The 72,089-nt window shown below is 33.9% G+C and overlaps 8 protein-coding genes across 12 annotated transcripts in view; 3 read left to right on the top strand and 5 right to left on the bottom strand.

Moving 5' to 3' along the window:
- The window catches only part of LOC125189760 (two-component response regulator ARR2-like), a 1,027-nt gene extending 439 nt beyond the window's left edge, over nt 1-588 (bottom strand). Inside the window, exons 1-3 of the mRNA XM_048086998.1 lie at nt 513-588; nt 281-376; nt 1-151 (exon numbers count right to left, since the gene is read on the bottom strand). The exon at nt 1-151 is cut by the window's left edge and continues 269 nt beyond it. Of these exons, the coding sequence (XP_047942955.1) occupies nt 1-151; nt 281-376; nt 513-588 (323 nt within the window). The remainder of the gene's footprint in view (nt 152-280; nt 377-512) is intronic.
- A 10,809-nt stretch (nt 589-11,397) lies between these two features.
- On the bottom strand, nt 11,398-12,208 carry LOC125187468 (auxin-binding protein ABP19a-like). The gene has a single exon (XM_048084066.1). It carries the CDS (start codon nt 12,180-12,182, stop codon nt 11,538-11,540), a length of 645 nt encoding a protein of 214 aa, XP_047940023.1. The 5' UTR covers nt 12,183-12,208; the 3' UTR covers nt 11,398-11,537.
- A 5,037-nt stretch (nt 12,209-17,245) lies between these two features.
- LOC125186464 (formin-like protein 14) lies at nt 17,246-19,915 on the bottom strand. 2 transcript variants are annotated; one of them, XR_007170454.1, is made up of 2 exons: nt 18,715-18,859; nt 17,246-17,547 (listed from the first exon to the last, which is right to left on the bottom strand). XR_007170454.1 is itself a non-coding variant. In XM_048082830.1 (2 exons), the coding sequence occupies exons 1-2, from the start codon at nt 19,332-19,334 to the stop codon at nt 17,481-17,483; spliced, it is 501 nt and encodes a 166-aa protein (XP_047938787.1). In that variant the 5' UTR covers nt 19,335-19,915; the 3' UTR covers nt 17,246-17,480. The 2 variants fall into 2 exon arrangements, 1 of the variants encoding a protein (XP_047938787.1); XM_048082830.1 differs by lacking the exon at nt 18,715-18,859 and adding an exon at nt 18,901-19,915.
- An 8,160-nt stretch (nt 19,916-28,075) lies between these two features.
- LOC125189759 lies at nt 28,076-28,585 on the bottom strand. The gene has a single exon (XM_048086997.1). The coding sequence runs from the start codon at nt 28,583-28,585 to the stop codon at nt 28,076-28,078; it is 510 nt and encodes a 169-aa protein (XP_047942954.1).
- Nucleotides 28,586-53,352: 24,767 nt separating this feature from the next.
- LOC125190950 (transcription factor MYB114-like) lies at nt 53,353-54,257 on the top strand. The gene is made up of 3 exons (XM_048088382.1): nt 53,353-53,547; nt 53,637-53,766; nt 53,854-54,257. The coding sequence occupies exons 1-3, from the start codon at nt 53,382-53,384 to the stop codon at nt 54,164-54,166; spliced, it is 609 nt and encodes a 202-aa protein (XP_047944339.1). The 5' UTR covers nt 53,353-53,381; the 3' UTR covers nt 54,167-54,257.
- Nucleotides 54,258-54,536: 279 nt separating this feature from the next.
- LOC125190951 (ubiquitin-like protein ATG12) lies at nt 54,537-56,756 on the bottom strand. 2 transcript variants are annotated; one of them, XM_048088384.1, is made up of 6 exons: nt 56,597-56,756; nt 56,389-56,447; nt 55,911-55,979; nt 55,762-55,824; nt 55,195-55,300; nt 54,537-54,779 (listed from the first exon to the last, which is right to left on the bottom strand). In XM_048088384.1, the coding sequence occupies exons 1-5, from the start codon at nt 56,616-56,618 to the stop codon at nt 55,241-55,243; spliced, it is 273 nt and encodes a 90-aa protein (XP_047944341.1). In that variant the 5' UTR covers nt 56,619-56,756; the 3' UTR covers nt 54,537-54,779; nt 55,195-55,240. The 2 variants fall into 2 exon arrangements, with proteins under 2 accessions (XP_047944341.1, XP_047944340.1); XM_048088383.1 differs by lacking the exon at nt 56,597-56,756 and adding an exon at nt 56,516-56,580.
- A 1,044-nt stretch (nt 56,757-57,800) lies between these two features.
- Nucleotides 57,801-59,716, top strand: LOC125187007 (protein ELF4-LIKE 4-like). Of its 3 annotated transcripts, none has more exons than XM_048083506.1 (3): nt 57,801-58,055; nt 58,468-58,868; nt 59,425-59,716. In XM_048083506.1, the coding sequence occupies exon 2, from the start codon at nt 58,492-58,494 to the stop codon at nt 58,834-58,836; it is 345 nt and encodes a 114-aa protein (XP_047939463.1). In that variant the 5' UTR covers nt 57,801-58,055; nt 58,468-58,491; the 3' UTR covers nt 58,837-58,868; nt 59,425-59,716. The 3 variants fall into 3 exon arrangements, with proteins under 3 accessions (XP_047939463.1, XP_047939465.1, XP_047939464.1); XM_048083508.1 differs by having other exon boundaries at nt 59,364-59,716; XM_048083507.1 differs by lacking the exon at nt 59,425-59,716 and having other exon boundaries at nt 58,480-59,128.
- Nucleotides 59,717-67,438: 7,722 nt separating this feature from the next.
- Nucleotides 67,439-67,993, top strand: LOC125189758. Its single transcript, XM_048086996.1, has 2 exons — nt 67,439-67,518; nt 67,573-67,993. The coding sequence occupies exons 1-2, from the start codon at nt 67,439-67,441 to the stop codon at nt 67,991-67,993; spliced, it is 501 nt and encodes a 166-aa protein (XP_047942953.1).
- The last annotated feature ends 4,096 nt before the right edge of the window (nt 67,994-72,089 follow it).

The raw sequence follows: 72,089 nt of genomic DNA, 5'->3' as shown, positions 1-72,089 counted from the left end.
ATTATATCCTGTTCCCTGATCATCCTTGCCTTCTCCCTCGTAGCATGTTGCGATAAGTATCTGAGAAACTCTACCGGTGGTGGCTTCTTGATGCAAATGGATGCTTCATTTTCGAGAGCCCTCAACAACGTGTTGTCATCATCTGCCATCACTATACAAATACCAGAAGTATTTAACTTCACATACATTTTTTAGTAGAAAATTGGCTTCAAAATGAATAGAAACTTACAAACCACTGGAATACACATGTTGAGTGCATGCTGAAGAAGTAGTCTAAAACCTTGGGGATCCGGAGAATTGATGTTCGCCATCACAACGTCGAATTTTGCATTCGCAAGCATTGGTATCGAAGGATATGGAAGCTCAACACAAGTAACTGATCACACAATTACGATACAAAATTTGCAATTTCTTTAGCCTAAATAATTTAATATAGATATATATTTTTAAGATTTAATATCATTCATAGTCACTGAATTAAGTAAAAATGAATTTTTTAAAACTATATCTACCTTTATACTGCAACGTTTCGAGTTGGTTAACTATGTTAAGGGCGTCTGCGTCATGATCAACTAGCAAAACATGCATTGTTGTATGGATAAAAGCCACCGGAACACTGTTTATATTTTCAGTCCAAAAATTGCTTGATTCCCACATATTGATGTTTTTTCTACAAATAGAGACAAGATAACTTCATGTTTGGTTAGTGTGAAAATATTTCAAATTCGGATAAAAAAAGATGAAATACACCAAAGAAATGATCGTATGGATAAATTACCGAATGCAGAGTTAATTAACAAGAGATATGGAGGTAAAGATGGTGAAAATAAAGAGGAAAATGGATAAATTTATAGTAGCGACGACTGAAATATTTAGGAATTTATTATGTGGATATCTATTATAGAGATCTTGAATAGGTAATCTCGATTAGTAATATGGTCAACAATCAAATGCTAATTAATTTATCCAGAACTCAGAACTTTTTCAATTAAAATTATCCACACAAAGATATAAATGTATCTAGATAAGACTGTTGATGTACTTATCTCTTTGTGTTGATATATAAATGTACATACATTATTAATAAAGTTGTGTTTTTGTATTCATAATTTTTAATATACAGTATTAAAAGTCTGGCATTCTGGATTGAAAATTAGTTGCATTATAACGCGACCCTATTAATTAATGCTACGTAGTGTTATTTAGTCAAGAGAGATTGATTTAGATTGAGTCGCAGATTTTAGATTCTGAAGATTTTTATGCCAATTTCGTTATTACATAAAATGTTACACACAATTCGAAAATGATCTTATGCAATTTAGCGTCTACCAAATGAAATTATTCAAATTTTTAAGATAAATATTATTATTGGATAAATTGAAAAAGGAAATAGTAATCGTAATTTAGAAAGGCGTAGGCCAGGTCATACTACCTATTCGTTTTCCTTACTAAATTAATATATACTCTGTAATATATATGGAATAGCATTCTGCATTCATCATATTCTATTTACTTCTACCCTTTTTGAGGCAAGTCGCCATCATTTGAAATTCTGTAAATATCACATAATTAAATTCCAATTTTCAACTTTCCATGCTCCCTCTATCCACTAGGGACGCGTTTGATAAGACAGTAATACCAAGATATAGACGTGTTTGATACAATATTTATTCTGTAAAAAAAAAAGGATAAATGTGTTTGATAAGACAGTAATACCAAGATATAAAATTATATAGGAACATTTTTAATTATTTGATATCATATTTAAGCATAACTCAAAGTCTAACATAAGACAAGGTCCTGCCTTAATCTTGCCAATATTATAAATTTATAACTTTAACCATGTTTATGTGACCCACCAATTTGTCAAGTTTAACCACTATTATTTAATACACTATACAAATTTAGATAATTTCTTTTCTATCAAACAACAACGAAAAAATCTTATCTCTGTCTATCTTTACATGAAACCCGTATTAATTTCTTATTTTACATATCTTCTCATATTCCACTTTTCTTATCAAACGGATCCTGAAAATATAGGAGTACTACTATCATTGTTCCATAAAATTTGTTATTTATTTTAATCTTCATCCATTTCACAAAATTTATCATATTTAACTTTTTTCCCTTTTTACAGTGGACCTCACGTTCCAATAACAAATCTTACCCACATTTTATTTATAAAATTAATATATAATGTGATTATAAAATTAATATATAAAAGTATGACTCATATTCAACTATTTTTTCAACTCACATTCTACGTATCTTAAAATCCGTATCAGGTCAAAACATGACAAATTTTATGGAACAAATGGATTACTAGTTTGACTATTTTGGGACATCCTGTAAAATTATACTCCCTCCGTCCCGGCTAAGATGACACATTGATTAGCCGACACGGGGTTTTAGGAGTTATTGGTTTAAGTGTTTAATTGGAGAGAGAAGGTGGGTGTAAGTATTAAAGTAGAGAGATAAAGAAAGATTGATATTTTAATAGGAGTGAGAAAAAGTGGTTGAATGTATTAATTGGAGAGAGAAAATTACCGAAAAAGGAAATGTGTCATTTTAGTTGGGACAAACTAAAAAGGAAAACGTGTCATCTTAAGCGGGACGGAGGGAGTATCAATTCTAAATAATGATTTTTTTCTCTCTCTCTAATTAGATGGGTCACATTTTTCACTAACAATAAACTTATAGCTTTTTTCTTTTTTTTTATCTTATTCTTATTTTACTAATTACACATTACAACTCGTTTCATTTCAAAATTAATGTATTTTTTAAGAACGAAGTGAGTATTAGAAATAGGTTGAATTTCCTTTTTCGTCAGTCCCATGAAAATAGTCTAAATCCATTTATGGAAACATTACCCTCTTCTCTTTTATTGTATATTTGTGGTGGTCCCACCATACATTATACTATTTCAACTACTTTTTTCTCATTCTCTTTTACTTTACCGATTATGCATAAAATTTGTCTTCTCCAAATTAACATATTTTTATGAGACAGAGAGAGAGAGAGTGAAAAAACTAGTGGACGGAGTAAACTTTTAATTAAATTAAATTTAGAATAATTACTCCCTTCATACAGCTCGGCAATAGAAATCCCGTTTTTTCGATTCATTCCATTGACCAATAAAAGTCATATTTTTATTATAAGTGGTAATTAAGTCTCACATTTCATTGTATATTAATGCTTCCTCCGTCTCATCTCAAGTGATTGACTGCTTTTCGGCACATATTTGGAAAAAAATGATAATAAATAGTTAAAGTGGAGAGAAAGTAAAGTAAGTAAGAGAATAATGTTGATATGACTTATTCTATATTCTTCTCTCTCTTACTTTACTTTGTCTCAACTTTAACTATTCTTTGCAAAACAACGTCCAAAAAGGAATTAATCACTTGAGCTGGGACGGAGAGAGTATATAAAAGTATCTCAAGTTCTACTATTTTTTCCCCCCATATTCTTTTACTATATTTTATAAAACTTGTCTCAAGTCAGAGGTGTAATTTTCATCTTTAAATATATATTTTAATTTTTACTATTTTTGATAAATACACTACACATTTCAATAATTCATTTCATTGATATTTTAATATAAAATTAATATATGTTTTATTTTACTATTTTTTGGTAAATGATAATTTTTTCATTAATTTTCTTTACCTTTGCAAAAACTGATGTCGAGCAAAGCGAGACATTTAAACTTGATTTTCCTTTTTTTGGTTGTCGTATTATAAGTAATAGACTTTCCATTTTTAGCTAAAATCAAAACATTTAATCTCTCCTACGTTAATTCTTTTTATATTTCCTACTTTATTCTCTCAACGTACTTAATTAATATCACTTTCTTAAATCTCGTGCAAAAAAAATCAATCACATGCGATAGGACAGATGGAGTAGCAATTAAAATTAAGATTTACAAATAACATTAAATATAATAATTTCAATAAAACAACTTAAGATGTAAAATAATTTCATAATTTAAATGAAAAAATACATTTACAAAAATGTAATTCATTATCTAATTCAAATTCTATCTTGGCGGACGATGTCGAAGTATGACCTGATTTCTTCAACTAGATCATGTTAGAGTCTGCTATGTCTATCTTGATATTGTGGGGTTGGCCCACAATATAATGGACATGTTTGATTAATTTTGGCCCAATCTCGTGTGGCGTTGGTCAAAGTGAATTATATGCTAAAAGATGGAAGAAATTTAGAATTATGAACTGGACTAAGGTTCCGAAGAACTTGGATCTTTTTCAATGATGAATGTTGAAGAGTATTTAGAGATATTGAAGCTCTGCTCTTATTAGGTAAGTTCTGGCTCGAATGAGGTCAATTGGGCGCCACACCAATCTCAGCGGGCCGCTAAGATGAAATTAGCGGACCATTGGGCATTGTCCAGAATCATCTTAGTGGACCATTGGGCATTGTCTAGAATCTCGGTGCTAATCTCGGCGACTGGTGGGCGAGAGGTCCTCGGCCATGTGCGTTCCGAAGCGAGCCGTTGTGGCATCTCTATCGACCGCTAAATTGCTCCGGTAGGTCTGTATCGTAAATTTGACTTTTTACACCTTTTTTGAAGTCTTCTTCTATCATTTCCCATCAATCACATTACAAATATCAAAATGTAAATAATACGAAATTAAAGAACATAATTCACATGCATCACAATCAAAACGAGTTAAATATAGACCTTAAAAGCATGGAAATTATGTGTTTATCACTAATTGCAAGTATACAGTGTAGAGTTAGTATGGCTAAAGGTCAGTATCGGATATCGAGTACGAGGAGTAATATGTAACTTGTCTATTGCATGCAAATATCATTTACTATTTGGACAAAAGATGATGTTGGTTGATTTTTCTTTAACTAAAATAGAATATAATAAAAAATAAAGGAAATAAAAAATATCCCATCCGTCCACCATTAAATGTCTCATATTTGACCGGTACGGATTTTAAAAAATTATTTGACTTTAAGAAGTAAAATGGATAGAAAAGTTGGTGGAATATGGAGCCAGTTTTATAATAAAATGTGAGTGGAATGTGTTAGTGAAGTGTATGGTCCACTTACCAAATATGGTAAAAGTGAAATGAGACATTTATTGGCGGATGAAAGAAAAAGGAAAAATGAGACATTTAATGGCGGACAAAGGGAGTATGATAAACTAGACTAGGAAATTGATTTCACCAACTCCTTAGTTATTCCAATTATTTAGTTCTGCGTCCATCCAACTCAAGCTTATTAGGATTTCTTATTTTTTGGTGACAGTAAGATGATGTAAAGTGATGGTCGATCCACTACATCAACCCACTACACTTTGGAACTAGTATAGAGAAGTAAATGGTCGATCCTACAGAGAGGAATGTAACGGAGGTTTGAGTTCAGAGGACTTGGGAACGGGGTTAGTTGTTGCCACGCAAACTTAGGTTGAGAACTTTAACTACTATACTTGGGAAAATGTAGAATTATCTAACAACTAGACCTAGGAAACGGAAAATACGATGCAATCATTCATAATGAAACAGTGATCAAACATAGAGTAGAACTTAACAACTGAGATTTATTAGACCTAGTGAATGGACCTCCTAAAAACATCTAGACAGAAGAAAACATGCAGTGGGGACCATTTTCCCAAAACAGAAATAGTACGGATGAAAAGCTGCAACAACGAAAATCTGACTCTAACTAACAACGATCTTCATCTCTTCCAACAATCTAGGCATAAACATGTAGAAAACAGAGCAACAAACCAGATCGCAACATAGCATACCTAATTGGACGTTAGAAATTGCGATTAACCGGAAAATAGAGCAGATCTACAACTACTAGACGAGATAAACGAAAGAACAGAAACTAAACATCATAACCATGCAGGAATTTAGCAGATTCAAACGTCAGATGCTTAATCCACTCCGGATCCAAGCCATCTGAACCCAACAACGTCAAAACCCATCTCCGACTACTCCGATTTAACCAATTTACTTCGATCAATGACAATCAAACCACAATTCAGCTTCAATCCAATAAATCAAGTGCGAAAAGCATCCAAAGCAAGTAAACAACAATAATCAACACAAATTAAGAACGAAAACGGAATGAACACTTCCATAGCTGAAATATCCAGAAATCCAACACAAATTCAACAGTCGCTGAGCTTCGAACAGCGAAGTCTCAGCACAAAAGCAACAAAACAGAATTAAAAGACAAATTGTTTCTTCGCCCTCCGCGAGGACGGTGTTACACAGTATTCAGTCGACAAACAAGACGAAAAACCCGTCGAATTACCCCATTGCGTTCGGTGTTTGTAGAGAAAATTATATGATAAAGTGAGCTAAGAACTGGAGCGTGAAAAGGTGATGATCATGTATGGTGCGCTCCAGTATTTATAGACGGGGAGTTGACTTCTAGATTCTTCTTTGGATTCTCCATTTTGCCCCTCCTTCTTGAAGTTTCCTCCATCTGGTAATTTGATGCTCCTTTGCTTCCTTTTCTGCTTCTTTCCTCCGCCTGGCAAATATTCTCCTTCTTTTCCTAGGCCCGACAGTTTCTCTACACAACCTGCCTTAAAACACGTGTTAGACCCTGGAAATCATTGAATTTACCCCCATAACCTGTAACAGCCCGGCATTTCTAGGGTATAATAAATACGTCGACTGTTAACTAGGCGAACTTAAGGCATCAAGAAATGTAGACTAGGGTTTCATTTGAAGAGATTTGACCAAGTATTAATGAAGCATCAAGGCATTAAGTCAACGGCTAACTCACGAGAATCAAGATTTAATAGATATAATGGACTAAGCTCAAAAGTCAAAGGTTTATTGTAGCTCCAACAAAACGTAATAATTTTCCAATATTCCAATAGGTTCAAACCAACCAAAGATAATAAGTTTCAAATATTCAGCGGAAGCATTTCAAGAGAAAGCGAAGTCATGTATGAAGACACGACTACACTCAAAATCCCAACCATCCATATTATTCGATTCAACCATCTCAACACCACCGACCGCCCGTCGCCGCTCAACCTGCACATAGGGAAAACACATGCAGGGCTGAGTGTTTTAAACATACTCAGTGGACTCATGCCAAAACATTTTATAGTTATGCCACCCTTACCATAGTGAACTCGAGGTTTTGCATTTATTTAAAGATAAGCATCGAGTATCACAAAATATATCATGGACTGGCCAGTCAAACAATACCTCCCATTTTCTCATCAATTATCATTTCATATGGTGCGACGAAGTGTGGCCACACTTTCGCCCACGAGATCGGCCGACTAGCAAGGACGGCTCCCGATCTCCCGTGTATATTAGCCTGATAGGGTTTGCGGCCCTACTCAGACCCGAATTCGTTTTTTATAGCCCTTTAGCCTAATGGAGCGTACTCACAATCTAGGCATCAGGCACACACAATATCCAAAATAATTATAGGCATGACATAACAGTTTAATCCACCCTTATTGCTCCACTTTCATATATTTGCAACATAAGAGAGAGTTTAGAATAAAGCCCACCTCGATTTCCTTCGAGTTCAAAAACGCACTTCTTCTTGTTATCACACCGGGAACGCAAACTATCACCTTTAGTTCATATATTTCAAATAAGTCTCAATCATGGATCAAAATCATGCATGTTCTCACGTTTCCATTTCCCATCGATTATTTTCAATATTCCCATCAAAATCAAAGTACGATTATCATATCGTTTTTAATCACACAACAACTCCAGATTTATCATCAAATCGTGACACGTATGAGTGTTTCCCACACACAACACACGCACACACACACAACACACGTACACGCCTACCGAGGCGTGCACACACACACACACACTCGGTCACACACACACACACTTATCACATGCATCCAAAGTCACCGATTAATTTCCCCCTTCACTCGATCTAAATGCATGTGGACTCAAGAACACCGATTGATCAGTAGAAGAAGAGAAGATCAAAATAAAAGTACCTTTTTCACAAGAACAATCGGTAGGAAACAAGTAGAATCTTGATTCTTCAACAAAATCTTGAATTTCAGCTTCAATTCTTCTCCAAAAGATGAAGAATTAATGGAGAAAGTAGAGGAAAAATTTGAGAGAGTGGAGAGAGAGGAGAGATCGAAAATTGGGAGTGGGGGGCGTGATTTATGATGTGCTAGGGTTAGGTTCTCACTCTCATTTATAAAGTGCAAGATATAATATCTTTAATTAAATAAATTAAAGATTTGGAAGAGATTTAAGGAGTAGTTGGCGTTAATATGGTTGAGGAAAATAGGGAATTTGAAATTTAGGCTATTTAATTAGCCTATGACTTAATTTGAATATTTCACGGTGTAGAATAAAATATCACGGAGCAAGAAAATATAATAAATCTCCCCAAGATATATGGTAGTAGGCGTGATTTTCAAATTCCTACTCCAAGGAAATAATTAAAATCCTAATTTAAATAGGATATGGTAAGATCTTCTTAGATTTGGCAAGATATGCTAGGATATTTGAATTTATTTATGGAAGAGAATAAACAAGGGATCAAATAAAATAATAATAAAATCCCTTCTCCCATAAAACATGGGATTTTCGAAAATCCCCCTAGAAACAAATATAGGAGCCGAAAATTTCATCAACTAAAAGGAATATTTGGACTTTGGATTTAATTTGGATAATTATCCCAAGCAACAATTAAATCCAAGAAAAATAGGATTTCTCCTTCAATAAATAGGAGGGGTCGAAAATTCCACATACTTAATAATGCTCCTATTAAATTCTCACTCATCCCTTAGGAAAATAATTCACCACAAATATTATTTCTTCCCACATCAAAATATCCACATATTCGGATTTCACCTCCACTTCACATTTTCCAACGACTTTGACCATTCCACGGCCACTCATATTTTCCACCATATTGACTATTCAATAGCCACGTCACATATTCAACAAGTTGACCATTCAACTCAATCTCAATTCCAAATCGCAATTAGGTCACAACGAATATTGCAATAAATCACTCATCATTTAATTCACACTAGTCTTAACCCACGTGCGATGCACGACGAAATATTTTTTTATCATACAATTTTAAATTGTTAATCGATTAATTAAAATAAGAAACAATATAATTATATACGATTTAAAATAGAAAAATATACTACTATGCAATAAAAATTCAATAAATATATATTCCTCAATTCATTTTACACCTAAAGACATTAACTTAAACATATTTAAAATTGAATTGAGACAAACACAATTATTTGGACAATGATAAAGAGACTACATTAAGTGTTGACATTTTTGAAAAATATGTTTAAAACAATCCTTCATATTTCTCTACTAAAAATAATAAATTGTGTAAAGATGAAGATAAATACTATGTATGTTTGAGTTAAGGATGTTACAATTCTTCTCTCTCTAAGAACTGTAAGAAATATTGGGATAAAATTCTGGAACCATATACACGCGGTACTCTAACTTTTGTAATCAAAGGAAAAAAACAACAATAAATGAAATGGAAATTACAATGAAAATTAGTCAAGAAAAACCATCTTTCCGCAAGACAAATTACATCACGGTTAGTGCTCTCGGATTGACATATTTTCCCCAGAGATGAAAACGACTTCCTCCTAACGTATATAACATTTCAAACCTGCTAGGCACCTATAAACTTGACGGAGCTCCAAAATCGAGCAAAACAATGTTCCTAAAATGTTGAGAGCTTGAGAGAGAATGAAGAATGTTTTGTTAGTGTGTATATTGTATTTCATCCACAATTCTATGCCTTTTATAAGTACAAAATTAGTAAGTGAGAGATCATGGAATTAAAGCATCATAATTTTAAAATCAAGACAATATAGGTTACAAAATTTGTTAAATACTCATTATTCTATTTAAATATTTGTAACCACCAATGAGTCATTGTAGTGCTTCAAGAATTAGTCAAATGCTCATTAAAATATCTAAATAAATATTCATGAGTTACTTGAAATATTCAAATTGGTCCATAACTTATAAATATTTCAGAATAAGGATAAAACATATAAATATTTCAAGAAAATGCCAAAACTCGCCTTTTATATATGTATAGATATGTCATAGCATTTAAAGCATTTAATGCAAAAACTTCCACGTCACAAAAATTAGGGTTCGAAAAACGAGGCGTTACATAACCGATGCATGAAATTGGCCTTATCAGTATTATACTCTGAAGTTCTCAATTTAGTTGAGTTCTTTTTATCTATCAGTTATTCATTCTCATACGTTTCTTCGTTCATTTCGCATTATGAAGGAGATGGCAAACGTTGGACACATCTTAGGCATCAAGGTTATCTGATTTAGTCGTATGAAAGTTATGCATGTCTCAATATCATACATCAATACGGTTCTTAAGCTTTTTAGCATGGAAAATTTCAAGAAATGGTTTCTATCTTTTGACATGGAACTACCCTCTCTCAAGAGAGGAGTCCTAAGAGACCTAGTGAGATTGAGGAAATGAGGCGAATTTCATATGTTTCAGCAGTTGTAAATAACTTGATGTATAAGAGTAATAATTAAGATAACTTTCTCTAAATGGAAATGACTATATTTTTATAGGACGAATACAAATGAAAATTGTACATATTTTTATGAGAAGGTGGAAGTATATAACTTGTCACTTCAATTTTAATTCTGTCAAATACAATAATTTTGCCAAATTTATTAATATAACATTGTTAAATTAGATTGACTTGTCCTTTTCACTTTGGATTTCAATGGTTACATCAGTTATAATTTTACAGGCATCATACGTCAGTGATAAATTACCACAAACTCAAAACTCATTATTTTTGTGACCAAACTATCGTTGGTGATTTTAGAGACAATATATACTACTATTTTCATCCCTCAAATATTATTCCACTTTCAGCCGGCATAAATTTTAAGAAATGTAATGAAAAGTGAATTGAAAAAGTTAATGTTATACTTTTATATATTAATTTTATAATAAAATGTGAGTAGAAATGAGTTAGTGGAATATGAGGCCCACTACCAAAAATGGTAAAAAGTGAAATGGGACAAACTTTGGGGACGGACTGAAATGGAAAAATAGGATAAACTTTCAGGAACGGAGGTAGTAGTACGTACTTCTATAAGATACTCCCTCCGTTTCTTCATAGTTGAGTCATTTTTTCATTTCGGGAAGTTTCTTCATAATTGAGTCATTTCCATATATGGTAATTTTTTTTTTCTTTCTTACTTTACTCTCTCTTATTTTATTTTCTCTACTTTATTCTCTCTACCTTTTCCCCTCTCTCATTTCATTATCTATTTATTTAACACATCCAACATTCATTTCTAAAACTCCACGCCGAAAAGTTCCGCCTCAACTATGAAGAAACAGAGGGAGTACGTAAACTAGATTGTCAATAATTTTACACATTACAATTCATTGCAAAACCAAAACACAAGTAAACAATGCAACAATTCAGCCCCCAAATTAAATCAACAAAAAATTTAAAATAAAAATATGAGTGAGAAACAAGGTCATCATCCTCTCCCACCGAGCACAGACTTGAGCTTCTTCACCTGCGCGTCGTCAAGAAACGTGGTCTTCTCCACCAACACCGACGGCAAATTGTTCGCGAAAAGCGCATAGTCCGTGATCTGCAACCCGGGGTTCGCGCTCCCAAAGCTCGCAAACGCCACGGCCGTCCTCCCCCCGCCGTTGATCTGGAAATGCAGCAAGCCCTGCGGGAAAATCATCAGGTCCCCCTTGACGAGCTTCTTGACGTAGACCTGGTTGGAGAACGAGGACACGAAGCCGGCGACGATGGTCCCCTGCACGACGAGGAGGAGCTCGGAGGCGCCGGGGTGGGTGTGGAAGGGGACGACGCCGCCGGGGGCGAGGTCGAGGCGGGCGATGGAGAGGCCGAGGCCGTTGAGGCCTGGGTACTGGGCGTCGAAGGCGGGCGTGACTGCAGCGCTGATGATGTTGGTGGTGTTGCCGGCCTTGCGGAGCCCCGTGAAGACGAAGTCGGCGGTGGTGACTTTGGCGGCGCTCTTGCAGGAGTAGCCTGCGGGGCCGGCCGGGAGGGTCAGGTCGGCCACGCAGAAGTCCTGCACGGAGGCATTGGAGACAAAGAGGAGGATGGAGAGAGTGAGAGAAAAGAGCAATGTGGATAGCTTATGCATTTTTGGTGTTTGGTGTGGTTGGTTTGGAGAGTGTGGGGATTTATATAGAGTTGAGGGTTTGGAATTGGAGCACTTTTTCAATTAATGGAGGTTGTCCCACTTGGTGGATTCAAGTGCAACCACATATTTGCACTTGCTGTTGTTTATGTGATGAAGATGAATTTGTGATTTCATCAAATTGTAGAGACATAAATTCTCTTCTCTTCTTATTGCATTGTTCGTTTATTGATAATCGTGGAAGATATTATCACCTAGGACAAATTTTAGATTTTTCTTAATGTTTGTAACTTTTTCATTAAGTTACATTACTATTTAGATTAGTAAAAGGTGGGATTCAATATTAAAATTAATATTAAATTCGTCATCAATAAATATCTCAATTTGCCATTTTTTTTTGTCTCATGTTCTACTAATTTTATTTCACTCACATTTATACATAAAAGTAGGACTCACCTTCCACTAAATGTTTTTCACTCACTTTTTGTTGGCAATTGAAATTAAAAATATATTACAACTATCGCACACCGATATCCAGAGAGATCTGAAATCATTATATAAGTCTTATGGGCCCCTCCTCCTATCACCAATTGATTTTAGGATGAAAATAATGCATTTCTATCATAGTATCTATCCGAGTAGGTCGCCGACTTTGGGTCAAATTTAACTTACCCAATAGTATATCTGGGCTGAAACTGAAAAAATGACTAACCCAATAGTATATCTAGACTTAAGCCAAGTGGTCCTACCGACCAGAAAAAAAATTAGCCAGTTGTCCAATCGATAAGAAAAAAAAGTCAAACCCCTCCAAGGTTCACATTGAACGGCTTGAGGGAGGGTATTGGTAATTGAAATTAAAATATATTACAACTATCTCACATCCGTGTACAAAGAGAGCTGAAAACTATAAAATTCTCATGGTCCCCTCCTCCTATCATCAATTAGTTTTAGGATGGAACTAATGGATTTATATCACTTTTAACTACATTTCTTAAAACTCGTGTCATGTCAAATATTGACTTGTAATCGAGGACGGATGAAATAAAAAGTAAATGAGACAATTATTTGTGGATGAGTCGAAACGGGATTGGCAGACACAGGGAGTATATAAATATAGAAATTCATTTTCTTATATTCCGTGTTGAAAAGAAATGTATCACTTAATGAGAGACGGATGAAGTACTAAATAGAAGAACCCGTTCTAAAAGATTAGCTTGTTAGGAGAGAGGGTTTATGGGTCGCCCTTGGGGCCAATGTCCTCGTTGGTCATGACTAGTTCTTTGCCAGACCAGACCACCACTCCGAGTTCTCTCATAGGTCATGGCCACAGTGGGCACGACAAGTTTCCTTGCTTAGCCACCACTTTGAGTCAGCCCAAAACGTACTCGTTGCTCATGTAAAATTCTTTGCTTGGTTACTATTCAGAGTTGTTTGTCTCTCAATGAAAGCACCAAAATTATAAATCAAACTGGAAAACGCATCCTAAAAGACTAGTCTGTTAGGAGAAATGACTCATTAAACCTCGCACCAATTGCACTAACAACTGATGTGTGGGACATTGAGTCTCGTAACAGCACCCTTTTAATTTTTATATCTGTGGACTGTGGTGTATCGTGTATCGTGTTCGATGTGTCCCGCATTAACACTTCATACTTGTTTATTAGACGTGTAGCCTCCGCCATATTGGCTTCACCTTAGTTGGGGCTATCTCATATGCAATGCAGCAGTGAGCTAAATTGTATTTTTCTTTTCCTCTGCATTTCTCCAAGCATGAAATCCTACTAAATACCCTTAAATAGTCATAATTAAACAGAATTTTAAGATGCGATTTCACATATTATGCTTATTTTCTTGCTGGATTGAGCAAGTTGATACAGATAGAAAGAAAAGTGGTCCAAAAACAGCACACGGAAAGGGAAAATGGAGAGCAGAAGAAGACAGTAAGACAGCTAGGAGTGGAAATAAATGCTTGCCAGAGCAATTATTACACAATCAAATTTTAGGAGCATTCCATTCTTATTATCTTATAGATCATGTGGTCTGCAAAAGAGTTGCCTTTTTGGCTGAGGTTTATGGCATATGCCACTCATTCCTCATCACTGGACCAGAGAATACGTTCATTTTTTCCCTCGTCTACACGTCTAATTAAAAGTCTACTCTTCCATGTTACTATGTTAGTGTGTTAAAGTAGGTAAGTAGATAAAGTAATAAAAAAAATAAAGATGAAAAATCAATAAAGTAGAAAGAATGAAGTAACTAAGAAAAAGTGAGTTAATTATTGCCATCTATGAAAATTACTCAACTATAAAGAAACTTTTTGAAATGAAAAAATAACTCAATTATGAAGGAGTGGAAAGAGTAGGGGTGGATCGATACGATATATCGTATCGAAAATATCGATATGAAAGAATTTCATATCGTTATCGTATCGAAAGTTTCGATATATCGAACTTTCGATATAAAAAAATTTCATATCGTTATCGTATCGATATTTCGATATATCGTATCGAAATTCGATATATCGTTAAATATTGATATATATTGAAAATATCGATATATCGAAAATTTTCGATATATATCGTATTTTCGATATAAAACGATATATCGCGATATAAGGAAATTCACATCGTTATCGTATCGAAAACTTACGATACGATATCGTGTCGTATTGAAAATTACGATATATCGAAAATTCGATAATTTTTCGATATTTTTCAATACGATACGAGCGATATATCATTTTTTCGATATTTTTCCCCAGCTCTAGGAAAGAGTACTATAATACTCCCTCCGTCTGCCATTAAACGTCCTATTTTTCCTTTTTCGTTCGTCCGCCAATATATGTCCCATTTCACTTTTACGTAAGTGGACCCTATATTCCACTAACTTATTCCACTAACATTTTATTATAAAAACAATATATAAAAGTAGGTCCCACATTCTACCAACTTTTTTACCCACTTTACTTCGTAAAGTCAAATAATTTCTTAAAACTCGTGTCTGTCAAATACGAGATATTTAATGGCTGGCAGAGGGAGTAGAGTAGATAGAAAAAGAGGGGGAAAAAAGAAGATAAAAGGAATGATGAACGATGTTATAAAATATAGAAGCTAGCCTAATATTTGTGAATAAACTAAGAAAACAGGATTATTAGTTGTGGAATGAAGTATTAATGAGTAATAAAATTTGGATTTATAATTTGGCCCATCTAACATGTTAGTCGTGCATTATTGTTTTAGTTTATGCTTATCAATTTAAATTAATTTGAAAATGGTAACGAAGAATCCATTGGACATTGTGAGTCTCCTTTTGAGAGAAAATGGCATTGTTGTAGATTTTAAGAATATTTCACACATAAATAGTACTTCCCTCCGTTTTATTAAAATAAAAATTCTTTCTTTTTTATCTATTTTTCTTCAAAGTGAAAACTTTCTATTTTAAGAAATAGACTCCACAATCCACTAACACTAATTCCATTACTTGTTCTTTTCATCTCTCTTATTTTATTCATTTTTTTTCTTCATTTCTCTTATTTTGTCAATTTTACATTAAAGCCCGTGCCATTTCCAAAGTTTCTATTTTTAAAATAAATGGAGTATATTTTGATTATAATGTACAAAAAGTTGATTTAAAGTCCATAATCAATCATAGAAATAACAAACTTTATTAGACTGGACTTATATAGATGTCTCAGTTGTGGACATTATCTAGCCCATGAAAACATTGCAAGGCCCAATACTTCCCCTTGGCTCATTATCCTGAAATTTGAAAAATAATCCAATTATAGAATCATACTAAATGAGACGGCACCACAAGTTTTATTTTCAACCTCAATATGAAATAGCCCACACGTAATTACTAATTTGAATATTTATTATTAAATTAAATTAAAGGAGAATGGGAGAGATGCATAAGAAATTATATAAATAATTAAGAAAAAAAATGAAAATGGGAAAAAGACTAAAATATCTCTTTAAACTAAAAATTGAAAAAGGGGCAAAAAGTTTGAAAATAGTGCAATACTACCTCAAATGTAACTAGCCTTCGCACTCTTGGCGATATTTTTTTTACCAGGTACCCGGATATTTGCAAATCATATTATCTAGAAACCATTTTTGTAGTTCATTCTTCATTTCTTCCTCTAGGTAGAACCGTAGAAGCAACTACTAATTGATTAATGTGCAGAATCTAATATTGTTGAGATTTTTATATAATCATATATATTCTTGAGAAATTTTTTATAGATATACAGAGAAATAGTAAGTTTTAAATGGATTTTTATGGATTTTCCATGTAGAGGGGAAATAGTGGGATGTTAGTTTAAAGGAATCAAACGTCATTGTTAATTATAAGTAGAGATGTACTGATGTTTATTCTGTTTCTACATATATTTTCATTTGAGAAGATATAACCAAATACTATCATTTGAGTAATGAGGTTTTGCACAAGACAACAAGTTTCGGATTTGTCACTAAATTTTGTAAATACATTGATGATGCTATTACTATCGATAGAATAAGTTATGAGATCATCTGATACTCCGTTTACAAATGTTAATGTTAGAGTGTCAAGGAGAGAAGTAAATGAAGAGGTAAACTAATATAACTACCATATTTATCTTTTTTTCATGAAAAATTATTCTCCAAATAGAGAGATATTTGAGAAGGTATTTTATCTTTTCTCATTTTGAAGAGGTATCCTCTCCATCAATGCAGAGGTAAAATCTTATAACTACCATATTTGTCTTCTTTTTATGAAAAACTCTTCTCCAAGGGAAAAGTATTTGAGAATATATCACACTTTATGTTTTTTTAATGCATTTTGTACTATTATTTTATGTTTAAAAATCATTTACCTTTTTATATACCCTTTTCTTTTGGAGTATGTTTCTTTTTGGAAGGGTATATTTCACTTTTTGAGGAGGTATATAGATGATATACCTTTTCTATATACCTTCTCCCTTTAGAAATGCTCTTAGAAATGCTCTTAGTGATAATGAGACCAAAGTCACAGCTTGCATGTGCAAAAGAACTAAGATGTCCAAAATAAAAGAGAAAGGTAGTAAATACAAAGAGGAAATATAGTATAATTCATTCATATTAACCAATATAATTTCCATCTTTTATCTGAAGTCATCATCGGATACAACCATTGGTAACTGGATATCTGAAGTTCATGCAAGCTTAAATCACACAAACTACAAGATATAATAATCACCATATTAGTTAAATTTCTAATGAGACCTATAAACAGCAAACAATGATACAAACGTGGTGATTTTCAGTTGTCACTTTCAACTAATCATTTTTTTTTCTTCGAATGTTGGTAAGTTTTGTGAGCAGGCACAGTTAACTCCTCTTCTACCCCCCTACAAAGAAACCGTTTCAACAAAGTTAGCAAATTCAAAATAAATTACTATATCAAGAGCAGGGTGCATACATCTTCGAGCAAGAATAAATTTCTATAACAAGACTTAACTTCATAAATTCAACGAGACAGAATATGAGAAGCAGATTCAAAAAGCATACTATCAAAGATGTTCCTTTAAGTAACAGTATCCAAAATAGTAAATGTTACATATCTTATTCCAAGTCCCACTCACCAACAACAGTTAGCGACCACATCCAAATTAAACGGCTCGTGTTATGACAAACTCTTTTCCTATCTGTCAGGATTCTGATAAGCGCCAAGTTAACATTCAAAACACAATTTTCCACTAAGGCAATGTCCTAAAAAGGTCCACAATTTAGGGAAAGGCGAGGCGGACTAGAGCTACCTATTGCTTAGGAGGAGCTAGTGATAGGATTCAACTATATTCTGCACTCGAGTTGGAGATATAACTGCATAATCACACTTATATTTCTGAAGTTACGTTTCTCTAGTCAAATATCAATAGATTCATCCACGTTAGTCTATATAGAGAATAACAAGCCAATATGTACTGTAATCTCGATGAAAAGAAGGAACACTGAGCCAATTGTCGAAGATGGATCAGTTCAGTCCTAACTTCTAAGCATAAACTACACTAGGTCTTGCAAAAAATGATACTCCAATGGAACTAAGTTCTGAACTCAAACCAGGTATCAATAAGAGTATGACTGCCAAATTAAAAATTATACTTCTGTAATTGCAACTTTTTATCTGAGATATGTATAGGACTAAGAAAATGAATGCTAGGTGTGGCACCCTAGGACCGAGACGCAGCAAAATTCTAAACATAATTCAGACACATACAAAGAAATGGCGCACGATCATAAACTTATATTACAGCAACTACAACTTCTCAACTTATATAAATAGATTGGCACGAGTTAGTCCAAGAACACGAAGCCTTATATACATGTACAATGTCAAGGACATCGACCAAGATGAGCATTGGATGACAGATCAACGGAGTTTCAATAAATAAACTATACCAATTCTTGCATGAAATGAACAGGAAGTAAGAAAATCAGAAATATACAAGCGAATAACTCCAGGATCATATACTTATACTGTATACATACTGTTTAATGTCCGAAGAAAAAAGAGTTACCCATTTACAAGATGCAGACACCAAAGTTCCATCGATTCTCAGACCCATTCTCCATAAATAAAGAATATCAATCCAGCCGGTCCACGAATAAAAAAAATCACATCATGAACAAAAAAATTGTGCTATTGAAGAAAAACATTCGACTTGTGATTCATTCAATCAAGAGTTTCAGTTCTCAAAAGTTGCCTTCTGCTGATCAACACGAATGAGACTACGCAAACTTGCAAGATCAGGGCAACTCCAATGAACATCAGCCCGACTTTCTTCCCCGTGTTGAGCTTCTGTGTCTTGGGCGGAGGAGGGGGACTCCGGCGCCCTCGACCGTTCTCGCGCTGCCCCGGTGGAGGTGGCGGGTGGAGCCGCTTTCGCGGCGGCGGAGGCGGCCTTGAAGGGGATGGAGGTGGTGGTGGTTGAAGCGGAGGTGGAGGAGATTTTGGCGGAGGGGGAGGGGATTGAGGAGGCGGCGGAGATGGGGGAGGAGGAGAAAATGGCGGCGGTGGAGATGGGGGAGGAGGAGAGAATGGAGGCGGTGGGGGCTTCACATTTCCTTGAGATTCAACAACGAGGCTGAAAAATCCGAAGAGGATAGCAGCTACGAAAATCAACAATGGCGAATCCATAACAAGTTACAAATCCACAATTTCTTCAAAGGCAGCAGCTCCTTTACGGTTACCTTGCATTCGGATTCACTTCGAACGCCACAGATCAGCCCCAAAGAGGAAGAAAAAAAATCAAAAAACAAGAGAGGAATGTACTCAAATCTAAAATTGGGGAGAAATTGGGGGCAATCACACAATCCAAATTAGGGATTGAAAATCCAACGGAGGCTCGAAGATTCCACGAATCAACGGGGAAGGGATTTAGTCCCAACGTCGACTGATTCTTCGAAATAACAGATGCATACTAAAATAGGGCACACGACATTGGATTCCTGAGGTCAAGAAATGGAGACAAACAAACAAAGAAACATTTCAAGTGATAAGGATCATGAAATCTGGAAAGAGAAATCCCTTTCACTTTCCATTTGCCTGGCTCAATTGACTTGATTTTGATTTTGTTGTGTGATGCCCCGATTATCAGCAATGGAAGAGGAGATTGAGATTGGGGAAATGAAGAAAGAGAAAGACGAGGTACAGCGAAAACGAAGATGGGGAGAGAGAAGGCGGGATATGACGGTTAATCTATTTTCGGCTATTTTTTGGGAGAATTTTATGGATTTTTATAACTTAATTATTTACTACTACTCTAAAACAGTTGCAATTATTTTTTGTATGCTTCAATTATGTCAATAAAATCCTAATATGTACACTTTTTAAAGAATAATTTTATTAATATATAAACGCAAATTACATTATCTTTTTCAATTTATTTTCATTTATACTAAGGGTCCGTTTGATAGCATAGAATAGCCCTAAAAACACACATTTTCTGGTCAAACTCCAGTGTTTGAGACCAAATGAAGGTTTTCGCATTGGCCCTTGAAAAGGCGCGTGGCCCGCCCAAGCGCATGAAACTATTCCTATGTACATCAGTTAATTTATCGGGACTTTCTCACCCGATTAGAAATGCAACGTTTTCCTTTTTGGGTTGTCCCACTAAAAATGAAACGTTTCCTAAAATGGAAACATCACTCTCTCTACTTTTTCCTCTCTCTTACTTTACTCTCTTTTTATTAACTCACAAAACAACACTTGCATAAAATCTTGTGTCGAAAACCAAATGTTTCATACTTATTGGGACGGAGGGAGTACTACTTAGTATATTAAAATCTATATGTCAAGTAACTAGTGGTGGTAATGATGAATCCAAATTTATATCAAAACTAAAATTAAATATGATACATGCATCAGATCAAATATTGTATTGCTTAGATCTAATTTATAAAGTGTTCAGTATATACACTCAAACAAGGCATCGCGTGGTTAAAATTGACTACTGCCAATTGTAATATACATACATATATAATTTAAGGGGTTATCGATCGCTAACTTATTATTTAATTGCTAACTACAACTAATTTAAGGCTATAGAATTTTAGAAAATGTGTGGTCTACAATTTGCCACGTGTAATTTTCGTTTTTAATAATAATAAAAAAAAGATAAAAAAAAAATTTTAAATTAGGGTTTTGGATGAAAATGTCAACACAATGCTTCGAGAATGTCAACACAATGATTTAAGAATGTTAACACATTGCTTATATTGACATTCTACATGTATTATATTGAGATATTTTATATAGTATGTTGACATTTCTGCTGTACGAAAAAATTAAAAATTTTCGAATTTTTTTTTCAAATTTTAACGTCGGAACATATGCATGTAGGATATCGTTGGAATCCTTATGAAATTAGTTTAATTTGATATATGTTATACGAATTTAAAATTTTGGGATTTCTTTTAAAAGTTAGTTATAACTAAACATGTAGTTAATTGACATTAATACCCCTATTGATATTTTTTGGAATTAATCCTATGGCCTTATTGACGTTTTTCGTTGATCGTATTGACATTTTGAGATTAATGATCTAAGCCCTTAATTTTGAATATCTAATAGCTATTATTTAATTACAATTAGCAATTAAGTTATGAGTTAGCAATATAACACTTCCCTATCATTTATTTTTTCAAGATCATATACATTAAACTTAGGTCATTATATACCACTGTACTTTTGAGTCATTATATCACTATAAAAGAGGACTTTTATCTTCTTTTGGTGGACTTTAGCTTGTTACTCTCTTCTCTCCATTGGTAGACTCTATCTCACATTTCCACGTCAATTACTTGTACTCAAGAGTTTTAACATTGGAAGTAAATTATAAAGCTCTAATTCTGAGAGAGAGAGAGAGAAAATCACAACTTGAGATATTATGAAGAGTTGGAATATTAGACTATGTAAAGATTATGCTATAATGAGTGAGAAGAACCAAACAGTATGGTCTAGCTTACCAAGTGTCCGACCTTTGTCACGTGGATTAAAGCAATTTAGGCTTTAAGACTAACAGGTGCTTGAGAAAGATAACCTCTCACTATTTGATCTTAGAAAACATAAATTTGATATGGAAGAATGTGAAGCAGAAATGTATCGCGGGCTTCACTATAAAAGCTAAATGTATGGCTCATTCGAAACATACTAAGTCAGTTGTCTAGCTCAAAAACATCCTAAAGGATTGAATGTGATTCCAAATATGTTTAACGCTCCATTTGGTCCACGGATTAGAATTGGAATTGGAACCGAAATTCTATAGAATTGAATTGGAAGGAATTCTAATTCAATTCCGAATCATATGTTTGGTAAAATGAAGTAATTGATATGAGATTGAATTTGAAGAATTTGTGCACACACTATACACAAAATACACACTCACGCACACTTTACACAAAAATACACATACTATGCACAATACACACTGCACAACACTCTACACACGCTATACACAATGTACACACACTACACACATTACATACACATATACACAAAATACACACATCGCAAGCACACTATACACAATATACACACACTACACACACTATGCACAAAATACACACAATGCACACAATATACACACTACACACATTTTACACAAAATAGACACACTGCACACACACACTATACATAAAGTACACGCGTTGCACATACACTACACAAAAAATACACACTCCACACCTTGCACACTCTACACACTCGCTATACACAAAATAAACGCACTACATACAATATATACAAAATGCACACAATACACATAATGCACACACTACACATATTATACACAATACATACACTGCACATAATATACACACACTATACACAAAATACAAAATACACACTCACATACACTATACACAAAGTACACGCATTGCACATACTATACAAAAAAACACATTCCACACATTGCACACTCTACGCACGCTATACACATAATAAACCCACTACGTACACTATACATAAAATGGACACACTACACACATTTCACTCACTACACACATTATACAAAATACATACACTACACACTTTATATGCAAAGTACACACACTGCACACACTATACAAAAAAACACATTCCACGCATTGCACACTCTACACACATGCTATACAGAAGATAAACACACTACATACACTACGCACAAAATACACACACTACACACGTTGCACACACATTACATACACTACAAAAATCTTACACAAAATACACACACTATACACAAAATACATGCACACTGAAACTGAAATTTCAAATTGGGTTCGATTTTTCGATTCGATTCAGATAAAAACAGAAAAAAATAGGATGCTTGAAATGTATGAAATGTGTGTAGTTTGTGAAATGTGTGTAGTGTGTGTGAAACGTGTATAGTGTGTTAAAATTTGTGAAGTGTGTGAAATTTGTGAAGTGCGTTAGTGTGTGTAGTGCGTGTGAAATGTGTGAAGTGCGTTAGTGTGTGTGGTGTGTGAAGTGTGTATAGTGTGTGAAATTTGGGTAGGGTGTGAGGGTGAGTAGTGCATGTAGGGTGTGTACTGTGTAGTGTGTGTAGTGTGTGTAGTGTTTGAAATGTGGGTAGTGTGTGAAAGTGGGTAGTGCGTGTAGTGTGTGTAGTGTGTGAAGTGTGTGAAATGTATATAGTGCATAAAGTGTGTGAAATGTGTGTAGTGTGGAGATAATGTCTGAAGTGTGTGAAATGTCTAAAAGTGTGTGGTGTAGATATAGAATGAAACTTTCTAATTTTACGACTATTTGGAATTCCAATTTTCTACTTTTAATATGAAATTCAAATTGTGAAATTGAAAGATTTGGAATTGCAATTCAATTTCAAATTTAAATATTTTTTATAGTACTTCCTCTGTCCCGCAAAAGATGTCCCACTTGAGGGACTGACACATGATTTTAAGAAGTTTTGTTTTGTGTATTAAATGCAGAGAGAAAATATAATATTTATATTAATGTGACTTTTTTTCCAAAATTGGAAATGTGACTTCTTTAATAGGACAAACTTTAAGAGAAAGTGAGACATCTTTTATGGGACGGAGGGATTACCAAACATTGAATTTGGAATTGAAGGCTCCAATTTCAACTCCACACCTCCAATTCCATGTACCAAACAAGAGAGAAATTGTCATATTATTAAAGCTAAAATGCACATATGTTACTAATCCACAGAAATTCATGATATATGATTAACTTTCCTACATACGGAGTACCTTTTTTTGCATTTAGGCATGCAATTTTTTATTTTAACATGTCAGTTATTAATCCGATAATTGACTAAATAGATTTTGTTCAATGAAATTATTGATTTGCTAATCTATAAATCCCAACAGTTTTCTTCTCATTTTGTAATTTTAGAATTTCATAAAATATTTTCCACACAATAATTAAGCTTCTTATAAGAAAACTGGCTTGAAGATCTAAGGTTGATATATCAGTGAGTGATGAAGTTGCAAGTTATCCTCCATAACAAGAAGATATGCAAATTAAATGTTAGATTTTAGGGTTCATCTAATTGCATTCAAATTTATTTTTAATTTCCAAAAGAACTATATAAATATAATATCATTTCATATTATTTTAGAACTATATAAATTTAATATCATTTCATATTATTTTATAACAAATTTATGTATTATACGATTTTAACTTGTTTGTGAATGATTTATTAACTGTTCCGTATTAAACTAAAAAGTTGCAACAAGATCAATTAGAATCGGAAATTATATCAAATATTTATTTAGCGAAAAAAAAAGGAAATGAATTGCCAAATATAAGAGAATTGTTGGTTTGCATAAAATGCTAAATTTTAGAACTCCTTATTTTATAAAAGAATTGCCAATATAAACTAGTCCAACCTACTACACTTAGCATCATCTTACCCATTTATGAATATTATTGTATTGTTGGTTTGCATTTTTTTTTGTGTATTTATTTGAATTTTTAGATATTATTTGTTATATTTTCAAATGTTTGATTATTATTTTATTAGTATTGAATTATTTAAAAATTAGAAAATAAATTCGGATTAAAATTATATATCGGTTCCGGTTCGGAACCAGAACCGATCGATTCTTAACCGGCCAGTTCCAAATCGAAACCGGCCGGTTCCGATTAGAACCGAGACCTGCTGAATAAGCAGGTCTACTCCAGTTTTTAACAATCTTGACTTGGGTGCCACAGTTTAGAGGCCAAATTTCGATTGCGACGCATAAACTACCTCATTTTATTGAATTACCAAGAAAATATAAATTCGTCATATCATTTCAATCAATTATAACTCTTGGTGACAAATGCAGGATAGAATATTATCGTGATTTTACTTAAATTACTCAAAAACATGATCTTAAAATAACTTTTGAATGAGGTTAGGTTTTACTTGTTAGGGAAGGGTTAGAGTTTGTATACTAGAAATCGCGTTTCGAGTGATTGAATACTGTAAAACTCTTATTTTATTTTCCAATGAATAAAACAAATTATTTTTGTCATAATGTTGTTATGTTTTACATTTAATGGATGTTAATTGCATGTTTAAATGTATAAGTTAACTTAATAAAGTCTAAGTCTTTGTTTTAGTAGACCGGTTGTGGGCGGCGTCCACTTTAAGGTAACGCGGTCAGTCCTAAACAAAGACAAAGAAGAATTTCACAATCTAGATGAAATTAGACTATCCATCATGAAAGGTTGCAATGTCAGTCCGCATATTTCTAAGCCTTACCGAAATAAGATGACATTGGTGTGGTAAAGCACTGAACGGATATAACAGCATGACTTGTCTTTGTGCTATCTACTGAAAGGCGAGGTCTTGATAAATATTTGTTTCTAAATCAATGTAGGTTAGAATTGAGCATACGGTATTGATTATGCATTATTTTGACTTATCAAATGGTGCGGGTTTTTCGTAACCCAATAATCCCGATATATTGGGTAGTGGTGATTAATATCTAGCGGTGCTAGGATTGCTATTATATTGAATCGTGCACGAGGTGAGTCTCGTTTGAAAATGTCCTCAAGAGGAGCACGAAACAAGGTTTTATTATTCGAACCTAGCTAGTTGGAGTTAGATCACTCTATGAATAATAAATAAGCGTTTCGTGCTAAGTCCACTCTTGGAATTAATAAGAAATTAATTAATTAAGTACATAGCAGACATTAATTAATTAATGGACATTTTTATCTTAAGCTCGGGAAATGAAAGTTAAAACAGAAACCCAAATTACTTATAATTTTGGATTTGGTTGGGGAGAGTTCAATATTACTTTTGTAGTGGTTGCTCGTAATATTCCAATTAAAGCTTATATTAAATTGTGGGTTCAAATTAATTAGTAAAAAGTAAATTGGATGAGCCCATATCTAAAACCTTCCATAGATCCCTGTCTGGGCCCAAAAGGAACTTAATATAAATATGAGAATGAAGGAGACAGAAATAATAATTATTATTACTCAAAATTTTCATCCCCCTCTCTCTGTAGGGATCGAAATTTTCTCCTCTTAGGAGTAGGATTTCTTCTATCTTCTTTTTTAAGTCCTAGTATTCCGGTGATATCAGCCCACACTAATATTGAAGTACAGTTCGGGAACCAGAGAGAAGATATGTGGTCTAGTATTCAAAGCGTCACGTTGAGAAGTCGCTAGCCATCATCAATTCTTTGGAGAATTAATTAGGTATTATTTCTGCTCCGTAGAAAAGCATGTTTTAGGTTTCTATATACTTAAAGCATGATCAATTCAAGTTATCAGCATGATACATGTGAGAATTACGCGAGTAGATTTTGTCTAAAATATGCTAAATAGATTTGATTATTATGTGATTTATTTGTTCGATAAATTTGAATGCGCTTCCGCTGCCAGTTCCTTCAATTGGTATCAGAGCCAGTCTTTGGCTCTGATTATTTGGATTTAAATTTCGTGAAATTCATGTATGCATGTGTTATTTGATTACAAAACATGTTCTTGTATTTTATTGTTTATTTTTATGCATGATGAACTCAAGAACATCGAAATAATAGAACTTGAATTATTCGATCATGCGAGGGTGGTCTCGTGTGATCGAGATAGGGTCGTCAAGCGAGTGGGAGCAAAGGGTGCGATCAACCGGCGATGCACAGACAAGGGTGGTCTCGTGTGCACCGCAATTATAATTGCCAAAATTATTCTTATTAATTTAAATTAATGACTAAACTATCCTTGAAGAATAATTGTTCTCTCCTTTATAAATTTCGATCAATCATTCTATTTATATTTATGTTTTATGTTTCAAACAACTTTTTATTCTTAAAATATATAAAGTTCACCATTTATTTTTGAAAAAAATACAAATAATTTATTATATCTACTAATATATCTAAATGTACAAATAAATGAATTAAGGTGTCAGTTAGATCAATAATTAACTAAATTAATTTAACGTGTGTGTTTGTGTTTTATTCATCCAAAACAAAAATTATAACTAGTGTTTGTGTGTTGGATTGAACAAATAATTTCTTATATCATGATTGTAAACTAAAATACTCCATAAAAAAAATCGTGTATATAACAATAGTTATGAAAATTGGCCTTGGTTCACCTAAGATTAATTAAAAAACGAAATGGGGGTAAAAGAAAGAACCGAAAGTTGAAGGGGAGTCAAGTTGGACAGAAAGTGAGGAATCAATTCAACGAGATATATGAGAAATATGGAGGCATATTTATGTTTTGTTTATGGTTAGAAAAATTGATAAGTAAAAATGTATTTTGATAAAAATAATTAGGTATACTAGATATGTAACATAGGCAAATGAGTAGTTACAAATATGATTGAAACATAGGCTTTTCAATGGGCTTTGTGCGGACCGGATATAAAACACGGGTTACACAGATTGGTAACATAGCTACCAAACATACAAATAAACTCAGATTACTCCTCTTATCTAGCCGTAACATAGCTACCAAACGGCCCCTAATCCTACACTATACCGCATGAATAGATCTACATCTCAAGTTTTAGATCACCCTAATAATTCATATTTAATCTTGTAAACTTAGGTCAAAATATTTAAAATCTACAACATGACTAAAATGGATACTTATTTATTGACCCCAAAGTTAGAGAACAAATGCCACATGCATCCCCCTTGAGTAATTATATTCTGAATATTCAACTCTAGAAACAATGCATAGATAAGCTTCAATTATTTGGATTTCCCACTTGGATATTCTTTCTCACTAAAATCTAATGACAAATTAAAGAATGTGACACCTTCTAAGCTTAATGTTATTTTATAGAACGTAGAGAATAAAAAGGAATTAAAAAAGGAATTACTACTACAATTCAAGAAACTAATTTTCAATTACCAACCTAACTCTAAAACAACAAATTAAAAAAGTTACGATGAGAATCTTCAACGGAATCTTATCGGCTTCCTAGAAACCTCGCCGGAGCTGTCAAGACGCAACTCCGCTGCCCCCGCCATCACCGTCGTACAAGAAATGCACATGCTACTGTCACCGGCCCCCCTATATCCGGTGATCAACTCCGCTCTCAACCCCACCGTTGATCCTTGGGAAATCCTCCTCAGCGCATCTTGCCACGCCGTCCCATGAGCCTCCACTACTGCCTCCCGATGGGCCGTAATTTTATAGGCCTGCTTGAATCCAGGGACGATGCAATAGCCGATGACGGAGAAGCTTTGGTTGTAGGCATAATACAAAGTAATTTTGAGATCGTCGAAACGAATTCCTATCGGTTTCTTAAATTTGAGGTCCATCACAATGGAAGTATTAGGGTTTGAGGAGCTACTGAAATTTTCTCGAATGTGCAGATGTTGTATGTGGAATTGAGGCTGCAATGACGTCACGTAGTATAGTGCGATGAATCCTAGAACAATTATGACAGTGCCAAATATCGACATGATTATTTTCGTAGTAATATTAATGTCATCCATGATACTAAAAACCTAGACACCGGAAAGCTAAATATAGATATTGTAGACAAAATTTATGCCCGACTCTTTACAAAAAGCAAAATCTAAACTCTCAAATATTAGGCAATGAACGGCGGCACACAAATAGAATAAAGGAATACAAATGCGAAACAGGGTAAAATTCTAGTTACAACTTAGTAAGAATAATTAAGGAGTATTTATAGGCACGACAAGTCCTACTCTTATTCGGGAAAGATAATGTACTTAAACCTAGATCTAGTCTACAAAAGGCAATTGAGAACTCTTAACAAACTAAAAGATAAGAGTGGTATGTTAACAAAATTGGATCGGAGCGATTTTATCATTTTAATTTATTTTCAAGTTTTGATATTAATCCATTTATTATTGTATTTTTGTTTTGGATATATACCCTATTCACGATAATTAAGAGAAGGTCATATTTCCAATTCGAATTTCAATTCCATAAAAAGGAAAACCTTTTCAATTAGAAAAAGTGTATAAACGAAAAATATTATTATTACTATTACATCACAATATTTTTCAATCCATAAATTTACACTTTTGTAATTTTATTCTAATTTATAGTCATAACTGAAAACAAGTAACATGCATGGCATATTCAATTCAATTGTTATTACAACTCCTAACTAATAGTGCATAGACGGAAAATAAAAAATATTTGTCATATTTATAATCAAAAGTATATTGGGGCATATTAATTTTGCCGTGATAAAATTTAGACCAAATTCGTTTAAATAATACAGAAAAATCAAAATTTTGGGATATGTAATATTTATGTGAGTATATAGCTCGTTTAGTTTGCATCTTTTCAAAATTTTGGGATATGTATGAGAATCACCTATGCCATTTGTGATTTGAAGTGAACTTGGAGGTACATAATTTAGCCATGTAATTTTATTGAGAAAATTTATCGTAATCAACACTTATATAATGTTAAATTATTATCAAAAAATTGAAAGGGAGAAAATCATTTTATTGTTGTTCTGCCTCACTTCTGCGAGTGATTGCAAGCATTTCCTTCACAAATATTGAAAAGAAGAAATTGAAACTTGGCCTGTATTATTGAATTGCTGTTGTGGTAACAGAAAATTACCGATTGAAACTTGAGAGAGACAAATATTTGCAAAAAGAATGTGGAATTTCATATTGAAATGTGCGCTAGGAGATATTGGGCACTTTTGAGAAGAAGATCGGCGAGCACAAGTAGGTCATGAAAATTAAAATAAAGAAAAAAGGAATAAAAAATGGGGGGAAATAAAAGATTGGCTGAAATGGAATAGGCGCTCTCATAGCACCTATTCGAGTCGCTCAGCCGAACGTTTCTCATGTACAATTAATTCGTTTAGAAGATTTGATCTCACAAATTTCTATGTTATTTAGCAATAAGAAACAGAGACTCACCATGGTTATGTTATTTAGCAATTAAAAATACTTGTCAGCTCAATTTACCAAATTTATAGATATACAGAATTAGATAACGATAAATCATCAGATAAATTAGTCACAATATCAGAATATAGGATAGGTTTTAGTTTCTATAACTTAACACCTGAAACACTCCTGAATAGGATAAAAAAACACAAAAAACACCTTAAAAGTGTAAGACTCTATATGGTAAGTACGCTAACTCCATATATTTATACATAATACAATCATAGAACTAGACCCATAACACAAGCAAGAGAGTTACGAGACAAAGTTGAGGGAGAGCGTTAAGAGAGTTAGAGAGAGATAGAAGACATGTTAGCAGTGGGATTTGAGTTCAATCCGAGCGGCGAAGATTTGAGTTCAATTATTATATTGGTTTTTCTGGATTACAAGAGATAAACACTATCGGGGGACCGGGCGTAATACAACCCAAAAGAAAGAATAAAGAAAAGTAAACTGAAACGAAATTACAATGAAAAATTTGAAACAATAAACCGTAAATGTAGTAGTAAGCCGAGTCGATGAGACATCTTTCCGCAAGACGAGATTCGCCCGGTAGTGCTCTCAGATTAGCGTGTCGTCTCCAAAAGAAAAAACGGTTTCGTCTCTGATGAAGCAACACCACTATCAACAGAGCTCCGGCGAATTGGATGAAGGTGAGGGTAGAACTTCGACAGAAAGACAATACAGGAGAGGGAGAGAGCTTATGCTTTGTATGCTTGTGAATTGGTGTGTAGAGAATGCAATAGTAGGCATCACTATTTATAGTCAATGTAGAGGATATGGAGTCAAATCTGTCATTAAGGCTAACTAGTAATGGTCGGCGGTTACAAACGTCAATCATGGAGCATGAACCTGGACAGACGTACCTAGACACCTCTCACGTAGTTCTCATTCCAAAAATGTATTTGGACGATCTGATCAATGTGCACGCATTCTACGAAGTTTTCTCCGCATGCTCATTTTCCACATTGTTTTGTCTACGTGTCCAAAATGAGATTAATTAATTAATTAATTACATATCTCTATAAATCGTGACATACTTTAATATATTATTTCTCACTCACCGGGAATCAGTTTAGAGAAAGTAAATATACCAAAATCATCTACTCGGAGCGTAGTTCGATTATAAATTATTTAATTATTTCAAAATTAAATAATCCATCACTTGTAGTATTGTACGACCCGGTCCAATTGTGTTGACCGTACTACGATTTCAACACATTATTTATCTATGTAGTATGCTCAATTTCTTTAAGGTCATTTTGGTTGACGGGAAAGTAAAGTTGGCAAGGAAAATAATTCTTGGGAAAATGAATCCCGGGAATATGATTCCTAGTAACTTTACTTTCCTGTGTTTGGAAAATTTCAAGATTTTAAATTTATATTTAATTTAAATACCAAACTAAAAATATACTACTTATTATTTTTTTATAAATAAAAAAATAATAATATAAAATTCTTAATAAATTATTAATTACAAATAATAATAATTATATTAATATATTTATTATTATAATGGATAGTTTAAATATGGATTATCCATCATAATATACACTAATATAATTATAATTATAGTATGAAATATTATACTCATTTATTTTTATAATAATAATAATAATTGGTATTATAATTATAATATTTACGGATATAATAAGTGAATAAATTTAATAAATTAAAATTGCACTATGACTTTAAATTATTAATTTATAAAAATAATAATTATTATTTATTATACGATTTATATTATATAATTATATTTTAATTATTTCACAAATTATTGATTATTATTATGAATTATTATAAAATAAGTTATAATTATAATAATTTTAATCATGGTTATTTATTATACTGAAATTAAGTATGATTTATAATTTTAAAATAATAATAATAATAATAATAATAATAATAATAATAATAAAAGTAAAGAAGCTCATATTAGTTGTGTATATACATTAAATATATTAATGTAAGAAATAGTTAAAATAATAATAATAAAAATAATATCAATATCAATATAATTATTAATATTATTTGTAAATGAGATGTGTATAGATCTAAAAATATGTAAATACTTGTAGTAATCATTTTTAAAATTTAACGCGTATATTTTATATATATATAGGGTCTTGTTAGGTTGAGATTTATCAACCTAATTGAGAATTGAGATGCAATCTCAGCCACTCATCTAGAATATTTGTAAAATGTCAATAGCATGTAGTTTATGTCAACAGAGAGGCATAATTGTAATTTTATTTATTTATTTATTTATTTTATTTATTATTTTTAATTTTTTTTTAATTTTTTTTAATTTTTTTTTCGTTTTTTATTATTTATTATTTTTTTAAAAAAAAATTTCAACTACATATACAATTCATGTCAACTACACATCAAATGTCAACAACTTTATTCAAGAAATACTAATTGACATGAATTGTACATGTAGTTGACATTATATTGTGTAGTTAACATGAATTGTATATGTAGTTGACATGGATTGTACACATAGTTGACATTATATGTGTGTAGTTGACATTAATTGTATATGTAGTTGAAAAATAAAAATTAAAAAATTAAAAAAAAAATTTAAAAAAAATAAAAAATAAAAAAATTTAAAAAAATTAAAAAAATTAATAAAAATAAAAATAAAAAAATAAAAAAAATATTTATTAAATAAAATTTACTATGATATTACCATTGTGCCCTTTCATAATTAACTAGTGTTAACACCTGTGCTATGCACATGACAAAATTTTTTTAAATAATAAAGATATATTAACTTAAAGTAAATAATATAGAGTAAATAAATATAAAATATATTTACATAAGTATTTGTAATATTATAAACAATTAAAATAATTATAAACAACAATAAAAAGATATTTGTACTTCTCTCAACTCACTCTTAATGAAACATTTCATATTTTAGCAGATGATAGTAACTATTTTAATATTTGATATTAGTGTAGTAGTATAAAATAAAAGAAATAACAAAAGTAAACTATTTGAACGAATAAATAGTTCACCAGTTTCGATTAACAAAACATAAGTATTCATAAATGCAAACAAAAACATAAGAAAAAAAATAACAAACCAGTAGTTCATAAGTTTTGAAATTGCAACATACTCCCTCCTTCCGCCATTAGAAGTCTCTTTCCTTTGCGGCACGGATTTTAAGAAATATTAAGAAAAGTGAGTGGAAAAAATTTAGTGGAACATGGGTCTCACTTGTATATATTAGTTTTGAATGAAATGTGAGTGAATGAGTTGGTGGAATGTGAGACCCTATTAACATTCATGGTAAAAATGAACCGAAACTTCTATTTGTGGATGGACTAAAATGAAAAATAGGGACTCTTATTCACTGACAGAGGGAGTAACTGTTTATAACTAAAAACATATTTTTTTAGAATTTAGTAGACATGATAAAACTAATAAAAAAAATCACAATTAATAAATTTATTTTCATCAAAATTAAATTCAATATTACATATTACTATTGTGAAAATTATAAAAAAGAAATAGAACTCAAAGTTATAAACAAAATTATCTTATCTAGTAGTAGATAAATCAAAATCAACTTAATTGTAACTATGTGTACTTCTAGTAATTTAAATATAAATATATTTATAAATTATATATCTTGAATATAAATATATATTTATAAGTAATTTCAACATATTCAATTAAACTAATATATTATATATAAAATTGTATATATTATTGTACACAACAACAATTAATGTTATGCAATATTGTTCTTTGTTTGATAATGAACTTTCTAATTTTAGAAACTTTTTTCTCTCTAATCAGGTGAGACTTATTATCCATTAACAACACTTTAAAAAAAAATTATTTCCATATATATCTCATACTTTACTAATTATGCATTAAATTAAAAAAAAAGGTATTTAAATTATTTTTATAAGGGTAAAATAGACATAAATAGCATAGTTAAAACATTGATGAAGCTTATTAATTTTGATACCAAAATTTATTTAGTAGTATCATTTAATGCAAACACTTTAGATTTGTAGCTTTTTAAGAAACTAACCTATTAAATGGAGATATAGTTCACAATATAATTGGAAATTTTATAATATATCACAATTTTAACATAAATAATTATGAATCTCCATAAAAAGTGTAATCCTATACATTGTTCTTAAAAAACTTAACAAAAAGAAGGTGTAAAAAGTTATGTACAGTTCATTTATCAATTTGCGCATTTTAATTTTCTCAAAACCGTAACACCGGAAAAATGATACTAATGTACTCCAACTTAACAAAGAGAAGGCGACAAATGTTATGTATAGGATTTCACTTTAACAGTTAATAGCATCTCCATTCATAAACACTACATTTAAACCAAAAAAATTCGTATTCACCAAATAAATATATTTTTAAGAAAAATATAATAATTAAAAAGATAAATAACAACAAAATAAAGAAATCAGAGAACCAATGTTGAAAGCTAACTATGCAATTCTTTCTTTATATTTTTAAAATAAAAGGATGATGATTTAAGAATATTTGTAAAAGATTATATTAATAAAATAATCACTTTTTGTAAGCACTTTATAACATGTTAGCATTATTCTTGATTTACTTATGAATTATTCAATTTTAGTACTTCATAAAGTATTGACGCATAATTTTATTTTTTAAATTGCATAAAAATATTAATTTACGATGTATTTTGTTCTTTCCAATAAATGTGTATTACATGATATTGTTGGATTGCGTAATAAGTATTGGAGGAACGAAGTTAGTTATATCAAAGTGTGAATTGTAGTCCATCGTCTTCTTTCTTTTTATTTGTTTATTTTTTTAGTTTATTGTTTTTGTAACCCACTATATACATAGTAGTTTATATTAGAAGACTCAATTAATCCAACATGAGCATATCCACTTGAAACTACTATTATTTAATTTCTTAACTCATAACTAATTATTCTTGTATACAAAAAAAAAAGTATTAAAATGGAGTATAATTGTATCATAAGAATAATACTATACCAAGAAAACAATCATAATCAAGAAGTCTATGTATCAAATAGTATAAAATTATACATTTATAATTTAAACTTAAACTATAAATTAATACATTAAAAATCCGAATTAAAACCTACATGCAATACATATATTAGTAGTTCATATTTTTCAAACTCTAAAAGCCCAACTAAAGCCCAAATAATATACTGCATTACATAAATTTTCTAAACCCTAAAGGAGAGTAGCGCCCATTTCTCTCCCTATCGGCGCTGCCAGACACGGTGGCTTCTTCGTTGTTCGCCGGCGCTCACTTCGTCGCCCGCCTCGTCAGTTATTCCTCCCCGTTGCACGCCCGCCGAATTTTCCAGCCTAGCTGTGGTAAGCTCCCGCCACCCTCTCCTTTTCTCATCTCGCATTCTGTTGTCTACCGCTGTCACCCATGTGTCTAACTTCACGCCAGCGTCGCCCAGTTTAGATATTTTTCAGTTCATTTTATTTCTTGTTTTCAAGAGTTCTAATTTAAAACTTATATTTGGCTATTGGGTGTTCAAAAGTTTTTACCTTTGTCCCTCGCTCGATAGTAGCATTGCCGCCGTTTCTTCTTCATCTCCGACATCTCTCTCTTGTCGCCTCAATGTTGTCGGATTCCAAGCAGAACCATACCTGCTATCCTGCCGCCGTCGTTGCCTCTATTCACAGCAGCGTCGCCGCTGCATCCTCTTCATCTCCGGCATCTCTCTCGCCTCCTCACCCGCTGCTGCCTCCATTCTATGCCAGCCGCTTCTGCTTTTGCATTGCCGGTCCAAGCAGCATGCAGTAAGAAACGAAGAAAATTAGTCTCACAATAATACAGATTCAATGTTGTTTGAGTATAAATAGCTGTTTAAGCTTCTTTCAGAAGCTTGCTTTTCATTGGACCAATTTTTGGTAACCTTTTTTCTGTCCAATAGTTGCTATTTCTCATAATGACAAAAAGGGTAACAGAAATAGCTTTACATTTTCCCGCCAAAAAGGGCAAAAATGTCTTTTAATCAAACTGTCACTTTAGATTAGGATAGATTAATCTAAAGATATTTTCCATGTGGAAAAATCTGGACCACTCATTTAATAAAAATGAGTGGCTGATATTGCATCTCATTTCTCAATTAGCATAAAAAATCTCAATTGATCACAACCCTAAGTATCCTATTTCCTTCTTAATCTCAGCCATTGGATCCTTTAATTGGATGGTTGTGATCAATGCATTATTAGTCTATAATGTTGCATTATTAGCCGCTGTGCATTATTAGAATGAAAATGTGCATTATTAGTCTATAATGTTGCATTATTAGCCGCTGTGCATTATTAGAATGAAAATGTGCATTATTAAATGACACGTGGCATTAATCTAACCGTCAGATGACAAAATCGTGGGGCTAGGATTAAGAAGGAAAAAGGACAAAAGATATGAAAAGTATTTGAATACATCCCTATACACACATATATATAGGGTCTTGTTAGGTTGAGATTTTTGGGCCTAATTGAGAATTGAGATGCAACCACAACCACTCATTTGCGCGATGTCAACAGCCTGTAGTTTATGTCAACAAGGGAGTATTTTTGTCATTTCAGTTCTAAAATGTTTAAACTATATTCTAAATACTATGTAAAACTCTCGAACGGTTTCTCAAAGTTCTCTCCCAAGTTTCTGTCGCGATTCATCGCGATTCTAAATACAATTTTGCATCTTCTCTCCTCTTCATCGCGATTCATCTCCTAATCTTAGATTTCGGTCAATTTTCTACATCAATTAATTTCGAAAAATGAGGATCGAAGAAATAGTTGAAGCTGAAGCGGCGATTGCATCCAGAAAAAGGTATTCCAAATCGGCGGTCGTTGAAGCGACTTCTTCAGGTTAAGAAATTGATTCAAATTTTAAGTATATTGCTTCGATTTTAGCGTATTACAACACATCTGGATTCGTTTTCTTATGAAATCAATTTCTGCTGATTTTTTTTTTATTAGCGATGGTAGAATCGGAAGAGATGGAAAGGAACAATGCTTCTGGAAAAAACGGAAGAGGACAAGCATCACCTTCCAATTAAGGATTTGTTTAAATTTTTAAGATTATTGACATTTCAAATTTATCTCTATTGACATAGCTATAATAATATACTATAGACATAGTGTACGATTGTTTGAATGATTGTTGACATAATTATATTGACATAGTGTATGCTTGTTTGACAAAGTGTATACTTGTTTGAATGGCTGTTAAGATGGTTGTAGAAAACATATGTATGGTTGTAGTAGTATCTCAATAGCTATTGACATATTGTGTGTTTGTTTGAATAGTTGTTTTCATAGTCATATTTATGTGAACAGGGTATGCTTGCCATAAACTTTATAAGATAATCAACAGGGTATGTCAACATTATAAACTTTAACTATTAACATAATAGTAATAAGATAATTGTTCTTGCTATATATGGGATATACCTGTTCATGACAAAGTATACTTAATGTCTGAACTTTTGTTAATTGTTCTTGGTATATCTATTGACGTAATTTTAGTAATATACATGCACTTGCTATCAATAGCTATTGACATAGTGTATGTTTGTTTGAATATGTGTTGACATAATTATATTGACATAGTGTATGCTTGTTTGACATAGTGTATGCTTATTTGAATGACTGTTAGGATGGCTGTAGAAAACATATGTATGGTTGTAGTAGTATATCAATAGCTATTGACTTATTGTGTGTTTGTTTGAATAGTTGTTTTCATAGTCATATTTATGTGAACAGGGTATGCTTGCCATAAACTTTATAAGATAATCAACAGGGTATGTCAGCATTATAAACTTTAACTATTAACATAATAGTAATAAGATAATTGTTCTTGCTATATATGGGATATACCTGTTCATGACAAAGTATGCTTAATGTCTGAACTTCTGTTAATTGTTCTTGGTATATCTATTGACGTAATTTTAGTAATATACATGCACTTGCTGTCAACAAAGTATACTTGTTATTGTCATGATATTTTGTATAATTGATATAGATTTATTATGTTTGATTTTAAACCAATAACAGAAAAATATCAAAGCGAAAAATGAGTACTTCACTATCTCAGAAAGAATTAATGATTATAGAAAAAAAAACAAAAGAAAAGTGTGAAGGATGAAAAACTGATTGAGATTGCTGAAAATTTATCTCAAAGGCTTCTAGTGAAAAGGAAGCCGTTGTTTTTTGTTGATACAATAAGCAAACTGAATTAGGAACAGATTAATGCTGTGAAGGAGTTGGGTTTTGAGAGTGTCCTACATTTCAACATTGATTACATTCCTAGTAGGTTAGCATTCTCATTATTAAAAAGTTTTGATGAAAAAAAGTGCAAGATAAAACTTTATAATGAGAAAAAAAATTCATATCACTAAAGAGGATGTGGAGCTTGTATACAGATTTCCAAGAGGTGACATTACTTACTCTAGAAATAAGTGGAAAAAGTAATGCACCTTTCATGAGGGAGATAACAGAACAATGTAATACGAAACTAGGAAACGTGAACCATAAAGCTGTTGAACAACTTATGTTAGCAGATCTTCAAGGAGGAACACAGTTCAAGAGAATGTTCTTGGTCCTATTAGAATCAGCATTGATTGAGCAATCAACACATGGAATGATAAATTCTAAGATTGGAGAGATAATTGATGATCTGGATAACGAAATATCAACTGTTAATCATATACAATGTTTGTGCTCAAGTTTGCAATGGGAAATTGGTCGAAGACAGAGAAGAACGCCTTTACAGGACCACTTCCCTTCCTTATGGTATGTTTACATTTTGCATTACAGATTATTAACCGTTAACATGATTACATTGAGTTGTATGCGTAGTTGATATAGCTTGTACTATAGTTGACATAAATTGTATTAGTTATTAAGTGGCTTGTGTATTGAGTTGACACTACACACTAGTGATTGACATGCATTTTTTAATATATGCAGCTCTGCTACTTAGACAGAGTTACACAAGACAAGCGTTCTGTTCCTCGGACATTTCCATTAATGAAAGGATGGAAAAGTGAACATCTTCAGGCTAGAGAAGATAGAGAGACCAGTGCAGAAGTTTTTGGTTTAGGACGTTTAAAGAAGAGATACATTCATAATGAGGAGCAGCAGCAAGGGAATGAAGAACAAAGTCTTGATGTAGATGACAGTGGAGTTGGGTCTTCTTCTCAGAACCTACTCCCATCAGATATGGTGACAAATGTATTGCTACACGATGATTGCATCAATTTACAATAACCATAGGTTGCCGATGTTACAACTGGCTCATGATTGGATAGAAGCAAACATGGACAAATTGCTTGAGCTAAACAACAAGTACAAGGAGTTGTTTAGTCGTAGAAATAAGAAGTGAATAAAAAGTGATTTTAATGTTTGATGTTAACTTATTCTTTGGATGGGTTTTAAAACTATTATTGTAGATTCTGACTTTTGAACTTATCAGTTATATCAAATGTTAATCAGTTCAACAAATTATATTGAAATGTCAACAACCTATAACCAAATGTCAACAGCTTGTATAAAGTGTCAACAACTCGGAAAATAAATATTATAATTAAAAAGAAAATCATACGATAGATGTCAATAGAGAGCAAAATCAAATATCACCAACTAATAAGAAAATGTCAATAACTTGTAGTATATGTTAACAGCTAAAAATTGTTGACATGGCTTGTACGTGTAGTTGACATGACTTATAATTGTTGTTCACATGTTTTCTATGAGTAGTTGACATGGCTTGTACGTGTAGTTGACATAGTATGTAACATAGTTGACATGACTTGTATGTGTAGTTGAGATGATATGTACCGTAGTTGACATGACTTGTATCACGATGTGCACCATAGTTGACATTATTATATTAGTTGTTGACACGTCTAGTATATATAGTTGACATGATTTTTAATTGTAATTAACCTTAAAAACATGAAATGTAATTATAATTAACCCTTCAGGCAGGATTGAGACAGTCTGGACGACCGCATCAGCGAGGAGCACGGAAGGAAGCCTGACTCCAACTTGTATTACACCACAACAACTGAGTTCTGAACACCACCGCATTACACAACATAAATTTTCAACGAATTATGAAATCAATCAGCGTAGCAAAACTCAATGCGGTGCCATAATCTACTTGCGGTTGACATTTCGAAAATGTTGTGGATTATGTCAACTATACACATATAATGTCAACTATAAGTTGTTAAAATTTGATGCAAGCTTTTGACGATAATACCCCTAGTTGACATAAACTACACGCTGTTGACATCGCGCGAAAATTGTGAATGAGTGGCTGCATCAAATGGCGGAATATCAAATGTCAACTAGGGGGTATTATAGTTGACATTATATGTGTATAGTTGACATGATTATGTCAACTAGGGGGTATTATCGTCATTTCATTTCTAAAATGGCGGAATATCAAATGTCAACAACTCGTATTAAAATGTCAACAACTAAAAAATAACACTTATAATTCACATATCAATAGCCAGAATATCAAATGTCAACAACTCGTATTAAAATGTCAACAACTAAAAAATAACACTTATAATTCACATATCAATAGCCAGAATATCAAATGTCAACAACTTAGCAAAATGTCAACAGCTTTCACCGACGACGACTTCCATTCATGCAATCAACGATTTCTCGGTCAACAACTTATAGCAAAATGTCAACAACTTATATATCAAATGTTAACAGCTTGTCAACAACTTCTATATAGTGTCAACAACTCAAAAACAATTCTTGCAGTTAAAAACTAACAACTATTTTATCTTAATTTTTTTATTTGACACAAGTTCCGGCATCATGATCATACAACACATGTCAATAGCCTGCATATTAAATGTCAACAACTTACAGAAAAATGTCAACAGCTTATCAACAATAAATCTAGAACTTTCCAACAATCTCACATTTCCGAATCAAAAGCAAAATCGTTCAATTTCACAGCCACGAAGCTTGAATCAGAGACATATGAAGCAACAACTACTCTTGGCGCTCAAATTCATCAATCTAAGCGGCGCGTACATGTTCACGCGCTCCTGAACTCCGGTGCACAAGCTTCCACCTCAAGTGAAGAAAATTTTTGACCTTTCATCATGTAAGCACTTGGTTCCATATGCAAAGTAGTCTGAGGCCTTATAATATGATATCCTTCTTAATGAGCTGGTCAAGCATCTTCACACCTCTATCATATTGACCAGCCTAGCAACAATTTTCAATCAGAACACCGTAATGCCCTGCTTCTGCTGGAATACTCAGCTTAATCATCGCCTTCAACACATCAATACATCAAGCAAAATTTCATTTTTCATTTATTTAAGGGAAGAAATTTGGAATTAATACCTGTCACAATAATGTTCTACAAATTCAGACAGAAAAGCTATTTGAAGCTACAAAGCATCAGCTCCTTTACCCCTAAACCTATCCAAGAAAAACAATTTCAATTCAATGCATACTAAAACATCAGTTCTTGAACACACACACTCACACAATCACACTAAAATTTTCAATTCAATCCATACTTGACATTATATGTGTAGTTGACATCAAATGTCAACAGCATGTCAATTTCTAAATGTCAATAGATCTACATTTACTCCATCCTAATAATCAACATTCTTGAGATTGCAAATAGATTACAAAATAATCAACATTTTTTTTTCAAATAATGCAATTTTTTTCAAATAAAAACAAATGATTCACAGAAACAAATCTGAATTCAATTCTAACACATGATTACACTATAATTTTCCCACAATTTTGGATCTATGCAACAAAATCATAGCACAATAAAAAGTCAACAAATCGATCGAATCAGAAACACCACCTGCAAAATTCTCCCCTATATCTTCCGGAACAGCTTGCTTACTTGAGTTTAATCCAATTGACGCCGACGCTTGCCCCCTCCTTCACGAAACTCTCACTAAACTTCTTTGACAGCTTCGGAGCTCAGAACAATGACCAACCTCAGAACAATATAATATCAAAATTCTAACAGGCTTTTCATCAAACAAGTAATGAGCAACAAATTACAAATTGCATTCTATTATCACAGCAACTGAGTTCTGAACACCACTGCATTACACAACATAAATTTTCAACGAATTAGGAAATCAATCAGCGTAGCAAAACTCAATCTAGAAAAAGAGCAAACTATCATAATTCATCAAATACGAATGCGTAATTCAATGATTCCTCAAAAAAACAACCAAAATCGCCACCAAAAATTGCATTTAATATTCGGATTATAAAACAAAAAGATTAGTTTTTCGTTACCTCTCGCAAAATTTGTACAATAACTACATATGGATTGAGCTGAAATGCCTTAGATTCATGAAAATATTACTGATATAAATAGGAAAAAAAAGAAGAAAAAAGCAGTGGAAAAAGCATATGGTTTCCACAATGAGTGGAAATTGATCGCAGTTGACGCTTGCTGCTGCGCCGGAATTGCCAGAACGATTTTGCAATTGGTTTCCCCTCTTCCTCTTCGTTGGCGGAGAGGAACTGACGAGCCGCTTCTTCTTCAATTTTTGTTGTTTTTGTTAAAATTACTATTCTGCCCTTTCATATTAAATTAATCTATAAATATTTATTGTGTGGCAAAATCTGGACCACTCATTTAATAAAAATGAGTGGTTGATATTGCATCTCATTTCTCAATTAGCCTAAATAATCTCAATTGATCATGATCCTATGTATATATATATAGGGAGATGATCAAAATAAGTATGTGTTTAAATCCAGAAATGCAGCCCAAATCTTCGCCCTAGGATTAGATGATCTAATGGTTAATAATTAACAAAAAACACGGAAGGTCATAATTAACCAGTTTTAGGTCATATTATAAGTTTTGAGTTTAATGTCATGCTAAGATCATTTTAGGTATGACCTAAAAATACACTGACTATGACCTAAATTTTGCCCTACGCATGATATTGTTTTGCATTTCTTTATTTAAATCTAGTTTTGCATAGATCAAAACCCTATATATATAGGGGCATGTTAGGGTGCCACCACCCATTAAAATAACATCATACCACCATTCCTAGCCAATCATTTGTACACGTGGACGAATAATAAGCTGCCACGTGGCAAAAAAAAACTGAAAAAGACGGTCAGCAATTTGCTGGTCTTTATACAACAATATTTTTTGTCCAACAATATCCGACACACTATACAACAATCTATAGATTGTTGTGTAGTGTTTGTAATATTGTTGTGTAGCGTTTATAATATTGCTGTATAAGTGGTGTCACGGTGTCATTTTAAGAGGGGTTGTCATTTTAACACAAACCTATATATATATATATATATATATATATATATATATATATATATAGAGAGAGAGAGAGAGAGAGAGAGAGAGTTGTCCTTTGCACCCTAAGTGTCCTATTTCCTTCTTAATCTCAGCCCTTGGATCCTTGAATTGGATGGTTGTGATCAATGCATTATTAGTCTATAATGTTGCATTATTAGCCGTTGTGCATTATTAGAATGAAAATGTGCATTATTAAATGACACGTGGCATTAATCTAACCGTCAGATGACAAAATCGTGGGGCTAGGATTAAGAAGGAAAAAGGACAAAAGATATGAAAAGGATTTGAATACATCCCTATATATATATATATATATGGTCCTATTCTAATGCTTATAGCACCCTATCCAAAATCAAGACTAAATCTCCACCCTTGGATTTTAAAATGAGTGGATGAGATTAAAGCTTACAAATCTCAATAAATAGTAGACAAAATATCAACAAAAGGGTAATATCGTCATTATGTTATCATATGATAATTTTCGTGAGTGTTTTTTTATATTAACATTGTGTATTACAAATATCAACAATATGACATTAGAATATCAACACAAGGACAAGAAAATATCAACACATTTTTATTGAGATTGGACATGCATAATATTGAGATTTTGCCTACAATATATTGAGATTTTTTGTTGCATTTGTTGATAAAAGCTGTTTATCAACATGTACGAAAATTGAAATATAATTTATCAAATTTCATCACCCGAACATCGTCGGAACATATGCAATTGAGATCTCGTTGGAATCCTTATTAAATTATCTTTAATTTGATATATTTTTTGTGAAAAAATTATTTAAATTGAGAGAGTTACTTAAATTTAAAGATTTGAGATGATTTTGAGGAGAGAGAAAGTTGTTAGTTATAATTACTACATATGGGATTTGACATTAATACCCTTTTAATTTAATTAATAATTATTTAAATTTAAAATATATTACAATTGGCATTATATCAACCACAAGATCTTCTAATCTAATGGTTAAAAATTGGTTAAAAATTGATCACATCCATATATATATATATATATATATATATATATATATATGGGGATGTATTCAAATACTTTTCATATCTTTTGTCCTTTTTCCTTCTTAATCCTAGTCCCACGATTTTGTCATCTGACGGTTAGATTAATGCCACGTGTCATTTAATAATGCACATTTTCATTCTAATAATGCACAGCGGCTAATAATGCAACATTATAGACTAATAATGCACAACGGCTAATAATGCAACATTATAGACTAATAATGCACAGCGGCTAATAATGCAACATTATAGACTAATAATGCATTATCACAACTATCCAATTCAAGGATCCAAGGGCTGAGATTAAGAAGGAAATAGGACACTTAGGGTGCAAAGGAGCCTAACGCACCCCTATATATATATATATATATATATGTATATATAGAGTTGTGATCAATGTCGAACCAATTTTAAAGACCGAACTAGAGACCAAATCTGGGTCATTAGATCTAGTTTTTTTGATGAGATGTGCTGCTGTGAAAAAATTTTCGGCTTCATTACAAGCCCATTTTACTTCATTATATAGGTTTATTACTTCATTCTATACTTCAAATGCTTCTACACATACTTCATTTCAATAATTTATTACATTATTCCATGTGTTTATTAAACCATATTAGCGCCATGGCGTTGGTGATAGATATTGTAGAGAGAAAGAATGGCACGCGACGGCGAAACCACATTTACGTACTGGAATGAAGTAAAAACCTACTGGAATGAAGTAAAAACCTACTAGAATGAAGTAAAAACCTACTAGAATGAAGTAATATATTCTAGAATGAAGTTAAATCTTCGTAACATGTTAGTATGACTTATTTACCTTCAGATGAATTAAAATAGGCTCGTGATGAAGGCGAAAATAATTTATAAATTTCTGTATCTTATCCATAAAAAACTAGATCTAAAAGCCCTAATTTGGTAGGGTTCGGTGGTTCGGTCTTTAAGAGTGGATTTGTGGATAATGAGACTCTATATATATATATATATATTTATATATGGACGTGTTCAGATCAATAAGTGAAATTCTGTAAATAAGTAAAACAAATCTCAGTCATTGGATCTTGTAATGTAACCGTTAGATTAATGCCACGTATCATTTAGTAATGTAGATTGCTAGTCAAATAATGTAACTTAGCTAATAATGTACTATTTTAGTACAATAATGTAGCATTTTAGTCTAATAATGTAGCTCGGCTGATAATGTAGCATCTTGGGCTAATAATGTAACTTATCACAACCATCCAAGAATTCAAGGGTTGAGATTTGTTTTGATTTTTAACAGAATTTCACTTATTGACCATAATGCGCCCCTATATATATATATATATATATAGGGAGATGATCAAAACAAGTATGTGTTTAGATCCAGAAATGCAGCCCAAATCTTGGCCCTAGTATTAGATGATCTAATGGTCAATAATTAACCCAAAACACAAAAGGTCATAATTAAGTAGTTTTAGGTCATATTATAAGATTTGGATTTATGTCATGTTAAGATCATTTTAGGTCATGCTTTGTTAGCATGACCTAAAAATAAACTAACTATGACCTAAAAATGTCTTACGTATGACCGTGTTCTGCATTTCTGTATTTAAATCTGGTCTTCATAGATCAAAACCCTATATATATATATATATATATATATAGTTTTCATCTATCAAAAGAAGCCCCTAAGGGCATGTTTGATACCATAGAGAAGCCAAGAAAAGCCAAGAAAAGGGCTTTTTACAAGGTTTTTTCTTTTGTTTGATAACATGGAAAGAATTCTTGAGGCCCGAGGAAATTTGTTAGGCCCGAGGATAGATTCACAAATTACCTTGTTTACTTTCCTCCCATTTTGGGCGGAAACTAAACTCTTTGGGCAAGAAACCCAAGTATGCCCTTCACATCCTTCACCCTAATCTCATTTTCTCTCTCGTTTAATCACAATCGCCTGCCCTCTGACCCATTCTCTCCTTCGTTTCTCTACTCCGGCGTCGGTGGTCGATAACCTTAGACCACAACCGTCCCATCTCTCTCTCCCTCTCTCCCCATATACCTGCAATACTTGACATGGCTTGTACGTGTAGCTGACATATTATATACCGTAGTTGACATGACTTGTATGTGGAGTTGAGACGATATGTACTGTAGTTGACATGACTTATACGTGCAGTTGACACGATATGGCTTGTACGTGTAGTTGACATGACTTATACGTGCAGTTGACACGATATGGCTTGTACGTGTAGTTGACATGACTTGTATTAAAATAACACTTATATTTCACATTTTAATACTGAGAATATCAAATGTCAACAACTGAAAAATAAAACTTATAATTTACATATCAATACCGATCAACCCAAATTTCCATATTCTTATATTCCTCGTAGTCTTTAATAACGCTTGTATATAGTGTAACAACTCAAAAAAAAATTTTTAAAAGTGGGCCTCTATTTTTTAAAGGGAGTCTTAGGGAAAGAAGAACAGTTCATAAATTAACAAGGGCCCTACAAGAAAAAAGCGGACTTTTTTGGGTTCAGAAAATAGATTTAAAGATAAGTTGCCCAGATAAAGTAACTAACCACCTTTCAAATAGTCCCCTAGCAAATCATAAAATTGAGGGAATTACTGCTTTAAAAAAATTTCTCAAAGTCGATTTTTTTTATATTAGTATACCCCCGAACTAATCAACAAAATATAAAAGGATATACATATACATCACTTTTGAAAACTCAAATTATAAAATTGACCTTATTGCGATATCAAATTTGAGAGATGAGGTTTGAGCTTTGTCGTTTAGACTCTCAATGGAATTTTAAACCCAAAAGTGAGCAACCATCATGTAACTCATGTTCGGATCCAAAAGAGCAAAAAAAGGGAAATAAAATAGGAAGAAAAATTTTAAAAAAGCATATTTCCAATTCATCCGACTATCATTATCTACCAAAAGAATCATCAGAAACAAACTTTTGGGAAAAAACAAAATCGTGAATATAATTCATGAGTTGAGGCCACTTCAATCCAAAAAAGGGAAAATCTGAGATTTTTTTCGGGGGTGCACATCATCGGTAGTATTTTTTTTAAACTTATTAAGCTACCGTAAATTTTTGAAAAAACATCGAATCAAACAATTTGACATCTAATGCCGATTCATACACGAGCTTAAATCCGAGCGAAAACAACCCTTCTTGTGCATATACACATTCACTAGTCACGATTTTGTTTGAGAGAAAGGAGGCATTCTTAAACCGAAATTTCAATTTGTAGAAAATGAGGGTTGAAAACCCCGAATTCCCGGGGGGCCCCAACCCCACGCGCCCTCCAAACGTAAAATGCAACAATTCCTCCCCCCCCCCAAAAAAAAAAAATAAATTAATCAACAACATTGTGAAATTAACCAATTATATGAAATTTCAATTTTTTTACCTTAACACATAAAGCAAATGGGAGATAGATCTCCGGGGGTTGAAAGCCCCGGGAAAAAAATCGGAGACCCACAAAACGAAAGGGCGCGAGACTACCATGCTGAACTGGAATTTGATATCTAATTTAAAAAAACAATTAAAAAAATTAAAAAAAGTGTAACCATAACATTATCATCAATTGATTGATGCAAAACCGTTTGCATTTGAAGATGATCTACTCTTTTTCAAACCTAATCATCTCTCTGCGCCGAATCGAAGAGTGAGAGAAAAAATTTGAGGTCGAAAAAAAGGATAAGGATCCGCTATTTCGAGTCAGGGTCGCCTCTCCATTCTCTCGATCGTCGTGGTTGAAGATCAAACCTCCGGGGTTTCTTTCACTTCCCTCTCCTCAATTTCATCGGGGCGGGGAATTCCCCAAATTGGCCCCCAAAGGGGCCACCTCCCACCGCACGACGATCCTTTATTCCCAATTTTCGACAAAATTTGGATCCCCCCGGACCTCTCACCCGACCTCGATGCCGCGAATCGCGCGTTGCCACCGCGCGAGAGCGGCGCCCCAACCATGGAGACGACACCACCGCGGGGGGCAGAGATTATTCCCCGGGGTGACTGGATTTTAACTCCGCCGCCTTGCGTAAAGTTGGCAAAAAAAAAAATTTTATTATGCCCTTTCATATTAAATTAATTTAAAAATATTTTTTGTGTGGAAAAATCTAGACCACTCATTTATTAAAAATAAGTGGTTGATATTGCATCTCATTTCTCAATTAGCCTAAATAATCTCATTTGATCACAACCCTATATATATATATATATATAGGGTCTTGTTAGGATGAGATTTTTGGACATAATTGAGAAATGAGATGCAATCTCAGCCACTAATTCACAAGATTAACTTAATGTTAACAACTATCACATTATGTCAACACGGGGGTATAATTGTCTTTTCATTAAATTTTATTTGAAATCATTTTCTAAAATCCTCTCTAAAACTCTAGCTGCAAATCTTCAAATCTTCAAAATTCTAATCTTCAAATCTTCAACATTCAAATCTTCAAATCTTCAAATCTTCAACATTCAAATCTTCAAATCTTCAAATCAACATTCAAATCTTTAAATCTTCAAATCTTCAACATTGAAATCTTCAAATCTTCAACATTCAAATTTTCAAATCTCTTCAAATCTTCAAATCTTCAACATTCAAATCTTCAAATCTTCAACATTCAAATCTTCAAATCTTCAACATTCAATAAAATAACACTTATTAAAATGTCAACAACTAACAAATAACACTTAGAATTTACATATCAATACCGAGAAAATCGAATGTCAACAACTAAAAAATAACACTTACAATTCACATATCAATACCGAGAATATCGAATGTCAACAACTAAAAAATAACACTTACAATTCACATATCAATACCAAGAATAACGAATATCAACAACCCGTATTAAAATGTCAACAACTAACATATAACACTTATAATTCACATATCAACTACGATGTCAACAACAAATATTATTCATGTTAACTACGATGTCAACAACAAACATTATTCATGTCTACTACGATGTCAACAACAAACGTTATTTATGTCAACTATTATGTCAACAACAACATTTTACAAATAATTAATGTCAATAACAAATATTTTCATGTCAACGTTCTATAATATTTATGTCAACAGCAACGTTTTACATATAATAGTTGACATTATATGTATGTAGTTGACATGAATTGTAACTAACTAGTAGCAACTAATTTCCAACTGGAGAATTTCACCAAACACCTAGAGTGCATCATGATTAAGCTTGATTCTCCAATCCAGCTCACGTCACAATTTCCACAAATATAAACTCAAATCTCAATATTAATTTCAATTTCAAACTCAATCGAAGAATTAGCCCCAGAATTAACTAGAATAAAGTATTTGAATACATCCCTATATATATATAAGGATTAAGCTGCCACGTGGCTTTTAAAAAATCCAAAAAAGACGGCCAACAATATGCTACATCTTATACAACAATTTTTGTCGGCCAGCAATATCCGACTCACTATACAACAATCTATAGATTGCTGTGTAGCATTTATAATATTGTTGTGTAACGCTTATAATATTGTTCTATGTGTGGTGTCACGGTGTCACTTTAAGAGGTGTTGTCATTTTAACACAAACCTGTATATATATATATATATATATACATATATATGAGCGCTAGCTGAGCGACTGGTGACGTGTAATAAATTTTCCTTAATATTTTCCATCTTTTTCCTCATCATCAATTCTCTCATCTTTAATTTTTTTTTTTTCTGCAATTCGGTCTTCTTTGGTGCACCTCTTCATCACTGTCAAGTGTCGGTCTCTTTTAATATTCTCCTAACTAAATCTTCTCTTCGCCGATCCACATCATCCCGGCCGCCCCCATCATCAAGAGAGGAGTATCAACTAATTAACTATTTCCTCAATTTAAATGCTCATTTCTCAATTCGAGAGTTTTCTGTGGTCATGTCTTCCGTATCAAATCGTCGGCGATTTGCCGCGGGTGTGTTTAAGCAAGTGTCCCCATAGCCATCGAATTCATCATCGGAAACCCTAAATCTTGTGTACGATTTCGACCTATTGCAGCGTCGCGATTCTCTTTGAATTTTGTAAATCCGGCTCGGTTATAGCTTAATTTCAAGCCACCAACGCAATTACATACATTTCCAGCATTCTAGATATGTTAATTACTTTAGCAGAAGAAGGTGTAGTCCGATTTTGTTGCAATTGCTTGTTTCCGGTAGCCAATCGACGAAGGGGAAATTGCAAATTGAATTTAGTTCTTACTTGAAAAGATAGGAAATAGAGAGGGCTTGTGTTGCATAAGAAAGAATTGTCCAAAGACAAAGATAACTGCGAAATTCTATGATTACTTAATCTATAAAACGTGGGAGAGGAAATTGTATTTGAGAAGAGATGGCAGAAAACTGGAGAACAATAAAGAAAGAAAAGAAATTAGACATATTTAGCACCCCCAATTTTGTCAGGATCATCGATGATGAATTCGACAGCCATGGCAACAGTTTCTCAAACACACTTCTACGGCGAATTTCCGAAAGACTCTCGAATAGTAATGCAGAAAACGAAAGTGAAAATGAGCGAGGAAGAGTTAGTATTCAAAATTCTGAAAACTATGGAGAGAGATACAAAGGTATGAATGGAGAGAGAAAAATGGAAAATGTATCTATGCAAATAAATATAATATTGAATAAAATTATATAGTGGAGTATATTAAGTAAACTATCCTACGTGTATCAAGCCGCTCACCAGACGCTCAAATTAGGCTTGCAGCGAAACAGTTCTCTCTATATATATAGGGTTTTTATCTGTGCAAAACTAGATTTAAATACAGAAACACAGAACAAAATCATACGTAAGGAATTTTTAGGTCATTGTTAGTTTACTTTTAGGTCATTCTAACAAAGGATGGCAAAAAAATAATCTTAACATGACTTCAAATCCGAATTTTTTGAAAATTGAAAAAAAATATGTAATATTAGATTAGAATTTCTAAAATATGCAATGTTAGATTTGAATTTAGATTAAATATGCTAATAAAGGTTAAGTGGAGAATGACCTTAAATGGGATTAATAATTTTTCATAGACATAGACCTGTGACACTATTTTTTCAAGTTCAGGGACCTAAACGTGTCTTATTTTCCAAAGACGTTTAAGTCATGCAAATTAATTAAATATTATTTTAGGGTTTATCTAATTGCATTCTAGTCTTAAATCTATTTTCTCAATAAAATTGTTTAATTTTATAAATTATTATATGTGATCCTTGGGAAGGAGAGGACTTCAATTATTCTCTCATGATCAAAAGGATCAGGAGAAATTTCAGCTAAAATTTTTAAAACCAAGTCCACCCAGATTAAGTATTTCAAGTTTTCTTTTTCGTCCGTCCACAATTAAGTGTCTCATTTACTTTTACTATTTTTGGTAATAAACAACATATTCCACTAACTTATCTCACTCACAATTTATTTTAAAACTAATATATATAATAGAACTCACACTCCACTAACTTTTTCTACCCACTTTCTATTATACTCCCTCCGTCCCGGATAATTCGGGGTCACTTTGACCGGGCACGAGTTTTAAGAATTGTAATGAAAAGTGAGTTGAAAAAGTTAGTGGAATGTGGGTCCTACCTTTATATATTAGTTTTATAATAAGATGTGAGTAGGAATGAGTTAGTGGAATATGAGGTCCACTGCAAAAAATAGTAAAAATGAAGTGGGACAAATTATGTGGGACGGATTGAAATGGAAAACTGGGACGAATTATCTGGGACGGAGGGAATATATTCCTATTTTTTTTAAATCGTGCAAAGTTAACTTAGGATACTTAATCATGGACAAAGGCAGGGGTAGTTTTAATAGTTTGTAAATAACTAGAGTATTATTAGTAGTTTTTAACAATCTTGACTTGGATGCCATAATTTTGAGGCCAAATTTTGATTGCGACACATAAACCACAACCTCATTTTACTGTATTACCATGAAAATGGAGTAGTTTTAATAGTTTGTAATTAACTAGAGTATTATTAGTAGTTTTTAACAATCTTGACTTGGATGCCATAATTTTGAGGCCAAATTTTGATTGCGACACATAAACCACAACCTCATTTTACTGTATTACCATGAAAATATAAAATTCATGATATCATTTAAACCAAATTACTATAACTCTAGGTGACAAAAGCAGGATAGACTATTATCATAATTATACTTTAAATTACTCAAAAACATGATCTTAAAATAACTTTTTCGACGAGGTTAGGTTTTACTTTTTTGTCTTAAAGCTTAGAGGCAAATAATGCATCGTGCAATTTTTATAAACTTCTTCAGCAGCCCTAGGGTGGCTGTCCCCATCAAAAGTGATGGCTGTATTTTATATTGTTATTCTACATTTATTTTTACTTCTTTTTAGCTGTCAATATATTTTTTTATCTCCAGTCATCATATTCATAAGCAATAGCGTATGGTAGTTAGAGAATATATTTGTTCTTATATTCTACTCCTACACTCACCCACATGAATAGATCTACATCTCAAGTTTTAGATCACCCTAGTAATTCATATTTAATCTTGTAAACTTAGGACTTGATATTTAATATCTACAACATGACTAAAATGAATACTTATTTATTGACCCATAAATATAAAGCAAAGTTAGGAACAAATGCCACATGCATCCCCCCCTTGAGTAATTATAGTCTGAATATTCAACTCTAGGAACAATCGATAGATAAGCTTCAATTATTTGGCTTTCCCACTTGGATTTCTTTGTCACTAAAATCTAATGACAAATTACAGGAAATAATAATTAAAGAATGTGACACCTTAATTCTAAGCTTATTGTTATTTTAATATTCCAAATAGGCCATAAATATATCCAAGAATAAATAGGGAGTTCTCACATTTGAAAGCATGAAAGAATTTTCCATGGGAGCCTCAACTTCGATGAAAGAGAAGCAGAGGGCGTCCAGGAAGGGGCTCAACAGAGGGCCGTGGACGGCGGAGGAGGACCGGAGAATTGCAGCAACCGTCGCTGCCCATGGTGCCAAGCAGTGGACCACCATTGCTGCTAGATCAGGTTGCCACCACCACCTTCATCAATCCAAAAATATTGAAAATTTTTACAAGTGATGAATTTCTTTACTTATATTTGCGCGAATTAAGCAGGTTTATCGCGTTGTGCTAAGAGCTGCAGGCTGAGATGGATGAATTATCTGAGACCAAACATCAAGAGAGGAAACATGTCTGACCAAGAAGAGGACTTGATCATCAGGCTGCATAAACTCCTCGGAAATAGGTATACTTTTTTTGTTACTCCATAAAACAAGAAAATAGCAGTTCGAGTGTTGAAAAACTATAGCTTTCTTAACGGATCATGCGACAGGTGGTCGTTGATAGCAGCTAGGTTACCAGGTCGAACAGACAATGAGATCAAGAACTATTGGAACCATCATCTCCGCAAGAAGTCATGGGAGAAAAGGGTATTGGTTGCAGGGATTTCGAGCGAAGAAATGGCCTCCAAGAGTGCTCAGCAAACTGCAGAAGAGAAGGAAACAAGTGTTGGTAGCAAAGTTGTGGAGAAATCAAAGGAATCAGAAGCCAGGATTGATGATTTTGATGATTTCTTTGATTTCTCTAATGAGAATCCCTCCACTTTGGAGTGGGTAACCAAATTTATCGAGTTTGGTGGATTTTAGTTGTTTTTCATGTTTGAAGTCTGTTTCTGGGCCTTCTTGAATTTTGTCGAACTATTGACACAAACCAAGGTGTGTAAACGGACATTTATCATCTGTAGCATCTACAAAACCGAACTTGTATATACCAATCGTAACAAAAGTTTCAATTCCACAAGAAATCTGTGTGTAGAATGAAAAAATATACTCCCTCCGTCCCAGATTAAGAGTCACTTTTTGCCATAAAAGTTCGTCCCAGTTTAAGAGTCACTTTTAAAATTTTCCATATTTGGTCATACAATTTTACCCCATTCTTCATCAAAATTACATCAAAATGTCATTATCTAAATTAAAATAAACCAAAACAAAAATCAAAAGTCAAAAAGGACCCACCTTCAACCAACTCTACCATTTCACTTCATTCATTACACACTCTACCATCTCACTTCATTTATTACACCCTCCACCATCTCACTTCATTTATTACACACTTCAACTCTTTCTTAAAACCCGAGCCATAACAATAAGTGACTCCAAATGTGGGACGGGAGGAGTATATAATTCTGTAAAGTAAGAGTTTTCATTACGACCATCTTCAAACTATCCATCCAGCAACCCTGCTAACTTAAACCAGAATCTGCAAAATTTAAGTAAAAATGCTTAAGAGGAATACTAAGAAAATAGGGGGCAAAGAAAGAAGGAAATAAAGTACCCTCATATCATGCTAAGCAATTTTCAAGATATTCTGTCATGATTTAGAGGCAATTAAACTTAGGAGTATATGATTGTCTAAAATATCACAGACAGCTAATTGAGTTAGATAAATATTCTATAAATCAAGATTATTTGGGTCTGTCCATAGTATCTTCATCAAACTAGCAAACACAATGGATTCAGCTCCAATGTAATAATACATGCATCTACAGTTTTACCAGAGATCATCAATGCAAAAATCAAACTACCAGTGGAAAAGAAAGATCGGATTTAGCATTTTTGAAATAGGAAATATACAAGATATGGAAAGAAAAGAAGTGTAAGTTTTGATAGTATACCCTATCTTCTCTTTCATTATTGTACAGAATCAAATCTTGGCAGTAATCAACCCCAAGCCATGGAACATGCATAATTGACCACCAATTTCCCATCAATCCCAAAGTTCTGCAATGCAATGGAAGTATGACATATCAAATTCACACTAGAAAGAAGGTTCGGATATGCTTATGGAATCAGTTTCATTGAGTACTGTAATTGTCGAAGTAACATTAAGGTGGCCAGAAAAAGACAACAACTTTTCTAGAGATGCCAATAATTAGAACTGGGGGATTTCTATATGAAGTCAACGCTGACCAAAACTCTCGATATCATCATCTAGATATCAAGATCGGCGCCTTATGCAGTAGGGGAGATGAGCTTACGGGGCATAAACTAAATTACAAACAGCACACTAGACATACACCTATTTAAGAAAAAATGAGGTGTCCAACGAGAAGATGTGCCCTCAAACATGCTCCAACGAAACTGGGAAGTAGAATTCCGTAAATTGTATGACCAGTATGCTAATATATCTGCCTGATAACAAAAACTTCATCTCCCAAGATGCCAAGAAAAGAACAACTTACGTTACACAGATCCAACACTAGCTCATCAGGGTTCGGAGAGAAGGCACTGTTTACATACACAAACTGAAAGAGAGAAAAAAACATAAATTTAGAGCACGAAAAAAAAATTGCAGTTTATACAGAGAAAGGGAAAGAATTATCGAGCTCACCAAAGTCTCCCGGTGAAGCTGACGACGGAGAAAATCTATTACTTTAACAAACTTATCACTCCCAGCCATCTACATTTCACAGCAGAATAAACTACGATAACAACAACTGCATAGCTTAATCTTTCATTCAGGCAATATATTTTCTTGATTACAAAATAATCATAAGCGGCGACTGTCTTTCGAATTTAGGAAGTACATTGCAACGATATTGATCAACACAACCAAATTCTTGGGTATGCCTAATCAGATTCTGCTAAAATAGTGAAATAGAATAATCCTGAAATTAGAAAGCAGCCTAAACTAAACAGATTTCTTGACCAACATTTCAATTTTGGGGGCATAAGTTTCTAGGGTTACTCCATTCCCAAAATTAAATTCAATCGCCATTGTAAGTAGGAAACTTCTCTATTTCACTTAATTATTTAAAACCTAATCCAAACGCAACTGAAATACATCAATTTGTGTTTGAAAAGAGTACCTTGAACTTGGCCTGTTTGAGAATCGGGGCGTCGCCAGTGGCTCTCAGGTGAATAACGACTGCATCAAAATTAAGATTGAGAAATCGAAATCAAATTAAACAAAACGGAAATTAGCATATAGTTTACCACATTCGAAGTTTAATCGGAAAAAATCATTCGATGCATCAAAATTCATTAATTTTTTTGATAAAAAAGATTGAAGCTAACCTTTTCGAGTTTCCGAAGCCATTTTTACAGAGCATTCAACACAGTTGGATGCGTGCAATTTTATACCTTTTGGCTGAAAAGCGTTTTACAGCGACTGCAATATCGCATTACTATCAATGTAACTTTTTTTTAATGAAATAATCCAAATAAATCACACAAAACATGGCTGACTATTTTCCCAATCCTTGCCATATTTATGCAAGGTGTTTGACGAAACGTGTATCTGTGTTCCATAAATAAGTTTTTATAATGAATCAAAATTACACTAATTATTTATTTGACGAAACTTGTATTTTTTGGCCACATTAAAATTTAAGTGACATATACTTCAGGTCAACTCTTTGAATCTAAATGTTTTGGCCACATCATCAAAGATAACCCCCAACCGGCTCCGGTATCATTTTTTTATATCACGGTATACCGTATCATACCGAATTTTCAGTATATACCACATATTCGGCATACCGCATTATACCGAATCCTTGATACATACTCCCTCCATTCACGAATAAGAGTTTCGTTTTTCCATTTCCCGTTCATAATTACCATAAATGATAAAGAGACCTCACATTCCACTAACCCATTGCACTCACATATTATTTAAAACTAATATATACAAGTGAGATTCATATTCCACTAACTTTCTTCCACCCACTTTTCTTAATATTTCTTAAAACCCGCGCTATTTAGAAATGTGACTCTTAATCATGGACGGAGGGAGTACATATTAAAATATTATTTAATATATTTATACACAAAAAATTGAAAAAAAAAACTCCAAAACCATATTTTGAGTATTAAAATAAGTTCTTTTTTTCTAGTATTCCATATTTTATTTTGATATAACGTTAAAATGCAGTATAGTGAAGTAAGGATAAGATAAAGATATCAAAATTTGAATAATGACTAATGTTCATAATAGCCCGCAAAACCGATAAAGTACGCTAGTGCAGGCTCAAAAAAAAAGTTACAAGTTTTTAGAAAAGTTTTAAGAAATATGAATCTAATAGTATAGATTTTGCCGTTTTAATCGCATCAATTGATTAATATACTGTGATTTGATCAGCGAGCAAACACATTTAAATATTTTCCGAAACTATTGGTGTACTATTTATTATTTGATTTTGATTACTTATTAAAAAATGGAAAAAGAATTACAGCATTAAATATTAAAAGTAAGGGGAATCTAACATGTGAGCTTGAGATTGAGAATAGTTTTTCCATAATCATCGAAAAAGGCCAGCAATGAATGAAAGGCGAATCCCGCAGATGAAGTAAGCGGAGAGAGAAACTACCCTTCCATCTCTCAATCAAAACTCTCTCTCTATAGATAAAAAAAATTCTCTCTCTTCATGATTTCAAGGCCTCTGCTCAGACTCAAACCTCTAATTATTTCAACTGTTACTTTTGAAGTCTCAAGATAACAAAGAGGCTACGGTGTTGATTGTTCAATTAAAAGGTGAACTTTTCTAATTTCCTTTTTAGTGCATTTGGGATTTCTAATTTCACTTTTCTCTTTGTTCCTCCTTTGATTTCTGAAATTGTGTGTTTTGTTAAGTCTGTTTTTTTGCAAAAGCACTGAAATTTAATTCAATTGCCATCTGAATTGAAGAAGTATAAGAGTTATGACAGGTTTATACCTTTTGTGTTGTACAGTACATGTAAACTTTACACTGATTCAATGGATTATTGTCTTACATTCACTTTCTTCAAAAGTACATCAACTGAATAAAGAAGTCAACTTTATTCCTAAATTTATTTCAATTGTTGGAAATTCTTGTGCTATAGTATTAATTTTCTTTTAGTAAAAAAATAAATGTAGGAATAAAAAAGTGATCTTGATCTTGATCTATATATATACTGTTTATTAGCTTATGTTGCAGTTGAATTGAGTGATGGAAGACGACATATTTTCGAGCATTGCAACTAGTGGACAGATTGAGCCTAAGTTTCATCAAAGATTTCAGACAAATTTTGTGCTGGTCCAGAACATTTTGGACCAGAACAGGCTTTTGATAAATGAGATCAACCAGAACCACGAGTCGAAGATCCCGGACAAGTTGTCGCGCAATGTGGGACTGATCCGGGAGCTCAACAACAACATTAGAAGAGTGGTTGACCTGTACGGCCATCTCTCCGACTCTGCCAGATCAATGGAGACCTTGTCTGAAGGGGAGTCAGCCGGGACAACTAAGTCCGATGGGAGAGGCGGGCTAAAGAGAGTTAGGTCTGGCAATTGATCGTATTCCGGGTTGCTTTGATCCCATCAAAGGTATGAAGCTTTGTGACCTTAATCTTGATGATGAGGTTTTAATTTCCTGTTTTTAGATTAGTCAATTGTTGCTTATTTAACTTGTTTTGTTGAATCATAGAGGATCTATCTGTGTACAAAATTTCAAAATCTCATTCTTGTTCCTTAATTTTCATAATTGAGCTTTTCTTGCATTGAGAATAGTTGATACACTTTTGATTTGTAGCCTATGTAACTTTATGCTGTTGAATGAATGATCTATTGAAAGGTACATAATTTCATTCTAGTGCCTTCATTGTGTGACATTTTATTGGCCTTAATCTTGATAAAGAAGTGTTATTTCGTTGGGATTAGTCGATGCTTGTGAGCTCATGTAACTTGTTCGATTGAATTAACGATACAAAATGTCAATCATGTGGCATTCTCTTGGCCTTAGTCTTGAATAATCGCTCTTCTTGCATTCGAGAACATACGTTACTTGTTCTATCGAATAAACGATACCAAATTTCATTATAGTGGCTTCATTATGGTGACATTCCTTGGCCTTGATCTTGCTGATGTGCTCTTCGTGCATTAGGAATAGTGCACGCAGCTCTCGTTGTAGCTTACAAACCTATTCTGACTGAAGCAATGTAGTCAATACACGAGATTCAGGTCTTGCTATTGTTGTATCTGAGGTTGTTTGATCCATGGAAAGGTACAAAATTTATAATCATTGTATCACAATTTCTTGTAACATTTTCTTGACATTAATCTTCATAACAATCATTTATTGTATTAGAATAGTCGATAAGGCTCACTTTGTTGACTGCTCTTCATAGCAGTTGCTTGCAGACAATGAAAAGGTTTAGAGTTATCATCAGTCATCACCTACTGTGTTTTACTTCTTGTTGTAACTCCAAATTAGTAAAGCAAAATTGGGCAAAATTTTCACTTTTTTTAGCTTGCTGTAATAGGAGCAAGAGCTTAACAACTTATTGACCCAATGGTTGATACGTGTATAAAATATCTAACTGATGATGTTTTTGAAAGCTAGTTTGAATCGATTTTAAGTGGACTAGAATTGTTAGTAACAACTAGTGATGTTACAGCCACTAAGAAAACTAAATTCTGATTGTGAATAATATGATAAATTTGTTGTTTTGCTGACAGAATCATACGAAAAAGAATCTTAGACAAAAAATAAATCTTGATTAGATTTATGGATTTGTCTCGATATGGTATACCAATCAAATCTATTAATTGGATTCTTAGAGCATCCACAATGGACGTCCGATCTCATGCCCGATCAGTCGAGATCGGGCTCGGGCATCCATTGCAGGCATCGGTCACGCCCGAAGACGACCGAGAGTTCGGTCGCGACCGATCTCTCGCCCGATCCATCGGGCGTGAGATCGATCGCCCATTGCAGGGGCGCGCCCGAGCCCGATGTTTTCCGATTTTTTTTTTTTTATTATTTTAAATCACTTAACCCTAATTTAAACCACTCCATTTTCTTCACTTTTCACAAACCAAACCTTTCACTTTCTCTTCTATATTATCTCAATATTCACACTTTCAACAATGGATCTGAGTCAATACCCAAACCCCCATAATGTCGACGACGATATGCCCATGTTCGGAGGAGGCGGCGGCGGCGGCGGCGCCCGGTGGCCGGCCACGAAGACTACCGGGTTGAGACGCCCACCGAGGAGTATCGAGTTGAGGAGATGGAGCCTAGTTGTGGGCAACACTTTCTATTTTTGGACCCTTAGTATAAAAACCTCTTGATGTTATTCCATTTCCTTAGATTTTTGCTGAATTAAAGTTTCTACCCTAGAGAGTTTCCTCTTTGAGGATTGTATCCAATTCCTTCCTTGAAGGTTGCTTGTTTCCATCTTTGATTGATTCAAGTAAAGGTATGCATCAATGGAGTGTATCCATTGAGTAGTGGAGCCAAGGGGTGATAGAGCTAATGAAAGTTGCCTAGGGTTGTCTCCATCTTTTTGGTTAAGGTCCTATGGTTGTAGCTCTCTTATCTCATCTTTATACACATGCTTTCCATTCCAAATCTTCCATCCATTCTTATTTAGATTCAATTTTTGTTGGTTGGATCTTTATTATCTTGTGTCTTGTGTTGATAAATTGAAAATCAATCTCACAAAAATAGTTAGATCAAGCATCATTAATTGGGTAATCCTTGGGAAATGGATCATAAAATACATGGATCCACATCATTTGGTATCTAGAGCCTAGTACCCACTAGGTGTTTGATCTTTTGTTGCTTTGGGTTGGGTTATTTTTCCTTTTGGTCTTTTGTTTTTGCTCTGTTTTGTTGGGATGATCGGATTGATCAATTGTGCTTAGATTAAGCTGAAATTTGGTGTGTATGATCTATGTTATGTGACCTACGTACCTGCAAAATTTCATCAAAAAATTCCTTCGTTTGCCTAGTTAACCGTGGAGATTAACATCATTGCCCTGTTTTGGCATAGTTGGGGAAAACCATACAAAACATATCCAATCATCAAATCTAGCTATATATGGCTATTTTTCCCTTGATCTAGAGTTGTTTGGGAATCTATCCACTAAAATTCATCCAAATTGGGCACGGGGATCAATACCAAAAAAATTCATAAAGATCAGCCAGATTTCAGCATAAAGCTTCATCCCATGTCTTGTGTTCTTTAGTGTGTGTGTTTGCTCTAGGCCTAGTTTTCTTTGCTTTCATATGTTTAATCATTATTACTTTGGTATTTACTACTTGGTGTCCATATGTTCTTGAGGTGTATACCTTGATTGAGTTGTCCGGGCGCCAACGAGTGGGAATTGGATCGAGAGTGTGTGATACTAGCCCCACTATATTCTAAACCTACCGAGTGACATTGGTGAGTGACTTGGGGGGTGTTGGGATATTACATTGGGGTGAGTTAGCTTCTTAAATCTCTTTTCTTATTTTGCTAATATCTAAGGCTAGTTTCTAGTCTTTGTTTCTTGTGTTTGTAGGTAACTTGGATGCCTCCTATTACTCGATCTAACAAGATGGGGGACGTCCATGAGGAGGAAGTAAGGAAGGGGGCGGGCTCAAGTAGTTCCAAACCCGAAGGTGATCTTGTGAGCATGATGGCACAAATGATGAAGGAATTCAAGCAAGAGTTGATGACCCAAATGGATGTTCGGGCAAAAGAATCTGAAGCTCGCATGCTTGCCACCCAAAACACTCTATTTGAAGAGTTCAACACTTGGAAGGAAGAACGGGGGACGAGGCCTCCCACTCCTATGGGCAACGTCGTGCCCAATGAGGGTACAGAGGAAAATGTGGAAGAGGAGGAGTATGAGGGGTGGCAAGGAGGGAATGTACGGGATAGGGTTAACAATTTGAGCCCCGACCGAGGTTTGATGATCCGTCCAAGACCTTGAAACACAACCTACCCGAATTCCATGGCAAGTTTGACCCCGAGGCCTACTTGGAGTGGGAATCTCAAGTGGAGAAAATCTTCTCCCTCCACAACTATTCCGAGGGTGACAAGGTAAAGATTGCATTGGCCGAATTTAGGGGTAATGCTAATACTTGGTGGAATGATGTGTTGAGGAAAAGGAGGATAGCTAGGATGGGAGATGTGCGTTCATGGAATGAGTTGTGCCGAATCATGAAGGAGTCCTTTGTGCCTAGGTCCTATTATCACAAGCTTCGTGGGGAACTTCAAGACCTAAGGCAAGGATCCATGAGTGTGATGGATTACTACTATGAACTTCTTGCCTTGATGAACAAGATTGGAGTGAATGAATCGGAGGAATCCACTCAAGACCGATTCATCCATGGTCTCAACACTTCGTTGAAGCATAAAGTCCAAATTGAGGCTTTAAGGGGAATCACATTGGGGGAAGTACTAAGTTTTGCCGAAACCTTTGAGAGGCAAGGAAAAGAAGTGGCTCTTAGCAAGGCGAGGGTGGCCTCTAACCAAACCGGGATGGGAGGAAACAAGTGGAGTACCCCTTCCAAGAAGATGGAGAGTTCACCTATTACTCAAGGCAAGACACCATACAAGGCATCGCCAAACCCGAGCCCACAAGCTAACAAAAATCCTTCTTCAACGGAAAATAGCAAGGTGCAATGTTTCAAGTGTAAGGGCTATGGTCATTATGCACGTGAGTGCCCTAACCAAAGGGTGATGGTTATTGGGCAAGATGGTAGCGTGCATAGTGAGGATGAGGATGATGGAGTGGTAGAAGGCAAGGAGGCAAGTGTGGAGCCGCGTATGTCATATTCTAGTGGGGAAGAAGAGGATGAGGGATTGAAGACACTAGTGATGCTAAGGATGCTCAATGTACAACCCGACCTTGAAGAGCATAAGGAGCAAAGGTGCAACATCTTCCATATGAATTGCAAGGTACGAACTAAAACTTGTTTGGTGATTATTGATGGAGGTAGTTGTGCTAATGTGGTAAGTGAACAATTGGTGGCCAAGTTGGAGTTGAAAGTTGACAAACATCCCAATCCTTACAAGCTTCAATGGCTAGGGGAGTCCGGAGAGCTAAAGGTGAAGGCTCAATGCTTAGTTCCCTTGAAGAATGGTGTCTTTGAGGATGAGGTGATGTGTGATATCATTCCAATGACGGCTTGTCATGTGTTGTTGGGAAGGCCTTGGGAGTTTGATAGGAGGGTGTATAAGAATGGTTTCACCAATGAATATTTCTACATGGTGAATGGTTTGAAGGTTAGGTTGAAGCCCCTCTTACCTAAGGATGTGTTTGAGGCACATCAACATCTACAAAGGGAAAGGGAAAGGGATAGAGAGAAAAGGCTTGTGAGTGAGGGTGAGCTAAAAAAGCCAAGTGAGAGTGGGGGTGGTGAGAGTAAAAATAAAGTACCTAAACAAGAAAAACCACAAGCAAGGGAGGGAAAAGGTTGCTTGTTAGCTAGGACTCCCGACCTTGGGTGGGCACTAAAAAGCCGTTCAACCATTCTCCTCATGGTCCGGAACGATTTATGTTTAAATACTAACACTAATCCTTGTCCTTTGTTGATTGAAAGTGTTTTGCAAGGTTTCAAGGATGTCTTCCCGGACGAGCTTCCAAACAAGCTCCCACCCGTGAGAGGGATTGAGCACCAAATCGATTTTGTACCGGGATCCTCTCTTCCCAACCGGGCGGCATATAAAGCAAACCCAAAGGAGACTCAAGAACTTCAAAGGCAAGTCGAGGGACTCCTTGCCAAAGGTTTGATTCGAGAATCTCTCTCACCTTGTGCCGTCCCCGTTATTTTGGTACCTAAGAAGGATGGGACTTGGAGAATGTGCGTGGATTGTAGAGCCATCAATAAGATCACCATTAAGTATAGGCACCCTATACCTAGGTTAGATGATATGCTTGAGGATCTATGTGGCTCTTATTGTTTCTCCAAAATTGATTTAGCAAGTGGGTACCACCAAATTCGCATGAAAGAAGGGGATGAATGGAAAACCGCTTTTAAAACCAAATTTGGCTTATATGAATGGCTTGTTATGCCTTTTGGATTGACTAATGCTCCTTCCACTTTCATGCGTTTGATGAATCATGTGCTTCGTCCTTTCATTGGAAAATTTGTGGTGGTGTATTTTGACGATATCTTGATTTATAGTAAGAGTGTAGAAGAGCATGCTAATCATCTTAGGGATGTGCTTGAAGTGTTGAGAATGCATGCCTTATATGCCAAGTTATCCAAATGCACTTTTTGTGTTGATGAGGTTGTTTTTCTTGGATTCGTTGTGGGGAGGGATGGTGTGAAAGTAGATGAGGAGAAAGTGAAGGCGATTAGGGAGTGGCCTACACCCAAGAGTGTGAGTGAAGTTCGATCTTTCCATGGTCTTGCAAGCTTCTATAGGAGGTTTGTGAGGGATTTTTCTACTAAGGCATCTCCCCTTAATCACCTTGTGAAAAAGAATGTCGAGTTTAAGTGGGGAGAGGAGCAAGAAAGAGCTTTTAACACCTTGAAAAATGACCTTACTCATGCTCCGTTGTTAGCCCTTCCTAATTTTGACAAGACTTTTGAGCTTGAGTGTGATGCTAGTGGAGTGGGGGTAGGAGGAGTGCTCATGCAAGAGGGGAAACCCATAGCCTTTTTCTCAGAAAAGCTTGGCCAAGCCCAATTAAACTACCCCACATATGACAAGGAGTTGTATGCTATAGTGAGGTGTTTAGAGAATTGGCAACATTATCTCATGCATAGGGAGTTTGTAATTCACACCGACCATGAATCCATTAAGTTCCTAGGGGGACAACATAAACTTGATAAAAGACATGCTAAGTGGAGTGCTTTTCTAGAAACTTTCCCTTATGTGATCAAATATAAAAAGGGGAAGGAAAATGTTGTTGCCGACGCCCTTTCTAGGAAGCCTCATGCTCTTTCAAGTGATGATGTCTTAATTGATAATTATGTGATGCATGTGAGAAAACAAGTGCTTGTTGTGTGTGCTTCCAAGTATGTTGGCTTTGAGTTCATTAAGGACTTATATAAGCATGATCACGAATTTGCCACTATTTTTGAAGCATGTGAAAAAGGGTCTTTTGATAAATATTATAGGATGGATGGTTACTTGTACAAAGAGAATAAGCTTTGCATTCCTAATTGCTCTCTTCGTGACTTGTTGATTAAGGAATCTCATTTGGGAGGCTTGATGGGACACTTTGGGGTGTCAAAAACTTTTGATATTTTGAGTGAACATTTCTCTTGGCCTTGTATGAAGAGACATGTTGAGAAATTTTGTGGTCAATGCATAGAGTGTAGGCAAGCCAAGTCTAAGTCTAGTAACTTTGGGCTTTATACTCCTTTACCTATACCTACACAACCTTGGGTGGACATTTCCATGGATTTCGTGCTAGGCCTACCCATGTCTTCTCGAAAGAATGATAGTATTTTGGTAGTAGTAGATAGGTTCTCCAAGATGGCGCATTTCATTCCATGTAGGAAGACGAATGATGCTAAATTCATTGCAAATTTGTTTTTTAAGGAGGTGGTCAAATTGCATGGGATTCCAAAAACAATTGTGAGTGATAGGGATGTCAAATTCTTGAGTTTCTTTTGGAAGACCCTTTGGGGAAGTCTTGGAACCAAGCTTCTTTTTTCTACTACCGCTCATCCCCAAACGGATGGACAAACGGAAGTAGTGAATAGGTCCTTAGGAGCCCTCCTTCGTACTCTAGTATTTGGTAATAATATGTCTTGGGAGGAGTGTCTACCTATTGCCGAATTTGCATACAATAGGACTTTTCATTCCACTACTAAATTGTCTCCTTTTGAAGTTGTATATGGATTTAACCCCCTCACCCCGTTGGATTTGTCCGCGGTGGATTTGCCCTTGTCGATTATGCTTGATGTAGGGGGAGAGGAAAAGGCTAAGTTCGTGAAGGAGATGCATACTCAAGTGCAAGAGAGGATCCGAGAGAGAGGGGAGCAAGTGGCCCGCCATGTGAACAAGGGGCGCAAGAAGGTGGTTTTTGAACCCGGCGATTGGGTGTGGGTACATCTTAGGAAGATACGTTTCCCCGATAAGACCAAGGGCAAGCTAGCCCCTAGAGGAGATGGGCCTTTTCTCGTGTTGGAACGCGTCAACGACAATGCATACGTGATCGACTTGCCCGGTGAGTATAATGTTAGTTGCACGTTCAACGTCACTGATTTAAGTCCGTTTGATGTTGTAGGGAGTCCGGATTTGAGGACAAATCCTTTCCAAGAAGGGGAGGATGATACGACCTCACTTGGTGGACCTATGACGAGAGCCATGACGAGGCGGCTTCGGGATGGACTCGCAACTTTCATTCAAAAGTCCAAGCGGGAGGAGCCTAGGAGGACGGATGAGCCAAAGTTGAGGATCGTGCTGAAGAACGAGGGCCGGCCGGAGATTTCAGAAGAAACGCCCGGGTCGGGCGTTTTCACATGTGAAAATCGCCCGACCGGGCGAATTGCCTGAGGACGCGAGGAGGACGCCCGGCCGGGCGTTTCGCGCGCCCGGCTCAGTGTGGAAATTCGCCCGGGAACAGGGAAAACGCCCGGGCCGGGCGTTTTGGCCTGTGAAAAACGCCCGACCGGGCGATTCTGCCGTTTTTAGATTTTGTGGGCCAACTTTCTATTTTTGGACCCTTAGTATAAAAACCTCTTGATGTTATTCCATTTCCTTAGATTTTTGCTGAATTAAAGTTTCTACCCTAGAGAGTTTCCTCTTTGAGGATTGTATCCAATTCCTTCCTTGAAGGTTGCTTGTTTCCATCTTTGATTGATTCAAGTAAAGGTATGCATCAATGGAGTGTATCCATTGAGTAGTGGAGCCAAGGGGTGATAGAGCTAATGAAAGTTGCCTAGGGTTGTCTCCATCTTTTTGGTTAAGGTCCTATGGTTGTAGCTCTCTTATCTCATCTTTATACACATGCTTTCCATTCCAAATCTTCCATCCATTCTTGTTTAGATTCAATTTTTGTTGGTTGGATCTTTATTATCTTGTGTCTTGTGTTGATAAATTGAAAATCAATCTCACAAAAATAGTTAGATCAAGCATCATTAATTGGGTAATCCTAGTGGCTCAGTGTATCGATGTATCGGAGGATTCATATCCTCCAACAACCAGACTTCGGCCAGGATGTGGGATCGCATTGAGGAACGATACAACGAGGTGAAACCGAGGTGGGCGTTCAAGCGGACCAAGGTTCAGCTGCGCAAGTGTTAGGATCGGATCAAGCTACACGTCAACAACTTCTGCTATATCTACAACAGGAACAGGTACGGAAGGGCTAGCGGTGAGAGCATGGATGATGTCCTCAACAAGTCGTTGTCCGAGTACCAACGGCAGTTCGGGCAGTTCAAGCTGTACAATGTTTGGCTGATCTTGAAGGACAAGGCGAAGTTCAACAGAGGGATACCGGCGGGATCCTCGGCTGCGAAGCGGACGAAGACCACCGCCACTGGCGGTTACACGAGCAGCGGCCCATCTCCTGTGGATCTGAACGCTGAGCCGGAAGGGAGTTCGTCTACTTTTAGACGTCCCATTGGTACCAAGGCTGCCAAAGCCCAGGCCAAAGGGAAGACGAAGGCGGGCGCGTCTGGATCGGTGGTCGCCCCGCAGCTGCGCCTCCTCCATCTGCTCAATCATGGACAGGGCGATCGAGGAGTTCGGAGGTTATCGCGAGGTGGTTGAGTATAGGTTTATACTTGACGCCCAAAACAGCCTTCGTGAAGAAACCGATCCGGAAGCCCGACAGAGGACTAAGAATATGATCAAGAATTTGGCCCAGAGGTTGAATTTAGATGACTAGTTTGGTTTTTTCTTTTTTTTTGTATTTTAGTTTTAATGTAGTTTCTTTTAGCTAAGTATGATGTAGTTCCACTTTTCAATTAAGTAATGTACTTTTTTTTTTTTTTGCATTTGTGGTGTTTAAAATAATATATTTTGGTATTTTATAGTAATTAAAAACAAAATTAAAAAACAATGATTTAAAATTGAAATGAAAAGTAGATAAGAGATAGGGCATGCACTAGGGTTCCACCATTGCAGAAACATAGAGCATGCTGACGTGACAACCACTAGGACTCTCAATAGGGCTTCCACTAGGACATCCATTGTGGATGCTTTTAGTCAATTTTACTCGGCTTGTGAATTGTGACTTGTGAATTGTGACTAAACAGAAAATAATTTTATTGGTGATTAGAAATAAATAATCATAACCTAAACATTTGAATTTCGAACTAATAGAATGGGTTAATCGGGCTAAATGATAATTATGAAAATAAACTTATGTATATTTTTACTTCGTGGATTCTATAGATAAAGACTACAGTATAATCATTAAAAATATATAAAATTACATATTGCCAATACAATTTTTTATACATATGTCATTAAATAAAAATGACATTTGATGAATATTAAATTGTTGAATGATTTAAAATGTTAAAATAAATTATGATGGATCTCGACATTCTAAGGGAAAATTACACCACACATATAAAATTGTTTTATCAATATTTTAAATTGATATAAAAAGTTACAAATTTACATGAACTATACAAAAGTTTTATTAGTATTTTAAAGTAATACATTCTATAAAGTTTCTTTAAGATCGTTTAAACATTGCTATTAGGGTTAGTTTTTATTATTTAAAAACTAAGTTTGATGCCCTTTCTTTAGAAACAAACAATTTTAAAACACAGTTTAATTAGTTTTGCTATAGCAAAGACATTATTTAAAAATTCTCCATTGTATCTAGTATCAGCAACAATTCTTTGTTTAAAAAATCCCAAATGACACAAAGATTAAATATTATAGCAAAACACCATTTAAAAATTAATACTCTGAAGATGAAGCCCCTTCTTCAACAACAAACAACAAAAAAAACGTGAGGTTCGTCTTCCTAAATTTCCATCCAAGAACTAAAATAAACCCAATGACAATTCATCTTCCTAAATTTCTATCCAAGAGCTAAAATAATTTGATTGAAGTGTAAGACTATCCTCATCAGTGACCATCACCCAACCCAACCCTAATCAAGTTTTTAATAAAGAGTGAACTACAAAAATAGTCTCTATGTAGGTCAGATCGAACGCTAGAGGTACCTATGTTTAAAAAAATACAACGGACCCCTTTATGTATGGATATAATATCATTTGAAGTTATCTTTGGTCTTCCATGCCTTTTTTTCTTTCTCTTTTTACATTTATGCCACTGAGGGCATTTTTGTCTTTAAAAATGCAACAAAAAAAAAAGGAATGAAACATAATTCCTCTGCTTATCTTTTCTTTACTTTTCTATGCTATTTTCATTTTTTATTTAAATACTTAAAATTTAGATTCATAAATTAATATACTTACAAATTCTAATTAGAATATCATATTATATATATTTATTTATTCTAATTTATATTTGTTTTTAAAAATCTGATTACAAAGATTGTTTTTGAAAATAAAATCATATCATAATATTATATAGAAAGGTAAAAAGTGTAAAAAAATAAATAAATACGTAATACTATCTGAAATCTAATTAGAATTTGTAATTAGACTAATTTATAAATCTAAATTTTAAATATTTAAAAAAAAAAAGCATAATAGAAAAAGAAGTAATAATTGTAATAATTATAAAAATAAGAGAGACTAGAACACCCTTGGAGTGGCATTTTGGATAAAAAAGTGAAGGGGAAAAGGGCATGAATGACTGTAAATAGTGAAAAGGGACCTCAAATGATATTATATTCATACGTATAGGGGTCTGTTACATTTTTTAAAATATGGGTACCTCTAGCGTTCGACCTGACATACGTAGGGACTATTCTTGTAGTTCACTCTTTAATAAAATACTCATTTCTCTTTCATCCATATATACAACCCCCAACTTACTAAACTTTTACTTCCATCAGTAACCCCAACTCAACCCCATTAAATATTTTCTTTTTTAATATATATATATATTTAATTAATATAAAAATTATATAAATGATCTTATAATAAAAATCATTATACATTCATATACAAGGTACAACATAACATTATACACAAATAAAGAATAATATATTTGTTATTGTAATAAAATATATGTTCAAATTTATTTCAATACCAAAATATATATATATATATATATATATATATGGATGTATTCACATCCTTTTTGCATCTTTTGTTCTTTTTCCTTCTCAATCTTGGCCACACAATTTGAAGATCTAATGGCCAAAAATAGTGCCACATGTATTTAATTAAAATATTTAAAAAATTCAAAAAGGTTAGGCATCGGTTATTTCATTCCATAAATCTCTCCCTCTAATATTAACACATGATTAATGAAGATTGATTCTAATTTTTTTTTCTAAATTAAACTAGATTTTCTCTCTCATCTATCTCTTCATTGTAGACGCCGGTGTTCTACTTTGTAACAAGAGATCTCGAATCTGGCTCGGCTCCTACTCCACTGACGTCGCCGCCGCCCGCGCATACGACACTGCCGTCTTCTACCTCTGCGGCCCTTACACGCCAATTCTAATCACTCTCTACCAGAATTATCATCGTCTTCTACATTGAATACATCTGCAATTTTTTATTTTCTCGTCCCATAATAATTTGTTGATAGATTATATCTCCGAATTATCATTGCAAAACCTCTTTTCCAATGAAGACATCTGCAGTGTTTGATTGTCGTCGCGAATCCTCTTTTCCATTCAACACATCTGCTTTTTTTCATTATTGTCTCCATTTTTCGAGATTTCACTCATTCTCGTTTCATTCATGTCAACAATGGAAGAAGGTTATACATTCAGTTACTTAATTGATTATTCACCAATTTTGGTAGAAAGTTATTGTATTAGTCGTTTAATTGACATATATGGTTTTCTGTATTTGTTTGTGATTAGTTCATCCTAGTATACAGATTTATTTTTCATCGATTGTCGTTTTATTTTCATGAAATCATCTATTGCTTACAGATTACGTGTTTTCTTTTCGTCAGTTACAACTTGTAAATTTTAGACAAGTAATGTACTATATTAAGTGTATAATGTAGATTGTATTAATGTACGATTATAGTTGTATAATGTATATGCCAGCTTTGAATAATGTACATTACAATGGGTTTGAAGTGTGACATAAATTAAATTCATTCCCCTTTGGGTTTAACAATCCTTGGGGCTAGGGTATAGTACCGACCGAATAACGAAAACGTCACCAAGGGCAGAGAGTTTGAATCATTCCCTTTGGGTTTAGCAACCCATGTGGCTAGGCTATAGCACCACAACATGAATGAAATTTTATTTTTTAATGCGTTTCAGGTACAATAAATAATATACTAATAGTATCTAATAATGTACACGGATCAGTTAATAATGTACAGATTGAATAGAATAATGTTGAAAGGAAATTGAATTCATGCCCTTTGGGTTTAGCAATACATGGGGCTAGGTTATAGTACCCTCTCACAAACGGAACCATCACAAATGGCAGAGAGTTTGAATCATTCCTCTTGGGTTTAGCAACCCATGGGTCTAGGTTATAGCACCACAACATGAATTAAATTTCATTTTTTAGTACAATAAATAATGTACTAATAGTATCTAATAATGTGCACGAATCAGTGAATAATGTACAGATCGTCCATTACTACAGGACACAAATCATCCATTATTGAGTAAATAAAATCCATTACACTGAAATAGTTGTACATTATGTTTATCAGTTACAACTACTCATAAAATCACAACAAAAACGTCTCATAAACATATGCATTACATGACACAAATCGTCCATTACTGAGT

Source organism: Salvia hispanica, chromosome 5 (assembly GCF_023119035.1).
Source record: "Salvia hispanica cultivar TCC Black 2014 chromosome 5, UniMelb_Shisp_WGS_1.0, whole genome shotgun sequence".
Classification (NCBI taxonomy): domain Eukaryota; kingdom Viridiplantae; phylum Streptophyta; class Magnoliopsida; order Lamiales; family Lamiaceae; genus Salvia; species Salvia hispanica.
This window is presented reverse-complemented; position numbering and strand designations above follow the sequence as displayed.

Coding starts and splice junctions, on each gene's coding strand:
- LOC125187468 (XM_048084066.1), bottom strand. CDS start 12,182: ATGCATAAGCTATCCACATTGCTCTTTTCTCTCACTCTCTCCATCCTC.
- LOC125186464 (XM_048082830.1), bottom strand. CDS start 19,334: ATGGATTCGCCATTGTTGATTTTCGTAGCTGCTATCCTCTTCGGATTT. Junction 17,548..18,900: donor TTCGTGTTGATCAGCAGAAG/GCAACTTTTGAG, acceptor GTTTCTTTGTAG/GGGGGTAGAAGAGGAGTTAA.
- LOC125189759 (XM_048086997.1), bottom strand. CDS start 28,585: ATGTCGATATTTGGCACTGTCATAATTGTTCTAGGATTCATCGCACTA.
- LOC125190950 (XM_048088382.1), top strand. CDS start 53,382: ATGAAAGAATTTTCCATGGGAGCCTCAACTTCGATGAAAGAGAAGCAG. Junction 53,548..53,636: donor CACCATTGCTGCTAGATCAG/GTTGCCACCACC, acceptor CGAATTAAGCAG/GTTTATCGCGTTGTGCTAAG. Junction 53,767..53,853: donor CATAAACTCCTCGGAAATAG/GTATACTTTTTT, acceptor ATCATGCGACAG/GTGGTCGTTGATAGCAGCTA.
- LOC125190951 (XM_048088383.1), bottom strand. CDS start 56,564: ATGAATTTTGATGCATCGAATGATTTTTTCCGATTAAACTTCGAATGT. Junction 55,980..56,388: donor TCAAACAGGCCAAGTTCAAG/GTACTCTTTTCA, acceptor TGTGAAATGTAG/ATGGCTGGGAGTGATAAGTT. Junction 55,825..55,910: donor AGCTTCACCGGGAGACTTTG/GTGAGCTCGATA, acceptor TCTCTCTTTCAG/TTTGTGTATGTAAACAGTGC.
- LOC125187007 (XM_048083506.1), top strand. CDS start 58,492: ATGGAAGACGACATATTTTCGAGCATTGCAACTAGTGGACAGATTGAG.
- LOC125189758 (XM_048086996.1), top strand. CDS start 67,439: ATGTGGGATCGCATTGAGGAACGATACAACGAGGTGAAACCGAGGTGG. Junction 67,519..67,572: donor ACCAAGGTTCAGCTGCGCAA/GTGTTAGGATCG, acceptor TATCTACAACAG/GAACAGGTACGGAAGGGCTA.